Source organism: Nicotiana tabacum, chromosome 2 (genome assembly GCF_000715075.1).
Source record: "Nicotiana tabacum cultivar K326 chromosome 2, ASM71507v2, whole genome shotgun sequence".
Classification (NCBI taxonomy): Eukaryota; Viridiplantae; Streptophyta; class Magnoliopsida; order Solanales; family Solanaceae; genus Nicotiana; species Nicotiana tabacum.
Window position 1 is genome coordinate 104,361,966 of NC_134081.1, and position 72,089 is coordinate 104,434,054.

Genomic DNA, 72,089 nt, shown 5'->3' on the forward strand with positions numbered 1-72,089 from the left:
GATTCATCGACTTATAACTTACTTAGATACATCGATGAATATTAAAATTAAAGTCTCGACCTATATCGATGAATATTTAAAACAAAACATCTCGACCTATATCGATTAATTTATGTCATGCATTATTAGTGATGAATGAATGAAATATAAAAGAATTAATACTAAACATCTTTGACATGTATATATGGATCACAAATTAAAGAAACGAAAGAAGTTATTAGCATTAAGTAAACGAGTTAATATAACAATCGACTAATCATATTTAAAGTAGAATAATATTAATTTATCAATTAATCAATTGATAAAGTTTTCATACGTAGTAATGTATGTGATTGATCATCAATTACAATATAGTGTGTATGTGTGTGTGTGAAATTACTCATATACTTAATTATAACTTAGAAAATTAACTTAGATAGATGAATACAAAAGGTAAAATGTCTTGACCGATATTTATTAATCTATGTGATTTGTAATTAGTTATAAAACAAATGAATATATAAGACGAAATATGTAGTTCGAATACACTAAACGTCTCATATATATACCTTTATATATATGTATGAATAAAATATATGCTTATAATTTATTAAAAGTAATTAGTTAATATAATTATTTATAAAGATTATGCTTATAGTTTATAATTATTTATAGTAAATATATATATGAATAAAATAAATGCTTATAGTTTATATTAATTTTTTATAGTTTATAATATTTTAAGAAATAAAAATACAAAAAACATAATTTAGTTTTTTTGTTTAAAATAACCGACCAAAGTTGGTCGGTTAATGGTCAAACACAGTCAACGCCTGGTCACTTAGTGTACCGACCAACATTACCGACCAACGTTGGTCAGTAATTCTAAATCCAGATCCCAAATACCGAATTTTCCCCTCATTTCTCTTACTCTATTCTCAAAAGTTTCTAACTCCCCCTTTCTTCTCCCTTACACACACAACACCCTTCCCCCTCTTCTACACCAAAAACCTAGCCTTCTTCTTCTTCTTCTTCTTCTTCTTCTTCTTCTTCTTCTTCTTCTTCTTCTTCTTCTCTCTTGAGCAGCCACCCAATTCCGCCTCCCTCCTCAAACGAGCTTCATAAACAAAATCAAAATTGGATTCTGGATCGAAAACGAATTTCAAGAGCAAAAAGAAAAGAAAAGGCGACAAAAACAGAAGGAAATAGGCTAAAACAACAAATTTCTGTCATTATTGGAAGTTGTTGTTCATGGTTCTGGGTTTTCTAAAGCTATTCTATATCGAAGCATTGTAGAACTTCTGCTGTTGGTTGCTGAACTTTTTCTGCTGAGCTTCATCCGAATTTGTATTTGCCTTCATTTGGCTCATCTCAGTTATCTCATTGTTTAATTAGGTAAGTTTTAAACTCCTTGTATTATGCTTTCATTTTGATTCTTGATTAATCTATGTGAATTTGTTTAGCTCCTGATTTTCTGTTATTGGAATATATAATAAATATAGTTTTGTGTCAATTTGAAAAGTGATAAAACTGGGAAGTAATTCGAAACACGATGCTTGTATGAAGTAATATAATTCTTGCTTTTAATTAGGACTCCTATTGTTGGTTATCTGCTCATTCTAGGTTTTAAAATATATGTTTTCCAATCCGAAATTGGTTGAATTGTCATTGAATTTATGCAGATCTGCTTAGTGCTACCTATTTGATGAAATTTCCATTTAAAAGCATGACTGAGTTCTAAGTGGGACTGAATATTAATAGCAATCATGGAACAAGGAATTTTCCCTAAATTTGTACAAAAAGAGAGTTTAAGGATGATTGTAAATCATTAAAATACCATTTGAATAGTAGGCATCGATGTATACAATTTTAGTCAGGTGTAGATTTGGATGATTTGCAATGTCTTGGTTGGTCTTGTATATAAATTGTGCTATTTCCGTAACTTGCAACAGCATGTCTCCTATTAGTGCCAAATCCCGAGCCTGACATTTAGCAGAATTTCTTATCCGGTCATCTGGTTTTCACAGACTTTAAAGAGAGTCAAATTTCATCGATTTGGGGTTTTAAAATAAATCGGTGACTTGGGATACCATAAAAATTATTCCAAGTGGTGACTCTAAATTAAATAAATAATTTTATTTCGAATAATATTACTTTAATTGGAAAAACTCCCTATCCCTCGGAAAAAAAGGAGGTGTGACACTGAGTAGTTTTGTTAGGAATTGAATTGGTTTTTTAGGATTTGTTCTTGTGAATTGAACTTTTAGTGTATGAATTGAATTTTTAGGGGTAATTGAATTATTTAGGGTATTAATTGAATTGTTTAGGGTGTGGGTTGAATTTTTAGGATATGAATTGAACTTTTAGGGGTAATGGTTGAACTTTTTACATGTGAATTGAATTTTTAGGGATAATTGTTGAACCTTTTGGGTGTAATTATTAAAAATTAACTATCTTAATTAACTAAAAATAATTTAATTAATTTATAGTTATAGAATATATTAAGTAGTTGTAATACTTATGAAAATATCTCAATTATTTTTTATTTGTATAGATGGAACATCATACTTGGATGTACAATAGGAATTATCCTAATCGTACTTGGATGTACATCGTACTTATGGAAATATGCTCCTTATCCATTGTGGCGGACTAAGTCTGATTGGTGGGTTGTAATCAAAACTAAGCCTGTAGGTAGAGTGAAAGTCACGAATGTGTTAGATGTTGCATATCAAAACGATATCTCCAATGTTCACCAAATAGTAGACGATCAGTTAGAAAATGATTTGGAACATCCTAAACGCATATTGGAAGAAGTTGATATAAATGAAGTAATAATTATAGAAAATGAGGACGAAGAATCAACTGATGAAATTCAAACAAGTGAGGACGAGGAATTTTCGAACGAGGAACAATGTCGACGAGGATTAAAAAGTTAGTTTTTTAAAGCACTTTCGTGTTTTAAATTTTCTTTAAAACACGAGAACGGGCATAGACTGTATATGTAAGCTTTTAATTTTCTTTAAGTGTTATAATTTACTTTTATAAGAATTTTTAAATACTAATTTAATTTAAAATAATGTAGGGTCGCTACCAAAGTAACATGGAGAAATTCATTCATAGTCAGCCAGCTGGTGAATCGGGCGAGCCAACCCAGCCTTCGGACGATGATGCTGAAATAATATGGTTGGAGGCTGTTGGCAGTCTAAAATGGGGGAGGTATACGGGTTTCCTGAGAAACAATTCTATCCTTATAGGTGTGGAATGCAAGGAATAGGGACTTCCTCACAGGGCGAGGAACTTAATATCCTCTCGGCTATGTGGGAGACAGTGACAAATCTTACATCCGAGTTAGAAGCGGCCAAGGAAAGAGAAAGGCTTAGAGATGGTCAATTCCTTGGTATGCAAGCTCAGATCAGAACTCTCCTTTCTACTGGAGCTTTTCCGTTGCCCCGGTCTCGTGAGTCATCGCCAGAGGCTCGGCCTCCACGTGATCATTCCTCCCGTCCTCCCCGTGATCGTTCCTCATGTCCGACCCGTGATCGTTCTTCCCGTCCTCCAGAAGACCATTCTCTATACCGTCTTGTAGATGAAAGTTCATGAGATGATGATGATGTTGTAGAAAATACCCCTTGACCAATACTTTGATATACTTTGAACAAGACTAATAGAACTAGTTTTGAATTAGATTGAACAATTTTGAAATTGTTGTATTACTTAATTTTTGCTTGGTTTTGGATTATGATATTTAATTGAACTTTAATTTGTTAGTTTTAAAGTATTAATTGGATGTTTGGTTGTTGTTGTTGTTAGATGTTTGGTTCAATTTGTGGTGAATTAGGGATTGTACGTGGTGAATTAGTGGTTATTAGATGTGAATTGGGGGTGTTGGTATGATATTTTTATTTGGTAGGTGGTGTAGCTACGAAAACAGGCATTTTCTGCCAAAATTAATCCTAGAAAATCGACTAACCTTGGTCGGTATCTAATAAAAAAAATTAAAATTATAAATTACCGACCAATGTTGATCGGTTAATGCATATTTATTTTCCAAAAATTCAACATTACCAACCAAAGTTGGTCGGTAAGTTGCCTGCCCTGTTCAGTTTACCGACCAATGTTGGTCAGTAATTTCCGACCGACTTTAGTCGGTATGCTCTTCCGACCTTCAAAATTCCGACCGCGCATTAATGGTCATGTTTTGGACGGTTATTGTCCATTACCGACCTACTTTAAAAAAGTCGAAATCTTTAAAAAATAATCATTTACTGAAAAAGATTCCAGCGAACGGGAGACATTTTGAAGGTTTCTATTGCTGGACTAAAAGGGCGAAGGGCAACCCAGCGCATAAAGTATCTCATATTTATGCAGGGTCTGCGGAAGAGTCGCACGCATCGCACCCCAAAGATCCTAATGCAAGAATTAATGGTTGATTCTACGGCTCGAACTCGCGACCTATGGGATATGGGTCACACAAAGATAATTTTACCGTTGCTTCAAGGCTTCCCTTCTTTTTATTGGTCGAATGCAAATAAATTTTCACCACCTTCCAAGCTATTGTTTTTGTTCTTCAACTACCTCTTCACCTTAAATCGATTTCAAAACTTGGTATATTCAAAAAATAGTTAAATGAAAATGTGAAATTTATTTTTTAGGAGTAAAAAAATGGATCAACATTTTGCTTTGAGGCTTTTGTATGTAGAATATTTGAACTTTTATATGTATATGATATAATATCTATATAAATCAGGGACATAGACAAGTGAGGTGGCACTTTTCTTTGAATAGAATGACTATTTATCTTTTTCCTCATTTTTTGGGCTTTTTAAAATTTCAAAATCACCTCTTCAATTTTAAAAAACACTCATCCGTCGCTTATATATTCAGTTTTTCTTATCGGTTGTCCCGAATGGACAGCTTAAGTATTCAGTTAGATAACTCAAAAGACACTCACGTTGCTATCTTAAATACGCCCCCTTATTTTCCTTGCCGAACTTTATCTCTTGCTTCTTCTTCAAGAGTCCTCTTCTTTTTTTTAAATTATTATTGGTTTTTTCTAGTTTCCCTGTATACAATAGAAAGCCCTCCAGGCAGAGTTAACGATTTCTTTATTTTCTCGCTTAGAATTAATATGTTGGCCTTAACTAAACTTATTATAGTACTAAACCTTGCAATGCCATTACATGCCATTTAGTTAACAATACAGAGAAGACTGTCGAGGAGAAGTTAATTGCTGGTAAGAATTCTCTAGCGAAGAAGAAGCGCACGCACCGTCGTTATGAACCTTTCATTATATTTTGGTAGTGCTTAATTTTAACTGTCTATTCATTAATTATTTTGCATCCATAAAGCAGTCGAAAACTGAGACTAGAAGGATTTTAAAGGGACAATTAAGTGTGTTCGGGCATTCTGTTTGTTCCTTTTTTCTCATTTTCCCCCTAATCAATTGTTTTTGTTCAATTCATATTAACTTTGAAGATTTATAAGTCACAATGAAATGACTAGACTTTTGCCTTTTAATTTCCTAGATTTTAGAGGTAAAGCCTTCTTGTATAGAGAGAATATCCCAAACAAATTATCTCACCACCATATGGATTTGATACGTTCAGAAGCAATGGGATGTATTCTCTCCGACTCCTTTGTCATCAAAGGCAACCTGTGAGTGGGAGAAGAACTTAAGATACTTTCATTTTTTTAATTTACATTGTATATATTTTCTAAGCGTTATTTTCGTTAAATTCTGCATCCAATGTTTCTGAGTTGGGTATGACTATAAGCACTCACACTACAAGAAAAGTGTGGATTACATGGGAATTTTCCTGAGGATTATACTGGATAATTAGCAGGTATTTTAGTTTCCTACGGATTTTCCTATCAAAAAGAATCCGATGGAAAAACCTTCGTAGGTAATTATTACATGCGAAATTTAAAATTCCAAGGTACATTACCTAGGAATTTTTAATCCGCATATAAATTACCTGCGGATGTTGTCGCACAAAGCACTAAAATATCGCAAGAAAGTTTTGGTAAAAGTTCGGGAAAAAAAGGAAATTTCTTGCGGATTTTCCACAAGTAATTCCCCATGAAAAGTTTCCACGAATTTTTGGCAAATATTTCTAAAAAAATGATTTATTATTTAGTTTTCATAATTGTCACGACCCAAAATCATAACCTGTCGTGATGACGCCTATCGATGGTACTAGGCAAGCCGATTCTCAAAAATACTTCCAATGTTTCGCAAACGACAAGTCAAAGATTTTACATGACAGAGTTTTCGTAAAAACATGAGTTAAACTCAAAATACAGTGTGGAAAAATAGCCCCAAACATCGGGTGTCACCAAGTCATGAGCATCTAAATAACCAATCTAAGAAACAATGTCTACAAGAGTCTGTGTCAAGTACCAATACAGAAAAGAAAAGATAACAAGGAAGGAGAGACAATGACTGCAAACGTTGGCAGCTACCTCGTGAATCTCCGATACTCAACCACGCACGAGATCAACGTCCTTCGTGACCAGAAATACCTAGATCTGCACACGAAGTGCAGGGTGTAGCGTGAGTACAACCAACTCAATAAGTAACAATAATAATTAAGGAACTGAAAGGTAGTGACGAGCTATACAAATACAGTTCATTTCAGTAATTTCAGCTACGAAAGTAGACATGTTTCAATTCCGGCAATTTAAGTCAAGTCAGTTACATATTACCAAGTTCAGGTAAAACCGGATACAATATTTTCACAGAAGTTTCACAACAATGACATAAATTATCTAAGTGCAGCAACAAATGAAACAAGTGTAACCTCTTAGGGCAACAGTCCCCCAAGCTCTCTCAATAGCTAAACACTCGGCTCTCATCCCTCAATATTCACGCTTAGTAGGTACCTGCGCTCACTGAGAGTGTACAGACTCCGGAGGGGCTCCTACAACCCAAGCGCTATAATCTGCACGGACAACTCACATGCTATAGTATCAATATGTGGATTCGCACGGACAACTCACATACTGTACAGACAACTCACGTGCTATAGTATCATATCAAGATCCGCATGGACAACTCACGTGATATGGTATCAATACCTCACAAACAGGCCCTCGGTCTTACTCAGTCAACAACCTCTCTAGTCTCATGGCCCTCAGTAATAAAAGGGGAATCAACCCAAAATAGAATGATAAATTATATCAGCGGGGTATAACAGAGACTGAGATATAATATGCAAGTAATACTACGACTGAGTACAAGTAACAATAAGCAGGAAGGTTCAACAAGTATCACGACCACTGGGGTCTTTACAATACCAACACATAGCCTAAGCATGATTTCTAGCATGATTCACTGTCAAATTTCTACAGCACATAAATGGAACATAGCTAACAATAAGCTTATTCAACTTTCTAGTTTCACGGAATGGACCAAATCCCAATTCTCATGGTGCACGCCCACACGCCTGTCACCTAGCATGTGCGTCACCTCCAAAATACTCACATAATATAATAATCTGGGGTTTTATACTCTCAGGACCAGATTTAAAACCGTTACTTACCTCAAACCGCGCTAAACTCTACTCCAAAGTGCCTTTGCCTCTCGAAACGGTCTCCAAACACCCTGAATCTAGCCACAAGCAGTACAATACAATTAATATAGGCTAAAGGAATTAATTTCATAAGAAAAGTATAAAATTATAAGCCAAAATCCGAAATTGGCTCAAACCAACCCCTGGGCCCATGTCTCGAAATTCGACAAAAGTTACAAAACTTGAAAGCCCATTCACTCACGAGTCTAACCATACCAAATTTATCAAAATCCGATATCATTTGTTCATCCAAATTCCCAAAATTCACTCCCCAATTTTCTAGCCCTAAATCTCCAAATTTCTCCTCAAAAACTCACCAACTAGGTGTAAAATCAGTAGGAAAACATCATTATTGAAGATAAATGGACACAAGGAGCTTACCTCAGTAATCACTTCAAAATCCCTATCAAAATCCTGCAAAATTCGAGCTCAAAGTAGTGAAAATGGTGAAAAACCTCGAAGTCCCGTATTTATATGTTTTACCCGGGCCTTCCGCACCTGCGACAAGTTGGACGCTTCTGCGGTCTCACAGGTGCGCCCCTTTCCCGCTTTTGCGCCAACCGCATGTGCGGAACAGCCCTCACACCTGCACCATTCTCCGCATCTGCGCCCAACGTGCGCTCATGCGCAAACCGCGTCTGCGCGCGGATGGCCGCATCTGCGGCCTCTGATCAAAGCATCCCTGGTCGCTTCTGCAGTCTCTTTTCTCGCTTCTCCGAGCTTGCATCTGCGGTCCCCAATCCGCAAATGTGATTACACCAGCAACCCTTAAACTTCAGCAGTTCTTCAACTTCAAATCTTGAACCGTTAATCACCCAAAATCAATCCGAGGCCCCCGGGACCTCAATCAAACATACCAACACGTCTTAAAATATCATACAAACTTAGTCGAATCTTCAAATCACCTCCAACAACATCAAAAATACTAATTACACATGGATTCTACAAACGACGCCGAAACCTATCAAATCACGTCCGATTGACCTCAAATTCTGCACACAAGTTAAAATGACCCCACAAACCTACTGCAACTTCCGGAATCGGAATCTGACCCAGATATAAAAATTTAACCCCTGGTCAAACTTCCCAAAAATTTGACTTTCACTATTTAAGCCTAATTCTACTTCCGACCTCCAAATCACAATTCGGATACGCTCCTAAGTCCAGAATCACCCAACGGAGCTAACGGAACCATCAAAATTCTAATTCGAGGTCGTTTATGCATAAGTCGATATCCGGTCGACTTTTCCAGCTTAAGATTTCAATTAAGAGACTAACCCTATAAGTCATAAAACAATAGTGAAGCACAAAAATGAGCAGAAAGGGAGAACGAGGCTACAACTCTCGAAACGACTGGTCGGGTCGTTACATCTTCCCCCTCTTAAATAAACGTTCGTCCTCGAACGAGTATAGAAACATACCTGAAGTGGTGAAACGATGAGGATAACTGCCGCACATATCTTGCTCGGTCTCCCAAGTCGCTCCCTCGACTGGATGACCCCTCCACTGAACCTTCACAGAAGCAATATTCTTCGACCTCAGCTTTCGAACCTGCCTATCTAAGATCGCCACCGGCTCCTCAACATAAGATAAATCCTTGTCCAACTGGACTGAGCTAAAATACAATACGTGAGACGGATCTCCGTGATACTTCCGGAGCATAGAAACATGGAGTACTGGATGAACTCCTGCTAGCCTGGGAGGCAAGGCAAGCTCATAAGCAACCTCCCCAATACGTCGCAACACCTCAAATGGGCCGATAAACCTCGGGCTCAGTTTGCCCTTCTTTCTGAACCTCATAACACCCTTCATGGGTGACACCCAGAGCAGGATCCGCTCTCCAATCATGAATGCAACATCGCGAACCTTCTTATCCACATAACTCTTCTGTCTGGACTGGGCTATGCGCAGCCTATCCTGAATCACCCTAACCTTCTCTGGAGCATCCCGAACCAAGCCTGTATCCAATAATCTAGCCTCACCCGGCTCAAACCAACCCACTAGAGACCTACACCGCCTACCATACAGAGCCTCATACGATGCCATCTGGATGCTCGACTGATAAATGTTGTTGTAGGCAAACGCTAGTAGCAAGAACTAATCCCACAAAACCCCCAAACTCCATCACACACGCACAGAGCATATCCTCTAATATCTGAATAGTGCACTCGGATTGTCCGTCCATCTGAGGGTAAAATGTTATGCTCAACCCCACTCGAGTACCCAACTCATGCTACATGACCCTCCAGAACTGTGATGTAAACTGCGTGCCCCGGTCAGAGATGATAGATGCCGGTATGCCATGAAGCCTGATGATCTCGCGGATATACACTAGAGCCAACTGCTCAGAAGAATAGGTAGTCATCACAGGAATGAAATGAGCTGACTTGGTCAGCCTGTCCACAATCACCCAAACTGCATCAAACTTCCACTACGTCCGTGGAAGCCTAACAACGAAATCCATAGTGATCCGCTCCCATTTCCACTCCGAAATCTCTAATTTCTGAAGCAACCCACCTGGTCGCTGATGCTCATACTTCACCTACTAGCAATTTAGACACCGAGCCACATACTCCACTATGTCCTTCTTCATTCTCCTCCACCAGTAATGCTGTCTCAAGTCCTGATACATCTTCGCGACACCCGAATGAATAGAATACCGCGAACTGTGAGCCTCCTGGAGAATCAACTCACGCAAACCATCTACATTGGGCACACATAGCCTACTATGCATCCTCAATGCACCATCATCCCCAATAGTGACCTCCTTAGCATCACCGTTCTGGATCGTGTCCTTAAGGACAAGCAGGTGGGGCTCATCATACTGACGCTCCCTGATACGATCATAAAGAGAAGACCGAGAGATCACACAATCCAATACTCGACTCGATGCAGAAATATCCAATCTAACAAACTAGCTAGCTAAGGCCCGAACATCCAATGTCAATGGCCTCTATGCTGCTGGAAGATATGCTAAGCTCCCCAAACTCTCCGCCCGGCGACTCAAGACATCGGCCACCACATTAGCCTTCCTGTGATGGTACAAAATGATGATATCATAGTCCTTAAGAAGCTCCAACCACCTCTGTTGACGCAAGTTAAGATCCTTCTGTTTGAACAGACACTGCAAACTTCGGTGATCAGTGTAAATCTCACAATGGACACCATACAAATAGTGCCACCAGATCTTCAAGGCATGAACAATAGCTGCTAACTCAAGGTCATGGACATGATAGTTCTTTTCATGGGGCTTCAACTGGCACGAAGCATAAGCAATCACTCAAGATCTTCAAGGCATGAACAATAGCTGCTAACTCAAGGTCGTGGACATGATAGTTATTTTCATGGGGCTTCAACTGGCGCGAAGCATAAGCAATCACTCTGCCCTCCTGCATCAGAACACACCCAATACCGATCCAAGAAGCGTCACAATACACTGTGTTAGAACCAGAAGCTAATGGTAGAACTAGAACTGGGGCCGTGGTCAAAGAAGTTTTGAGCTTCAGAAAGCTCTCCTCGTACTCACCCAACCACCTGAAAGGAGAACCCTTTTGAGTCAATTTGGTCAAGGGCGATGCGATAGATGAGAAACCCTCTACAAAACGACAGTAATAACCAACCAAACCAAGAAAACTTCGAATCTTCGTGGCTGAGGACGGTCTGGGCCAACTCTGAACCACCTCTATCTTCTTCAGATCCACCTGAATACCCTCACTGGACACCACGTGCCCCAAGAACGCCACTGAACTGAGCTAAAACTCACACTTGGAGAACTTTGCATAAAACTTCTCCTCCCTCAACTGCTGCAACACGATCCTTAGATGCTGGGCATGCTCCTCCTGGTTACGAGAGTATACGAGGATATCATCAATGAATACAATAATGAATGAGTCAAGATAAGGCTGAAACACATTGTTCATCAGATGCATGAATGCTGCTGGGGCATTGATCAGCCCAAAAGACATCACAATGGACTCATAATGGCCATATCGGGTCCTGAAAGCTGTCTTAAGAATATCTTAGTCCCGAATCTTCAGCTTGTGATATCCTGACCGCAAATCGATCTTGGAGAACACCCTCGCCCCCTGAAGCTGGTCAAATAGATCATCAATACGCGACAAAGGATACTTGTTCTTGATTGTGACCTTGTTCAACTGTCTGTAATCAATGCACATTCTCATAGTACCATCCTTCTTATTCAAAAATAGAACTGGTGCACCCCAAGGTAACACACTAGGCCGAATAAACCCCTTATCAAGGAGTTCCTGAAGCTGCTCCTTTAATTCCTTCAACTCCGCCGGTGCCATATGATACTTTGGAATAGAAATGGGCTGAGTGCCCGGCACCAAATTAATACCAAAATCAATATCCCTGTCAGGCGACATGCCCGGTAGGTCTACAAGAAACACATCCGGGAAATCTCGCACCACAGGAACAGAATCAATAGCAGGGGTCTCTGCACTAACATCCCTCACAAAGGCCAGATAAGATAGATAACCCTTCTCAACCATCCACTGAGCCTTCAAGTATGAAATTACTCTACTGGGAACACAGTCTATAGAGTCGCTCCACTCAACCATCGGCAACCCTGACATAGCCAACGTCACGGTCTTTGCGTGACAATCTAGAGCCGCACGACATGGAGACAACCAATCCATACCCAAAATCATGTCAAAATCGACCATACTAAGCAACAAGATATCCACTCTAGTCTCCAGACTCCCAATAGTCATCACACATGACCGATATACACGGTCCACAATAACAGTATTGCCCACCGGCATAGACATATGAACAAGTGAAACTAGAGACTCGCGGGGCATGATAATGAGTAAAATACGAGGACACATATGAATAAGTGGAACCAGGGTCAAATAATATAGAGGCATCTCTGTGGCAAATTAATACAATACCTGTGATCACAGCATCCGAAGTAATGACATCTGGTTTGGCAGGGAGAGCATAGAAACGGGCATGGCCACCCCCTGATCGACCTCCCCCTCTCGGGCGACCCCTAGATGATTGAGCCCCACCCCGAGCTGGCTGGGCGGGTGATGAAACTGCTGGTGCTGGTGCCATCGGCCGAGAACTTTGCTATGGAGTCCCACCCAACAAACTAGGGCAATCTCTCTTAATATGACCAAAATCTCCGCACTCGAAACAACCTCTCATATGACGAAATTGCTGCTCCTGATACCCCGAGGAACTACCCGTAGACACCTGAGCTGACGAGGCAGGGTGAGAACTCAGCGCTGGTAGTGCACTGAATGAAGACTGTCCCTGCTGATAGTTGTGTGAACCATGGCCAAATGATGCACCACGGTGAACTGGGTGAGCTGTATGAACATTTCTGAAAGGACGACCCCTACCGTGGTGGAACTGACCCCTAGAAGTAACACTGCTAAATCCACCCTATCCACGAGGCCTCTTGGACTCCCTCTCAACCCGCTCCTGGCTGCGAACCATCTCAATTTGACGAGCAATGTCAACAACATCATCAAAAGTAGCACCAGTCACTCTCTCTCTAGTCATAAGCAATCACAGCTGAAAAGTGAGGCCATCTATGAACCTCCTGATCCTCTCCCTATCGGTGGGAACCAACCAGATAGCATGAAGGGCCAACTCCGAAAATCTCATCTCATACTGCGTCACAGACATATCACCTTGACGAAGCTGCTCGAACTGCCTGCGCAGCTCCTCTCTGCGGGATTGAGGCACGAACTTCTCCAGGAAGAGAACGGAGAACTGCTGCCAGGTAAGGGGTGCTGTGCCGATCGGCCTACGCCTCTTGTAAGTGTCCCACCAACTGAAGGTAGTCCTAGAGAACTGAAAGGTAGTGAACGAGACCTCACTGGTCTCTAGAATACCTGCTCTACGGAGTATCCACTAGCACTTATCCAAGAAGCCCTGTGCATTCTCTCCCTCTGTACCACTAAAAGATAGAGGTTGGAGTCTCCCAAACCTCTCCAATCTACGATGCTCATCATCGGGCATGATAGGAACCACATAGTCCTGAGCGGTTGCAACAGGATAGGCTGGTGGTACCCCCGATTTCTGGAGTCCCTGTACCACCTACTCTGGTGTGCGGGTGGCGGGAGTCTAAGCATCTCCCCCGGCTGAGAAGTAGCTGCTGCGGCCGGAACAGAGACCACTTGTACAAGACTGGTACACGCGGTCCGAATTTGAGCTAAGGCCTCCCGAAGGTCTAGAATCACAATGGGCATGGGTGGTGACTAAGCTGGTCCCACAGTCCCATCCACAACTAGAACCTGCTCCTAAACTGGGGCAACTGGCGGATCCGCAAGTGCTGCCCTAGCTGTTGTGCGAGCTACACCTCTGCCCCTACCGCGACCTCTACCGCGACCTCGGCCTTTCGCGGCCCTGATTGGTGGTATTGGTGGCTGTCCATCCTACCCCGTAGTATGCATCCTCGCCATTTGTGAGAGAATTAGAACAACAAAATTTAGTTACCAGAATCAAAAGATTCGCACGACAAGAATTCAAGAATGTGAAGTTTCCTAAGGGTTCGGCAGCCTCTCGAAGATAAGTACAGACGTCTCCATATCGATCCGCAAGACTCTACTAAATCTGCTCATCAAGTTTTGCAAGCCGATTTTCAAAAATACTTTCAATGTTTCGCAAAAGATAAGTCAAAGCTTTTTCATGACAGAGTTTTCGTAAAACCATGAGTTAAACTCAAAATACAGTGTGCAAAAATAGCCCCAAACATCAAGTGTCACCAAGTCATGAGCATCTAAACAACTAGTCTAAGAAACAGTGTTTACAAGAGTCTCTGTCAAGTACCAATACAGAAAAGAAAAGATAACAAGGAAGGAGAGACAAGGACTGCGAACGCCGGCAGCTACCTCGTGAATCTCCGATACTCGACCACGCATGAGATCAACATCCTCCGTGATCAGAAACACCTGGATCTGCACACGAAGTGCAGGGTGTAGCGTGAGTACATCCAACTTTGTAAGTAACAATAATAATTAAGGAACTGAAAGGTAGTGACTAGCTATACAAATACAGTTCATTTCAGTAATTTTAGCAATGAAAGTAGACATGTTTCAATTCCGGCAATTTAAGTCAAGTCAGTTATACATTACCAAGTTCAGGTAAAATCGGATACAATATTTCCCAGAAGTTTCAGAACAATGACATAAATCATCTAAGTGCAGCAACAAATGAAACAAGTGCAACCTCTCAGGGCAACAGTCCCTCAGGCTCTCTCAATAGCTCAACACTCGGCTCTCAGCCCTCAATACTCACGCTCAGTAGGTACCTGTGCTCACTAGGGGTGTACATACTCCGGAGGGGCTCCTATAGCCCAAGCACTATAATCCGCACGGACAACTCACATACTGCACGAACAATTCACGTAATGCACGAAAAACTCACGTGCTATAATGATAAGTCACGTGCTATAGTATCATATCAAGATCTGCACAGAAAACTCACGTTCTATGGTATCAATACCTCACAAACTGGCTCTCGGCCTCACTCAGTCATCAACCTCTCTAGTCTCACGACCCTCAGTAAAAAAGGGGAATCAGCCCAAAATAGTATCAGTAGGGAATAACAGAGACTAAGGTATAATATGCAAGTAATACTACGACTGAGTACAAGTAATAATAAGTAGGAAGGTTCAACAGGTATCACGACCACTGGGGTCTTTACAACACCAACACATAGCCTAAGCATAATTTCTAGCATGATTCATTGTCAAATTTCTACAGCACAGAAAGGGCACATAGCTAACAACAAGCTTATTCAACTTTCCAGTTTCACGGAATGAAGCAAGTCCCAATTCCCACGGTGCACGCCCACACGCCCGTCACCTAGCATATATGTCACATCCAAAATACTCACATAATACAATAATCCAGGGTTTCATACCCTCAGGACCAGATTTAAAACTGTTACTTACCTCAAACCGCGCAAAACTTTACTCCAAAGTGCCTTTGCCTCTCGAATCGGTCTCCAAACGCCCCGAATCTAGCCACAAGCAGTACAATACAATTAATATAGGCTAAAGGAATCATTTACATAAGAAAAATACGAAATTATAAGCCAAAATCCGAAATTGGCTCAAACCGACCTCCGGGCCCACGTCTTGAAATCCGACAAGAGTCACAAAACCTTAAAGCCCATTCACTCACGAGTCTAACCATACTAAATTTATAAAAATCTGACTCCATTTGGTCATCCAAATCCCCAAAATTCACTCTCCAATTCTCTAATCCTAAACCCCCAAATTTCACCTCAAAAACTACCAACTAGGTATAAAATCTGTGGGAAAATATCATTATTGAAGATAAATGGACACAAGGAGCTTACCTCAGTAATCACTTCAAAATCCCTCTAAAAGTCCTCCAAAATCCGAGCTCAAAGTGGTGAAAATGGTGAAAAACCTCGAAGTCCCGTATTTATATGTTCTGTCCGGGCCTTCCGAACCTGCGACAACTTTGCCGCTTCTGTGGTCTCGCAGGTGCGCCCCTTGCCCGCTTCTGCGCCAACCGCATGTGCGGAACAACCCTCGCACATGCGCCATTCTCCGCATCTGCGCCCAAAATGCGCTCCTGCGCAAACCTCTTTTGCGCGCGGATGGCCGCATCTGCGGCGTGTGATCAAACCATCCCTGGACGCTTCCGCGGTCTCTTTTCTCGCTTCTACGAGCTCGCATCTGCGGTCCCTAATCCGCACCGCATATGCGATTACACCAGCAGCCCTTAAACTTCAGCAGTTCTTCAACTTCAAATCTTGAACCGTTAATCTCCCGAAATCAACCCGAGGTCAACCAAACATACCAACATGTCTTAAAATAGCATACGAACTTAGTCGAATCTTCAAATTACCTCCAATAACATCGAAAACACGAACGGATTCAAGTCTAATGCACTTCGAAATTTCCAAATTTTACAAACGACGCCGAAACCTATCAAATCACGTCTGATTGACCTCAAATTCTGCACACAAGTCACAAATGACCCCATGAACCTACTGCAACTTCCGGAATCGAAATCCGACTCCGATATCAAAAAGTCAACCTCGATCAAACTTTCCAAAAATTTGATGAACGGAATCATCAAAATTCCGATCCGAGGTAATTCTGTTGTAATTATAATATGTAGGATTTTATAACACTAACATATCTTTCTTCAATACACCCATCATACGGAGAGAAACCATGGCCCATGATATTTCATCCCCAAATCCACAAACTCAATTGCCCAAGTTTAAATGTCGGAAGATCTGCTTTACGCGCCTACTATAAAGGGCGAAATAGAGTTTTCTTTATCCGATGTGGTAAAAAAGAGAGGCTAAGTTGCTGGCAACCATATTTCTTCCAAAATCAGGATGTATAATTATTCGTTTCTCTATCTTTTCTTTTTTTGAAGAAAGATAAGAATGAATTTTTCAAGTATAACCAAATGGATCAAATTGAGATAATTTTTAATGATTAATTGACAGTTCATACCATGTGTAATTGTTTTCCTTCGAGGAACACAATTTTGGATATAAGAGGTCTTATATAAGAAAAATTTGATAATGGTACACTTATATACCCTGAATAACACATTAAATTTGTTTACATAATAATTTTCTTAAACAAGAGGTAAACACACTTTACATGGTTAAGTAATTGATAAAGATTATTAGCTAATTCTAACCATGTATACAAGATCCACTTATTTCAATAATACTAGAAGTTAATCAAGAGGATATTTAGAAGTAAAATTAGTTACTCCATACTTAAGTCACACCTATAATATGTACAAATAAATATCATCTAAATAGCATTCTATAGTTAAATTACATTATTTTTAATACATGTAATAATAAGATAACATATAAGTAAGATATACAGCTAAAATATTAGTAGTATTTTCCCTTGTACATATTGTCTATTCGAAGAGACAATTAAACTTCATGCAATGATAAACTGTAGCTGAATAGTTTTTCTACTTAAAAGTTATACTTCAAATTATTCAACAATGCCAAATTAAGTATATTTTCTTATGATATTAGCTCAACAATAGTTGGATTTAGGATAATTAATTTGTTACTCAATTAGTAACTGGCGTCATTATTTTGAAATATTCAATCCAAAAAACATTACATTTATGATCCTTGTATGAGATTAAGTTCTAACTACATTTATCTTTAGAAAGGAATGATAAATATATATGACAATATTGCCAACAATAAATAAAATAACTAAATATGATAATTTTATTAACAATTCTATCAATATTGTTGCTTTAATCCTTTTTCTTTTCAAAACCTTTTTAGAGTGAGATTATTGCATAATAATTTATTTGACTTGATAAAGGAACTAAATGCTTAAAAATAACATTCACTTGTGATATCAGTAGCATTTTCTATATTTTATAATTTTAATTTCTTAAATATATTTTTAAAATATTATTTCCAGCATAATCTCCAGCTAAGTAAATGCTTAAGTCAATCCCCAATAAATAATCTTCAGCTAAACTTGTAGCAGCAAAATCCCCGCATAAATCCTCCAAAAAAAAGAGTTCTCAAATAAATCTGGAATAATAAAATCCCCAAATAATTCCCCAGGTAAAAACAAAATTCCCAAATAAATCCTCAATTATAAATCCCCAGCTAAATTCGCATAATAAAAATCCCCAGGTAATACCATAGGTAAGTAAATACCCAAGTAAGTATCCCTAGCTAAATCCGCAAGTAAATTTACCTAGGGATTTTCTTGCGAATTGACAAAGGAATTTATTTTTGTTCACTACTTGCGGATTTACCTATGAAAACGGTACTTGCAGATTAATTTTCCAAATAATTCTCCAGGTAAAATTTTGCGCAAAATGGCGCCAAATGTACCTACGGATATTCCAGGGAAAATTTTTTCGCTGGTGAAATATTCTAAAATTTAGGAATTTCATATTTTCGCATGAAAAGCCGTAGGAAATATCAGCAGAAAAAATTCCCAGGTAAAATGCCCAGGCAATTCACACTTTTCTTGTAGTATCAAAGGATCAGGTGGGGCTATCAATGTCTACATTATGGTGTATATAGTAAATTAGTCCTTATTGAGAAATTCTAATTTCAGCAGTGAGTATTTTATATATTTTTCTAAAAAGATTTGCTAAAATATTTTTAAATATAGACTGAACTTTTTAACAAAGGATTATATAGGATATACCTTAAATGCAACTTTGAGTTACTAAAACATGGTATTCCTTGTACCCTTCTTTTTCATTTTTATTTCTAGGAAACCAAGATCCCCTACTACAACTTGGAGATATATATTCCTTTCTTATTTTGCACCAAATCCAGATTACCAATATGATCTCCAAATATACATGGAAGATCAAACCATTTGGCTACCACTGCAATTACCTTTTATTTTCATGTTTTCAAAAACTCACAAGGGAAGAAGACGACATCACTCTTATCTAGAAAATGGGAATCAGAATTTATTCTTCTCTATAATCACAGCGATCATATCAGGCATTGTTGATGATATTAGAAGCATGGCAATGACAAGGCAAGGCGAGCACTAGAAATGATTCAGGGAAAAGATATCATTTATCAGCACTATGGTTAATACCTCTAATCATACCTCACATTAGCCATAAAATATGCTTGAGAGAAAAGGCATATCCAGTTTTTTCTAGGCATTTATAATAATGTCATGACCCAATTCCATTTTAGGCCGTGACGACGCCCAACAGCGTTGCTAGGCAAGCCAAAAGTGAATAATCTAGTGATTTTCCATTTTAATAAGTTCTTCCAAGTAAATAACCTTCCTAATTTAATAGATTTAGTAAGAAATAGGTTCAAATTTAATAAAACGAAAGCAGCTAAATGTATTTATGACCATAGAAATAAAATCAAAATCACAAGTCTATTAGTGTGTGCCAAGATCTAGTGTCACAAGTATGTGGGCTACTAGTAGAATATACAAAAGATTTCTACTCTACTGTCCGAAATAGAATAGACAGAAAATAATTAAAAAAGAGACTCCGGCTGCTGCTGAACGACTCGGAAGGGCAGCTCACCGTGTAGTCTCGAACCAGAAGTCAAGCGTGCGCGCCGGACTGATAACCAGATGCACATGCCTCAGATCCTGCACATCAAGTGCAGAAGTGTAGCGTGAGTACATAAACAACATGTACCTAGTAAGTATCTAATTTAACGTCGAAGAAGTAGTGACGAGGGGTCGACTTCGACACTTACTATGGGCCAAAAGTATAATAACATGAAGTTCTAATTAAACATGATATATAAATGAGAATAGAACTCAGAGCAGGAAAATAAGTAAACAATCCTTTCATTTCAAGTAAGAACCAAGTCATTTCTCTCATCAAAACCTTTCACCTTTCAAATCCATGAAACAATATTAAGTATAAAAGGGGGTTCCAATATTTTTACGCACGAATTATGCCGAGGACGTACGACCCGATCCAAATATACTATAAATACACTGTGCACTGCCGAGGGTCGAACGGCCCGAACCATAGATACATCAATTAACCTGCCGAGGCGAACGACCCGCTCCCATGAGAGTAGTGGAAATTTACCCCGCACGCGGAATATACTTGCGAAGCGGTTGAACATAGATTTTTCTCAAATTATCACAATATCTCTCAATTCTTTTCAAAATAAGAAAATCAACCAGGAACCTTTAAAATATTGAAATTCTCAACCTCCGCTTTAATCCAAACAATTAGTAAGCATAAACAAGCAACGCTATCAACAAAACATGGTGTAAACCTAAATCTACCCGGACTTAAGCATGAATAGTAGTTACGCACGGACTTTCGTCACATCGTGCGTACGTAGTCCCCCCCACAAATAGAAGTACATATTGATTAAGTTCACCTATGGGGTTAATTCCCTCTTACAAGGTTAGAAAATAGACTTACCTCATCTCAAGGCCTACTTCCCGGTCCAAGAATGTGCTCACATCCTCAATTCGATGCCGAATCAACCCAAAAGTAATCGAATAGTATATAAATTAATCAATACGTGCTCAAAGGTTTGTAGTACAACTATTAAAGAGGTTACCCAACCCTAAATGTAAGATTCTTAAAATTTACCCCCGGCCCACATGCCCGGATTCCGAATTTTTTTGAAGGAAGTTATTACCCATAACCTCATGAACCCAAATATATGATGTTTTACTAGATTCCATAACGAATTTCATGTTTAAATCTCATTTTTATCAAAAACCCAGGTTTTTAACCTAGACCCATGATTTTCACTAATTTACATGTTATAAGCTATGTATTTGACTCATATTTGATAGAAATTACTTACCTCAAAGTGCTAGGTGAAAACCCCTCTCAAGAAGCTCCAAAATCGCCCAAAGTGTGTGAGAAATGGGTTGAAAATGCATGGCTTAAGTCCCGTATTAAATGAACCCTTTCTGCCCAGCGATCTTCGCACCTGCGGTTCTTGGTCCGCTTCTGCGGAGGCCTTCAAGCCCAGAGAGGGTCGATTCTGCGGACGAAAACCCGCTCTTACGGTCTCGCTTCTGCGGCAAGCGTGCCGCATCTGCGACCTGGCCCGCACATGCGCTTCTCCTCCTCGCACCTGCGATTTCGCGGGTGCGCACAAACTTTCGCATCTGCGGTCCCTGGCCAAATGCCCTGGCACTCGGATTGACACCAAATTTTGCGTGCAAGTCTTAAATGACATTACAAAACTATTCCCGATCTCGAAATTCCATTCGGACCTCGATATCACCAAAACCTATTCTAAACCAAATTAAAGAACTTCAAAAACCTTCAAGGAACCAATTTTCAATATTAGGCGCCGAAACGCTCCGGGTCATCCAAAACCCGATTCGAGCATACGACCAAGTCCGAAATCATCATACGAACCTATTGGGACCGTTTAATCGCGATTCCGAGGTCGTTTACTCAAAATGTTGATCGAAGTCAAACTTAGCCTTTTAAGGCCAACTTAAGGAACCAAATGTTCCGATTTCAACCCGAACCCTTCCAAATCTCGAACTAACCATCCCCGCAAGTCATAAATAAGTAAAAGCACATACGGGAAATCTTATTTAGGGGAACATGCTTCTAAAAAGTAAAACGACTGGTCGGGTCGTTACATCGCGATTAACCAGTCTAAGACCACGTCACGGATGGGGTCTCGACTTCCATAAAAAAAAGAATGAAATGAATAACTTTGATTCGGCAAGGATCTTACCCTCCTTCTACTTCGGAATGATTCAAAGAGAAAGATCTCAAATATCTGGAGTTTCTTTTTGTATATTATATGGATGATCCGATCCGCAAGGACCATGATTGGGAATTGTTTGATCGTCTTTCTCTGAGGAAGAGTCAAAATAGAATCAACTTGAATTCGGGATCGCTATTCGAAATTTTAGTGAAAGACTGAATTTAGATTCTGAAGAACCGACAGTTCTATTGGTGACCCATTCAAAAGAAGTTGGTGCCCTAAACTTGTGTTTTGATTTACAGGAGGTATAATAATCGGTGAAAATGACTTCTATAAATAAATAAGAGAAACGTTTAGTTTTAGTCGCTCGTACAAATGTATATATATTTTGTTTTTGTATATATGTCTATTTTTTCCCGTAAACAATTCGAGAAATTAATATGAGGGACAATGCAACATCGTTTTTCTTTGTTTTATTGGGAGTACAACAGCTTCCTGGTGTCAGTTGTTCATAAGACATTAAATTGTTGGCTGACAACCTTAACAGGGGAATTCTCATGTATGTGCAAAATGGTGCAAGTATAAAGGAAGGAGAAGTGACAACAAATTGAGCGAGTCAAATTAAAGGACCAATCTGAGGAACCTTTAGTGTGAGACCAAATCACATAATAATAATGATTATAATATGACCAAATCACATTATAATCAGCAGTAGCAGTGTAGGAGCTGTGGTATGGGGTGTAAAACAAGAAAAGTGAATGACCTATACCATATACACTCTTATTTCTAGAATTTTAATCTTGCTCATTTTATTGAATTGTTGCTGACTTGTAGATTTGTACTGGTTTGGTATATTGCATGCAGTAACACCCTCAAAACATGAATTTCTGACATTTGCATTATTGACTTCTCTTCCTTTTCCAATACTATAGAATCAACTACTTCAGGTTTATTTTCGTGATGGATTCAATAACTGATAATTCACATATCTGTTGAGAAAATCTGTTGTATAGGCATGTAAATGCTTGTATGGTTTGAAATTTATTTTTAATATTTTCAGGTATTAGAAAAAGATTAGTTCATAAATTCACCGAGGCCTTCGATGCGCGTGTAAATTTACTAGTATTGTAATAATTCAGATATAAAACGAGTCGCTTAAGAATAGTTAAAAAATAAAAGTTGAATACAATAATATCCACTTCTTAGTTTTTTACTTATGACTTTTGACGGCACCATTCCAAAAGCTTTACAAATAGAAGTGGAAAATATGAAAAAATTTCCTTAATATATTTACCTACGTTAAGGTTGATGCTAGAACTCTTTTTTTCCGAAAAAAACGAAAAGATTTACCGACGTATTCGGTAGATTTCCGTCCTAAATCTCTGGGCGGAAACTAGAATGTTAGGAAAAGGAAAAGTATAAACTATTGCCCTATATATTTTTAGGGTGGAAATAGGGTTTGCTTAGAAAGGAGTGGCCATGGCTACAGCCGCCGTCTACAAGGAGAAGAACATGAATTATTTGAGGAAAAAACCATCAATTCCCCAAGAAATAATTATTGATATATTCTCGTGGCTTCCCTGTTAAATCTTTAATGCGATTCAGATGCCTTTCCAAAATTTTTAACTTCCTTGTGTCGGAATTACGAGTGGCAAACGGGGGGTCGGGTTGGATATGGTTCGGGTCGAAAACGGGTAATGAGAAAACGGATAAATTATTCGACCCGACTCATATTTAATACGGATAAAAAAATGGGTTAACCGACGGATAATATGAGTAACCATATTATCCATGGCTTCATGAATATGGTCATTTTTGGGAGAATTCTTAGTCTCCCAAACTTGAGGAACCCTCAATTTGTGGCTTTACAAATATAAAAGTTAAACCATTAGTTATCCATTTATCCATTTTCTAAATGGATAATATGGTTCTTATACATATTTGACCCATTTTTAAAAAGTTAATTATCCAACCCATTTTTTAGTGGATAATATGAGTAGTTAACTGTTTTCTTTTAATCATTTTATAACTCCTACTCGGAATCAAGTTTTATGGATATTCATCTATGCCGCTCTAGAACTCGAACTAAATTGCTCATTTGGGAAAGGGATCGTTTTGCCCAAAGGGACTTTTATACACTATAAAGCAAAACGAAGATGGAAAAGCATCCCTTCTTCGTAAGAATTATTTTGATAAGCTCTACCGTGATATTTATTTCATGACTGACTTTTTGGAGTGCGTTAATGGTGTGTTCTGCTTCTGGAAAGCAATATGTCATCAGCCTGCTATAATTTGCAATCCCAGTACGAGAGAAGTAAGATATCTTCCCTACATAAATAATCTTTTTCCAAGTCATTATTCATTAGGTTTCGAACCAAAAGAACAGATTTATAAAGTTCTTTTCACGAGAATTGAGTATTTGAAGGGAAAATCACAAATATTGTCAAGAAGTTGGGTTCTCACTTTAGACATAAATGAATCGTGGAAGGAGATTGAAAGTATTTGCGAGTTTTATCGATCGGAGGGAGTTTGCATTAATGGATTTTTTTTTTTTAAACCCCTCCCGAATTAGGAGGATCTATAATGTTTTCACACTTCCTTTCCAGCGTGACTCGAACCAGGACCTTACGGTTGTAGACCCAGGACCTAACGGTCGTAGGCGAATGTGCTTTTACCAATTGAGCAAACCTTAATGGAGTTATTTATATGTTGAATGGTGTTAATCACAAGCAAGATATAGTTGCTTTTGATGTGAAAACCGAAAGTTTCAAAACTATCACGATGTGGAAAGGTTTACATTGCTACAAAGAATTTTATAACCTAATAGAAGTTAAAGGAAAATTGGCCATCCTTAAAAATACGATGATCAATGGAGAAATTAATTTGTGGATTTTAGGGAAGGGGCAACATGAAAGATGGGAGAGACATGTCATTGTTGGCTTTCCCATTGTTTCTTATAAGGAGTTGGGATGCCCTAAAAAACTAGTATTCTATTCCCTCATCATATGTAACAAGAAAAAGTTGGAGAGGATACGAAATCCAGGGATTTTGTAAAGAACGTGTGTTTGAAGGCACTTATAGTTGGGTAGAAAGCCTCTTCCCATTGAAAAAAATTGACAAACCGTAAGGCATTTGGTCAGGTGCTCTTTTAATTATTCTTTTCTTGCTTGTTGGTTTGTTTGTTTTTCTTTTCAATGTTTCTATATTGTTGGATATTTTACTATGCCTAATAATATTGTGGAAACAAGAATTTTAATTCTGATGTCCCTTTAACAAGGGCAAAGAGAAAAAGGTTTTCTTATGGTGTTCAAAGCTTTTTAATGGGATTAATTATTCTACCTTTTATATGAGATAGTTAATCCCATTATTTTAGTGTAAAATTTATTTCGAAATTAGTTAATATCCCAAACCAAATATGAACTTTATCCCTAAATTATTATTCTTATCACATGTACCAAATCACTAAGAGTTGTGATGGGAGTGCAATAATGTGAAAGTGCGATAACCCAAAACTTTAATAGTGCCTTTGGGACCATCTGATATCTCCCCCAAAAAGAGGTTTAACCCATAAGCAAATAAATCAAAAATATACAAAATGAATTATTTATAAAACAAAATGAAATCCTAAACGTATTAGAACCAAAATATATTGCGCTACGGAGAATATGTTGGGAATTAACTTTGTCAGATCGCCATTAATTATCTAATATCGAATCATTTTGTTATGAACAGCTTGTTTGGATTGTTGTTACCCATTGTATTGTATTGTTATCCCAAAATAATGTTTGTTTTGATTGTTTATTTAAAATTGATTGTATCGTATTGTTAAATCCATTGTTCTGGAATAACCAAAAGCCCCATTTTATGAAACATCCGATTTGGTGTGGTGGGATCGTTTCCTATTTTCTTTTCTAATTATGCCCTTACTTATTACTCTATAATTCTATTTTATCATTTAATTTTATATTATTTTAACTCTAAATCTCCCACCTATTGACCTACTTTGTCTTCTTCCATCTTTTCTAGAGTTAGTTTGCCCAGTTCTTTTTATTATCCAAGTCTCCGTTCGATTCTTTGTCTCTTTTCATCGTTTTAATTTTTTTTTTTGGTGTTGCTAATATTAGTTAACTTTTTTTCCCAGGTTTTTGCTCTTATTTCCAAGCTACGTAATTAATGATAAATTAGTAGAAAGAGATTTTCTTAAATATTTTTTATGTGTAATTCTTTATAAATTTTATTTAAAATAATTGCGGGTATTTTAGTGAACTTATCAGTTATAATACTGTACGATATCGTCAAACTAACAACAAAAATATTATTTAACAACAACAAACGATACAATCTATTCAAACGTTGTATCCATAAAACGATACAATACAATACAGTACAATGCAATACATTATATTATAAAACGATGAGTAACAATGATCCAAACATAGTGTTAGTGAGTGACTCGGTGGAGGACATATTTGGAAATTTGAAAAAATATGCGTGGGACCCATTTTGAGCGTAAGCAAGTTCATAGTGTGTGAAAGTGCAGCGCGAGAAAATTATAAATACGGTAGAAGATGTAGTGCATTTTATGCTGAAGTTGTCAAGTGTTAGCTCTGTTTTTCTCATCTATGCTCTCTTCTATACTTCTCATCCCTAACTCTATATCAGTCTATTTCTCACCTCCTTTATTCTTAGATTTTCAGTAACACTCTCCTTACTATCATTAGCTTTTGCTTTGTAATTTCAATTATTATTGAGTTAATATAATCAGTTATTTGGTGTATCTTCTGGGTTATTACATTGGTGCTTTCATCCATCGGACTCCAACGGTGGCGATGTTTTTACCCAGATTAAGTGGCGACGGTAACCCGGAGCACTGGATTTTTCGGGCCGAGTCGTACTTCACATACCTTGGCTTCTCCAAGAAGGACTGGCTGCCTCTTCCTTCCTTCTACCTGGACGGCGATGCCCTCGTTTGGTTTGATTGACTATTTCACAACAAACAATTCTCTGACTGGAGCCATTTCAAGGAGAAATTTCTTCTGCATTTTCCAAAACCGACAATTTCTGATCTGCAATATATTTCGACTTTCTATGGGCTTGAATCTACTTTCAGACCAGCCAACAAGATGAAACAAGCATTCGATGAACAGTCTACTGGAGTTTTGCCTAATGTAATGGTTGATAGTTCTTCGGTTCCAACAGCAAACTCCAACATTCATCCTCCTTGCTCCTTAGGTTCATTCACAAAACTTTAAGTACCTGATATACAAGATCCCAACTCCAGTTTAACTGGGGGAGAGAGATGTGCACCAGTCGAAGACAGGGTATTCGACGAAATTTCCCAGAGTGACGAACCTGATCTGCATTGCCATTTTACATGCGATGAAGCACTCCTCGTTCCTCTTGTTGAACGAGATCAACTTGTGTTCGATGAAATATAAAATAGCTGCTGCCCAACATTATTTCTGAAGGCGTAATTAGCTGCCTCAATTGAAATGATCGCGAAAGAAGCTACAAGTCCTGAAAGCAGCGAATCCCAACTGTTTGCTAAAAGTCCCAAAAGAGATATGCCAGTGAGGTACGTTACTGCACCTTCTCTTGATCACGGCCAACGGAAAATTAAATTTGAGACTTTTGAAAACATGTATCTTGCTGAATTTCTCATGGAGTCTGCGACTATTGAGGACCTATGTCTTGATAAACTGTTTATGGAAAATGAGGACGACATTCTAAGAAGTGACATGTTTTTGAATGAAATGTTGTCTGATGATGAGCATGGGGCATCTACTGGGGATTTCAATGATCACTATATTTTGAATCGATTTCCATTTGATCCTGGTGCTAATTTCTTTATGTGTCACCATAACCTTGAATGCAGAGATTCTTTGTGTATGGGATCCAGAACTTAGTTCTGAGTTCATGGCTCTAACAGGTTCTACTGAGAAAGAGGAGGCACATACATTGTTTGAAGATCTTAGAAAAAGAAGGAACTGTTTATTTGCAAAGTTGTATGATTGTGAGTTTGTGGGTGGAGTTGAAAGGGGTTTTAAATGCAGTTGTAATTTTCGAAATTCTTGTACATCATATAAGCTACTGGGTGAGTCTATAGCACATTCATTTCTATATTCCTTTGATGGTGCTCTGACTCACCTTGAGGAGCAGTACATGATTACTCAATTGATGTATTTTAGGAGTGGTATGATGTGGTGTCATTGTGAGATTGTGTAGCTAGTTGTTGTGATGCATTGGCTACTATTTTCGCTCATTCATTATGAAGAAGATATCACTCGCTTCAGCCTCGTATACAAGATTTTAATGATGCTTTCCTACTGGGTTGGAGTTCCTAATTCTATAGTTCTAAAGTTGCATCAACCTAGTAAGGTCTTGGCTATGTTGGCTGATAAAAAAGGATGGAAGAACAAAGTGCAAGCAAATTTCTTAAAGCTTGATAAAGGATTGCATTATTTCAACTTAATGGAAGAGTCTAAGCTCGAACATGACAATGCACAATATGCCATCATTGTAGATATGCTTGGTCGATAAAGTCAATTAGTTCATGGTGGAAACTATATATATGAAGCTGTAGAATTCATGGATAGGGACTTACTAGATCTTGGGCTTAACATGAAAAAATTTAGAGGGCTTGCCAAGCTGGGGTTCCAAACCGTCTTATATTTTTTGCAACATTATTTATCTTTCATAGAAGATTTGGTTGTATATCTCAAGTTGTTTAGTCTTCCCTTTGATCCTGGTATACATGATATCTCTATAACCTATCCTTTCAACCTGAATATATTTGCAAATAGTGTTATTTTTTCTACTTATGATCTAATAGCTACACTATGGGGTAATTGGGTTTATAGTGAGGGAAAGTCACCATCATGTGTTGTTTTTATTCTTGCAATGTGTAAGGACGCATGACTATTTGGGCAGGTTATTGCGAGCCAACGCTTCGACCTTTACCCCTATGATCCAGGAATCCAGGTTCTGATACCTAACACCTACGGTCCTATATGTAGGAAGGGCGTTGTTGCCAATTTTTTGCGTGGTGATGGTTGTATATACTATTCTGTTAAGTTGCTACCTCGAACCAAATTACTAAGCGCAGCTGCTGCAGATATTGTTGAGGCCCCTGAAGATGCTGGTTGGATGACATCAGATCATCGTTACATGGACAAAAGGGTACAACATTCCTTCAAACATTATATCCCTAGTGTCAGATGGCGAGATCTATTTTTCATGGTTATAATATCCGTGAGGAAGCTAAAATCCCGTGAAATGCCTTACCCAATGTTAAAACTAGGGATAGGAAAATGAGTTGTTCACATTGAGATTAGACTAATTTGTGTTGTCCTTTCCTGTGCATTTATTTGCACTGATGCAGGAGTGATAAGCCAGTACGTTAAGCTTGTTGCTGATTCTCTTTTGGGTACCTTAAGGTATGACATAAGGTATAAGGTTGAGGATTCCTGTGATTGGATGCAGTTGAATTCACTTCAAGACAACAACTTTGGTACTAATTAACCTATATCTAGATTGCTTTCCTTGATGGCGGATGGTGATTCCCATTACTACATTATTATGTGTCATACCCGAAGTGAAAATGTTGCTTTGAATTGCTTGTTTGTTGTTTACAATGTCAAGCGGATATTGCTGCAATTTCTGCTTTACTCGAACCTTGCGGACAAGGTTCCTTTTTAGGCAAGGTATATTGTTGTGAACTTAGTGAGTGACTCGGTGGAGGACATATTTGAAAATTTGGAAAACTATATGTAAAACCCATTTTGAGCGTAAGCAGGTTCACATTGTGTGAAAGTGCAGCACGAGAAAATTATAAATACGGTAGAAGACGTAATGCATTTTATGCTGAAGTTGTCAAGTGTTAGCTCTGTTTTCTCATTGTGATGACCCAAAAGGTCATCTTTAAATTTAATAATTAATTTTGTATTCTAATACCTCAAAAAGTACTATTTATCATTCCTCGACTTGCGTGCATAGTCCGTATAATTTTTCAGAAAGTTTTTATGTGAAAAATGGATTAAAATGTGAAATAAAGACTTAAAACTCAATTGAGATGACATTGGTCAATATTTTGAGCAAACAGACCCTAATCAGTGTTTTAACAGTTTCGGTAGGTCCGTATTGTGATTTGGAACTTGGGCGTATGCCCGAAATTTTATTTGGAGGCCCCTAGCTCAAGTTATGACCATTTAAAAGAAACTAGTAATTTAAAGGCTAAAGATTTCCAAAAGTTTGACCACGAATTTGACTTTTTGATATCGGGGTCAGAATCCGATTCAGAAAATTTGAATAGCTCCGTTATGTCGTTTATCACGTGTGTGCCAAATTTGAAGTCATTTCGAATTCATTTAACATGTTTCAGCATAAGATTTGTAAATTGAAAAGTTTGAAACTCAAAAGTTCGAATCGAGGTGTGAATTATAATTTCGATGTTATTTGATATGATTTGAGACCCCGAGTAAATCCGTGTTATGTTACGAGACTGGTTGGTATAATTGGACGAGGTCCCGAGGGGCTCGGGTGAGTTTCGGACGAGTTTCAGACCATTTTTGTAAACATTACAGGTCTGGTTCTGGTGTGTCGCACCGACGCAATTTTGGCCGCAGGTGCGAGGTCTCCTCTGCGACTCAGCCATCGCAAATATGGAAAGCACCTCTTCTGCGGCTCCTTCATGCGCATCTGTGCAACCGCAAATGTGGCTCAAGCTCCGCAGATGCGGACACACGCTGGGCAAGCCATTTCGCAGATGCGAGATTTTTCTTGCAAATGCGAGCTCACAGGTGCGAACCCATGCACCGCAGGTGCGGAAATGCCTAGGCAGTGATAAAACAAAGGCTTCCGAGATTTTTTCTCATTTTGGTCCTTTTGAGCTCGGGTAAGGCGAACCTTTGGGCGATTTTCACAGGAAAAAATTTGGGTAAGTATTCCTTATCCTATATTGATTATATTTCATGATTCCATACTCATTTTCATCATGAATCCGTGAATTTATGGAAGAAAAATTAGATTTTTATAAAATCTTCCAAAATGTAAAATGAAGATTTGAAAGCCAATCTGATGTCGGAATTTGGTAATTTTTATATGGTTGGACTCGTCTCGGAACGGGTGTTTGAATTTCGTAAGTTTGTTCGAGATTCGAGACGCGTGCCCCACTATTAATTTTTGAGATGAATTTCGGATTTTTAATCCGAAAAATTAGCAAATTCATATGGAATTAATTCCTACGATTTGTATTGAGTATATTGAATTGTTTATGACTAGATTTGAGGATTTCAGACACGAATTCGCGAGGCAAAGGTTTATTGGATTCTTGAATTTGGTTGCAAGCGAGGTAAGTGTCGTGGTTAACCTTGACTTGAGGGAATAAAACCCTTAAATTATTTGTTATGTGAGTTGCATGTGTATGACGTATAGGCAAGGTGACGAGTGTCTATACGTTGTCAAATTAATTGTTTGCATAATTACTTGAAAAATCATAAATCGTTTTAAAATATGAATTAATTATTATATTAATTGTTTCACTCATATTCCTTGTCAGTTATTAATTCTTGAATTCCTGCAATAATTGTCACATGCTCATTATTCGTGAAATTATTATTCATTTAATTATTGATGAATATTTTGGAAGGTGAAGTCGGTATTTTGGTATTGAATTGATTGATAAGTGTATATCCCCGCACTTAAATACTCTTCCGAGTTTATATTATTATTTTCATGGTAAGGAAGAGTGTAAAAGCACGAAGGGTGTTTCCGTGCCAATTGTGAGTGTAAAAGCACGAAGGGTGTTGCCGTGCCATTTATGAGTGTAAAAGCACGAAGGGTGTTGTCGTGCCAATTGTGAGTATAAAAGCACGAATGGTGATGCCGTGTCAAATGAGAGTAAAAGTACGAAGGGTGGTGCCGTGCCATTTTTATATTATCAATTGCTCATTTTATTGTTGATACATTAATTGGCTGCTAAGTGACACTTCTCCTGCTGAAATTATTATATCCTTCCCCTTCGCATGTTCCCGCCCAATTTATAAATTGTCATTTATTGTTACTTCGTATTTGTATATATTTGTACAAGTTGTTTATGTACGTGTCTTCAGGATTGTGCTTCAGGATGCTCTAGTCCGTTTGGTAAGTCTTATGGAGGGCGTGGCCCAGAATGGTACATTTTCAGTGGCACCAGCCGACTCACAGGCTGGGGGAGGAGCACAAACTCCCACTACTCCCGCTCCGGAGCAGTTGGCTCCTTAAAATTTAGCTCCAGCAGCCCCGCTAGTTGGGGTAATTCAGCCAGTTATTGCGGCACAGGCTGGTGAGAGGCCCGCCATGTCTTCTGAGGCCTTTTGAGACTGGATAAGTTTACTAAGCTCTTTCCAGTTCACTTTAGTGGTACACCTTCTGAGGACCCACGGGATTATCTTGACCGCTGCCATGAGGTGCTGTGGAACATAGGTATAGTTGAGACCAATGGGGTTAATTTTGCTGTATTTTAGATGACGGGTTCCGCCAAGAGGTGGTGGAGATATTATACATTGAACAGACCGGTTGGATTGCCTGCATTGACCTGGGAACAGTTTTCACGGTTATTTCTAGAGAAGTTTCTCCCTATCACATTGAGAGAAGATTACCGCAGGCAATTTGAGCATCTGCAGCAGGGCAGTATGACTGTTACTCAGTATGAGTCTCGTTTTGTGAATCTAACCCGTCATGCTCTCCTTTTACTACCTACCGAGGGAGAGAGAGTGAGGAGGTTTATTGAGGGACTCACTCAACCTATCAGGCTTCAAATGGCCAAGGAGGCCGAAAGTGAGATTTTCTTTCAGGCGGCGGCTAATGTCGCGAGGAGAATCGAGATGGTTCTTGCACAGGAGAGAGGGCAGAGGTCTGATAAGAGGCCTCGCCAATTCGGTGGTTTCAGTGGTGCCTCGTCAGGAGGCAGGGGTAATTTTGGTAGGGGTCATCCTCCCAGACCGTTTCATTTAGCACTTCAGGCATTTTTCGGTCCTTTGGGGAGTCACGGTCCTATTATGCCTTACTCTGGGCAGCCAACATTTAGTGCACATTCAGCTCCTATCAGTGCACCACCACTCTAGAGACACTACAACAGTTATTCGGCCCGTTCGGGTCAGCAGTCACAACAACCGAGGTCCTGTTATACTTGTGGTAATCCGAGGCACATTGCTAGATTCTGTCATATGTCTTAGGGCAGCATAGAGCAATAGGGTTCTCGTGCCATGGTTCCAGCATCGGTTATTTCACCTCCTGCTCAGCCAGCTAGAGGTAGGGGTCAGACAACCAGAGGTAGAGTTGAGACTGTTAGAGGTGGAGGTCAGGCCATTAGAGGTGGAGGCCAACTAGTTAGAGGCCGTCCCAGGGACATAGTTCAGAGTGGTGGGGCCCAACCCCAATTTTATTCTTTTCCAGCTAGGCCTGAGGCCGAATTATCTGATGCTGTGATTACAGGTATTGTTCCAGTTTGCCATAGAGATGCTCCAGTTCTATTTGATCCAGGATCTACTTATTCCTATGTTTCCTCTTACTTTGCTTCATATCTAGTGAATCCTTGTGATTCTCTGAGTGCTCATGTGTGTGTGTCCACTCCGGTGGGAGATTCTATCGTGGTAGATCATGTCTATCATTCGTGTATGGTTACTATTGGGAGTCTTGAGACTAGTGTGGATCTTCTATTTCTTGATATGGTAGATTTTGATGTCATCTTGGGAATGGATTGACTGTCACCTTATCATGCTATATTGGATTGTCATGCCAAGACGGTGACCATAGCCATGCCGGGGTTACCTCGATTAGAGTGGAAAGGAACTCTTGGTCATTCTACCAGCAAGGTTATTTCTTAAATGAAGGCTCGGCGTATGGTCGAGAAAGGGTATCTAGCCTATTTAGCTTATATTCGCGATCCCAGTGCGAATGTTCCTTCTATGGACTCAGTACCAGTTATTCATGAATTTCCAGAAGTATTTCCTGCAGATTTGCCGGGAATGCCACCCGACAGAGATATTGACTTCTGTATTGATTTAGCTCCTGGCACTCAGCCCATTTCTATCCCTCCATACCGTATGGCCGCGCCAGAGTTGAAAGAATTGAAGGAGCAGTTACAAGACTTGCTTGATCAGGGATTCATTAGATCCAGTGTCTTGCCCTGGGGTGCACCAGTACTATTTGTAAAGATGAAAGATGGCTCTATGCAGATGTGTATAGATTATCGGCAGTTGAACAAGGCCATTATCAATAACAAACGTTGCCAAGAATTGATGACTTATTTGATCAACTTCAGGGTGCCAGGTATTTTCGAAGATCGATTTGAGGTCTGGTTACCATCAGTTGAAGATTAGAGCATCTGATGTCCCTAAGACAGCTTTACGGACTCAGTATGGGCATTATGAATTCCTAGTGATGTCATTTGGGCTGACCAATGCCCCAACAACATTTATGGATTTGAAGAATCGGGTGTTCAAGCCCTATTTGGATTCTTTTGTAGTTGTATTCATTGATGATATCTTGATTTACTCCAGCGGTTGAGAGGAGCATGGGCAGCATCTTCGGAGTGTGCTTCAGACTTTGAAAAATAATCAGTTATATGCCAAATTTTCAAAATGTAAATTTTGGTTAGACTTAGTTTCCTTTTTGGGGAATGTTATATCGACAGAAGGCATAAAGGTGGATCCTAAGAAGATTGAGGCTGTTCAGAATTGGCCTAGACCTACTTTAGTTACAGAGATACGGAGTTTCCTCGGTTTGGCTGGTTATTATCGTAGATTCGTGGAAGGGTTTTCATCTATAGCAAGCCCATTGACCAGACTGACCCAGAAAGGTGTTCCATTCGGATGGTCAGACGGGTGTGAGTTGAGCTTTCTAAAGCTCAAGACTACTTTGACTACGGCGCCAGTGTTGGTATTAACCACATGTTCAGGATCATATACGGTGTATTGTGATGCATCTCGTATTAGGCTTGGTGCAATATTGATGCAAGATGGCAGGGCGATTGAATATGCGTCGCGACAGTTGAAAGTTCATGAGAAGAATTATCATGTTCATGACTTAGAATTGGCAGCCATTGTCCATGCTTTGAAGATTTTGAGACATTACCTTTACGGTGTCTCGTGTGAGGTATTTACTGATCATCGTAGCCTACAGTATCTGTTCTAGCAAAAAGATCTCAATTTGAGGCAGAGAAGATGGTTGGAGTTGTTGAAAGATTATGATATCACTATTTTGTATCACCCCGGAAAGGCCAATGTGGTGGCTGATGCTTTGAGTAGAAAGACTGTGAGTATGGGTAGTCTTGCATATATTCCGGTTGGTGAGAGACCGTTAGCTGCATATGTTCAAACTTTGTCTAATCAGTTCGTGAGGTTAGATGTTTCAGAACCCAGTCGAGTTCTAGCTTGCACAGTCGCCCAGTCTTCTTTATATGAGCGTATTAGAGTGCGGCAGTATGATAATCCTCATTTACTTGTCCTTAAGGGCACGGTGCGGCACGGTGATGCCAAAAAGGTTGCTGTGGGGGGAGATGGAGTTCTGCAAATACGGGGTCGTATTTGTATGCCTAATATGGATGGGCTTCATGAATTAATTCTGGAAGAGGCCCACAGTTCCAGGTATTCTATTCATCCAGGTACCGCCAAAATATATTAAGATTTGCGGCAACATTATTGGTGCAGGAGAATGAATAAGGATATAGTTGCATATGTAACTCGGTGTCTAAATTGTCATCAAGTTAAGTACGAGCATCAGAGACCTGGTGGTTTGCTTCAGAAGGTAGAAATTCCTGAGTGGAAGTGGGAGCGTATCACTATGGATTTTGTTGTTAGGCTTCCACGAACTTAGAGAAAATTTGACGCAGTTTGGGTCATTGTGGACAGGTTGACCAAGTCAGCACATTTCATTCCAGTGGAAGTTACCTATTCTTCAGAGCGGTTAGCTGAAATTTACATTCGTGAGATTGTCCGCCTTCACGGTGTGCCTGTGTCTATTATTTCAGATCGAGGTACGCAGTTTAACTTATATTTTTGGAGGGTTGTACAACGTGAGCTAGGCATGCGGGTTGAGTTGAGTACAACATTTCATCCACAGACAGACGGACAGTCAGAGCGCACTATTTAGATATTGGAAGATATGTTTCGCGCCTGTGTTATAGACTTTGGAGGTTCTTGGGATCAGTTCTTGCCACTTGCGGAGTTTGCTTATAATAATAGCTACCAGTCGAGCATTCAGATGGCTCCATATGAAGCATTATACGGAAGGCGATGCCATTCGCCAGTTGGCTGGTTTGAACCAGGAGAGGTTCGGTTGTAGGGTACCGATTTGGTACAGGATGCCTTGGATAAGGTCAAGGTTATTCAGGATCGACTTCACACAGCTCAATCTAAGCAAAAGAGTTATGCCGACCGTAAAGTTCGTGATATTGCATTCATGGTTGGAGAAAGAATATTGCTCCGGGTTTCACCTATGAAAGATGTAATGAGGTTCGGAAAGAAGGGTAAGTTGAGCCCTAGGTATATTAGACCCTTCGAAATTCTTGAAAGGGTGGGTGAAATAGCCTACAGGCTTGCACTACCATCTAGTTTAGCAGCAGTTCATCCGGTGTTCCATATGTCTATGCTCCAAAAATATCACGGTGATCCGTCCCATGTGTTAGATTTCAGCTCAGTCCAATTGGACCAGGATTTGACTTATGAGTAGGAGGCGGTAGCTATTCTAGCCCGGTAGGTCCGACAGCTGAGGTCTAAGAGTTATCCTTCAGTTTGGGTACAATGGAGAGGTCAGCCGGTAGAAGAATCTACCTGGGAGTCCGAGTCGGACATGCAGAGTAAATATCCACACCTTTTCACCATCTCAGGTACTTTTTTCTAACTCCGTTCGAGGACGAGCATTTGTTTTAGAGGTGGAGAATGTGATGACCCAAAAGGTCATCTTTAAATTTAATAATTAATTTTGTATTCTAAAACCTCGAAAAATACTATTTATCACTCCTTGACTTGCGTGCACAGTCCGTATAATTTTTCGAAAAGTTTTTATGTGAAAAATAAATTAAAATGTGAAATAGAGCATTAAAACTCAATTGAGTTGACTTTGATCAATATTTTAAGCAAACGGACCCGGATCAGTATTTTGATAGCTCTGGTAGGTCCGTATCGTGATTTTAGACTTGGACGTATGCCCGAAATTTAATTTGGAAGTCCCTAACTCAAGTTATGACCATTTAACGGAAACTAGTAATTTAAATTCTAAAGATTTCATAAAGTTTGACCACAAATTTGACTTTTTGATATCGGAGTCGGAATTCGATTCCGAAAATTGAAATAGCTCCGTTACGTCATTTATGACTTGTGTGCCAAATTTGAAGTCATTCCAGATTCATTTAACATGTTTCGGCACAAGTTTTGTAAATTGAAAAGTTTGAAACTCAAAAGTTCGAATCGAGGTGTGAATTTTAATTTCGATGTTATTTGATGTGATTTGAGACCCCGAGTATGTCCGCAAATGCGGATCAAGCTCCGCAGATGCGAACACAGGCTGGGCAAGCCATTTCCCAGATGCGAGATTTTTCTCGCAAATGCGAGCTCGTAGGTGGGAGCCCATGCACCGCAGTTTCGGAAATGCCTGGGCAGTGTTAAAACGAAGGCTTCCGAGATTTTTTTCTCATTTTGGTCTTTTTGAGCTCGGGTAAGGCGATATTTTTGGTGATTTTCACGGGAAAAAATTTGGGTAAGTGTTCCTTATCTTATATTGATTATATTTCATGATTCCATACTCATTTACATCATGAATCCGTGAATTTATGGAAGAAAAATAAGATTTTTATAAAATATTCCAAAAATATAAAATGAAGATTTGAAAGCCAATCCGATGTCGGAATTCGGTAATTTTTATATGGTTGGACTCGTCTCAGAACGAGTGTTCGGATTTCATAAGTTTTTCCGAGATTCGAGACGTGGGCCCCACTGTTGAATTTTTAGATGAATTTCGGGTTTTTAATCCGGAAAATTAGCAAATTCATATGGAATTAATTTCTACGATTTGTATTGAGTATATTGAATTATTTATGACTAGATTTGAGGATTTCAGACACGAATTTGCGAGGCAAAGGTTTATTGGATTTTTAAATTTGGTTGCAAGCGAGGTAAGTGTCGTGGTTAACCTTGACTTGAGGGAATAGAACCCTTAAATTATTGTTATGTGAGATGCATGTGTATGACGTATAGGCAAGATGACGAGTGTCTATACGTCGTCAAACTAATTATTTGCATAATTACTTGAAAAATTATAAATCGTTTTAAAACATGAATTAATTATTATATTAATTATTTCACTCATATTCCTTGTCAATTATTAATTCTTGAATTTCTGCAATAATTGTCACATGCTCATTATTCGTGAAATTATTATTTATTTAATTATTTATGAATATTTTGGAAGGTGAAGTCGGTATTTTGGTATTGAATTGATTGATAAGTGTATATTCCCGCAATTAAATACTCTTCTGAATTTATATTATTATTTTCATAGTAAGGAAGAGTTTAAAAGCACGAAGGGTGCTGTTGTGCCAATTGTGAGTGTAAAAGCACGAAGGGTATTGTCGTACCATTTATGAGTGTAAAAGCACGAAGGGTGTTGCTGTGCCAATTGTGAGTGTAAAAGCACGAAGGGTGATGCCGTGTCAAATGAGAGTAAAAGTACGAAAGATGGTGCCGTGCCATTTTTATATTATCAATTGCTCATTTTATTGTTGATACATTAATTGGCTGCTAAGTGATACTTATCTTGCTGAAATTATTATATCCTTCCCCTTCGCATGTTCCCGTCCAATTTATAAATTGTCATTTATTGTATTATTGTTACTTCATATTTGTATATATTTGTACAGATTTTTTTTATGTACGTGTCTTGTCATAGCCTCGTCACTACTTCGTCGAGGTTAGGCTCGATACTTACCAGTACATGATGTCGGTTGTACTGATACTGCACTCTGCATTTCTTGTGCAAAGTTCAGAGTTGATCCCAACGGCGTACCGTAGATTTGCCCGGATACATCTACCAGTGGATACTTGAGGTATAATTGCACAACGTTCGCAGTTCTGAAGTCCCCTTCTATATTGTCTCAGCTATGTATTATATTTCAAACATCTTGAATTTTATTCAGACCTTTATTTGTATTATTCTAGAAGCTCGTGTACTTGTGACTCTAGTTCTGAGATGGTATTTAGACATTACTATTAATATGGATTATTCACTACATTTCACACCTTACTTCCGCATTTGTTTATTTGTTATTAATTAATTTAAAATTATTTTAAAATGGCTAATATTATTCTAACGTTGGCTTGCCTAGCAAGTAAAATGTTAGGCGCCATCACGTTACCGAAGGTGAGAATTTCGGGTCGTGACACTCATCTATGCTATCTTCTATACTTCTCATCCCTAATTCTATATCAGTCTATTTCTCACCTCCTTTATTCTTTCATTAACACTCTCCTTACTATCATTAACTTTTGCTTTGTAATTCCAATTATTATTGAGTTAATATAATCAGTTGTTTGGTGTATCTTCTGGTGTTGTTACACATTTGACATGGTGTACCTTGTTGGATTATTTTCATTGCTAGTAGGGAAATATTAGTCCAAACTCCTATGAAACACTTGTACACTCTAGAAGGAACCTAGCTCACTAGGTAAACCCATGGCTTTAGAAAGTAAATTCGATTTTGGCATAGGTTCAACGGAATTCGATTCATTTCCCATTCTCTCTTAAATAAATAAAGCTTGCCCTGGGCCGGATCTTTCCTTGTTGTTTTGTTTCCACCATGACAAAAGATGCACGAAAGAGGTATTCTCAGCGCACGGAGGATCCGTTGAGAGTTTGTCTCGATAAGGAATATAAAAAGGAGGTCAGTGCTACAATCCCCTATTGTTTGATCCAATATTAACGGGGACGAACCCCACTTCTATAGATCTTTGGTTTGACCTCCCGTAGTGGTCCTTTGCTTTTAAGAAAGCGGAGCGGGGATTTGATGGCTTTACCAATTTGATTGCTGTTTTCATACATGACTTGTTATACTGATTTAAATAAGTTATTATTGGTGATCTTATCACAATGCATGATTTTCTCATATATGCTTCTCCCAAGAAAAAACACTATGTTTGGTGTTATTATCCCACTCAATGTCCTTTTTCTCTTCCCCTCCGCAGATAGTCTAGCTGGATAGGCTGAGCTGGAGATGAGCTAGCCCCGCACTTGCTTTGCATGGGATATTATTTTGCTTAGATTATTTCAATATATCATTGTTTCAGTTCTAGAGTTTGCTCCTTAGGTTATGTTCTAGTTAATGTTAGTGTTTGAATGACCTGAAACACATATAATTGTTGTGAACGTTATTGACTCGAGATTCTAATATTCTTTAAATTTAGTAAGTTCAAAATATCGCATTTCTAGTTTATTGGATTGAAAATGACTGAATGCTAACAGATACGAGAATAATGGATTGCTCCCGGTACAAATTAGACTTTACCGAATTTTTAACATGAAAAATTAATATGCTTGCTAGCTGGGATTAATTTTACTTGGTACTACCTGTCATGGTCCAAATTGTGTCGTAACACTAAGAGACGTGATTAATGAGGCAAGATAGGAATTGGTCCATAACTGCCATTTAGGTTCTGTAAATTCTAAACTCTACTTCCAGCACAATCAAACTGTTAACATGACAACTTGGACAAAAGGTAATTAATTGTTTAAAGCTGAATCTGATCACAAGCAGATCAGTAGATGCCTTGTTAATCCTTGTAAATAAAATTTTGGCATTATTGTTTTGTCAGGACTACTGCAAGCATTTAAATTTTATTAAGTTTAAATCACAACAAAGTAATTTGGATAATATTTTAAATTAAATATATATTAATTCAAACAAATATTATGGGCTAATATAATTGAATTAATTATATAAGTCCAATATATATGAGTTAAATAAATAGGTCTAAATCTATTGGGCTAACCCATTTAATTGAGTTACAAGTGATGAGTCCACTTCACTAAGCCCAAGATGTCATCTTCCTAGAGGCTTAATTCAGTACCACGTGTCAAATGACATGGCACGCCAAGTAAAAAAAAAAGAGTCAATAGGATCGTGCCACGTGTCAAAATGACAAGGCATGCCAAGCCAAATTATAAAGGCCAATAAAACCGCGCCACATGTGCAAGTGACATGTTCCGGCCAATCAAATGCGGCCCTGTCACAATTCAGTCTAATTGGTCAGAAAGAGTTTGTTCTCGTCACAATTCTTCCCTCCAACAACTATATATAAATAGGGGTCTTCATAACTTAGAGAAGACACCGAAAGTTATAATAAGAAGCAAGAAATAGCTCATGGATCAAACGCTGCAAATTCCTCCACAAGTTTCAAGTTTCAAGTAATCAGGTTCAAGTTCAAGAAATCAAGTTCAAGTTCAAGAACGAATAACAAATCAAGATACAATGAGTACGAGTTCAAATTAAAGTTCGTGCTAGTTGAATTCAAGATCATCGTTCGTGGCAACAAATATATATTCAAGATCAAGCTCAAGGGCCCTTGCATTTATTTACTGTTGAAAAGAAGAATCAGAGGAATCATAGAGATTGTAACACTCATATTACTTGAAATCAAATACTATGATTGTTGTAATATTTTTCGGTCTCGATTATTTTCTTGACGTAATTTTATTATCTACAAATTCTGTCACGCCTAGTGGGAAAATCTTTACCTCTCATCTCATCTTTTCAATCACCAAAGTTCTAGAATATCGAAGATGATACTAGATAGTCTGAATTTTTTCCCTGTCTAACTACATGCTTTCGGTTATTAATTTGTGGGGTCCAGCCCCATATCTTATGTGTGAAAGTTTGAAGAGAATTATGTGCCTTCTTTGAATATAGAAAAATGGAAGACAAATATTTTTTTTGTGTTTATACTATAGTTCACACAAGATGTGAGGTCATTGATGACATCACGCGAGTTATGTCTTTGCTATAAATAGCAAGCTTTTGTTTCAGTGGAAGACACATCAACAAAGAGAGAAAGAAAGATTGAGGTATCACAGATAGAGTATAAGAACATAGTCTGTGAGAAAAATAGAGAGTGTGATCGATATTGTTGTAAGGTGGGAATATCAAAAGAGGGTTATTTCTTTTAAGTGTTGAAATGGTCTTTGGAGTATTTTACTCGGACCTACAAAGTTAAAAGTCCTTGCTATAGTGATATCAGTTGCTCCTCTCGGGCCGTGGTTTTTCTTTTATTCAATAGGGTTTTCCACGTAAAAATCTTGATGTCGTTGTCACTCTTTTATTCTTGTTAATTACCGTATCTCGGTGCTATGTTATTATTTCATTTTTATTATCGTGAATATTATTTCTGTGGGGATTTATTTTCAACAACTGGTATCAGAGCACATGTTCTACTCGTTCATAGAAATACTATTCACTATCAGTAGTACTATACTCGCTAAAAATAAATATCCGAAGTAAAGTATGAGGTAGAAAAATTCAACGGAGATAGCGGTTTTTCAATATGGCAAAGAAGGATGAAGGGTCTGCTCATCCAACAAGGATTACACAAGGTACTAGATGCTGATGCCAAAAAGCCTGATACTATAAAAACTGAGGATTGGGCTGACTTGGATGAAAGGGCTGCTAGTGCAATCAAGTTGCACTTATCAGATGATGTGGTAAATAACATCATTAATGAAGATACTGCATGTGACATTTGGACAAGGTTAGAAAGCCTATATATGTCCAACACGCTGACAAATAAATTGTACGTGAAGAAGCAGTTATACGCCCTACACATGGGTGAAGGTACGAATTCGTTGTCACATTTAAATGCGTTTAACAAACTAATCACACAGCTCGCCAACCTCGGGGTAAAAATCGAGGAAGAAGATAAAGCCATCTTGTTATTAATTAAACTCGTTGTCATCTTAGTACGATAATTTGGCAACAACCATCCTGCACGGTAAGACTACCATCGAGTTAAAAGACGTCACATCGGCTCTTCTACTCAATGAGAAGATGAGAAAGAAGCCTGAAAATCAAGGACAAGCTCTCATCACAGAAGGTAGAGGCAGGAGTTATCAAAGGAGTTTGAGCAACTATGGTAGATCCGGATCTTATGGGAGGTCTAAGAACCGATCCAAATCAAGAGTCAGAAATTGCTACAATTGTGATCAACCAGGTCACTTCAAAAGAGATTGCCCAAATCCGTGGAAGGGCAAATGTGAAACCAGTGGCCAGAAGAATGACGACAACATAACCGCCATGGTGCAAAATAATGATAATGTTTTTCTCTTCATAAATGAGGAAAAGGAATGCATGCACTTGGCCGATCTAGAGTCAGAATGGGTGGTTGAGACATCTACATCTTACCATGCCATACCGGTAAGAGATCTTTTTTGCAAATATGTAGCATATGATTTTGGCACTGTGAGAATGGGTAACACAAGTTACTCAAATATTACGGGGATTGATGACATTTGTATCAAGACAAATGTCGGATGCACATCGGTTTTAAAGGACGTGCGACGTGTACCTTATTTGCGGATGAACTTGATCTCAGGAATTGCTTTGGACCGAGATGGGTACGAGAACTATTATGCAAATCAAAAGTGGAGAATCACCAAAGAATAATTGGTGAATTCAAAGGGAGTTTCTCATGGCATTTTGTACATGACAAATGCGGAAATGTGCCGAGGTGAATTGAACGCGACACAGGATGAGATTTATGCAGTTTTATGGCACAAAAGAATGGGTCATATTAGCGAGAAAGGATTGCAGATTCTTGCCAGGAAATCAGTCATATTTTTTGCCAAAGGTACAATGGTAAAACCTTATGACTATTGTTTATTTAGTAAGCAGCATAGAGTCTCATTTCAGGCATCGTTTGAAAGAAAATTGAATATGCTTGATTTAGTATACTCTGATGTTTGTCGGCCAATGAAAATTGAATCGATGGGAGGTAACAAATATTTTGTTTCTTTTATTGATGATGCTTCACTTAAATTATGGGTTTATATCCTGAAAACCAAAGATCAAGTGTTTCAAGTTTTCTTGAAGTTTCATGCTCTAGTAGAAAGAGAGACAAGACAAAAGTTAAAACGCCTCCTAAGTGACAATGTAGGTGAGTACACTTCAAGGGAATTTGAAGAGTACTGTTCAAGTCACGGGATCAGACATGAAAAGACAGTTCCTGGAACCTCAAAACACAATGGCGTAGCTGAAAGGATGAACCATACCATTGTTGAGAAGGTGAGAAGCATGCTTAGAATGGTTAAACTGCCTAAGTCATTCTGGGGTGAAGCAGTTCAAACAGCCTGTTATCTGATCAATATGAGTTCATCATTTCTGTTGGCGTGTGACATCCCAGAGAGAGTTTGGACCAACAAGGAGGTGTCCTACACGCATTTGAAGGTGTTCGGTTGCAGAGCTTTTGCACATGTACCAAAGGAGCAGAGAACAAAGCTGGATGATAAATCTGTTCCATGCATATTCATTGGATATAGAGATGAAGAGTTCGGATACAGATTGTGGGATCCTGTAAAGAAGAAGGTCATCAGAAGCAAAGATGTAGTCTTCCGAGAAAGTGAAACTGGAGCTGCTGATGATATGTCAGAGAAGGACAAAAATGGTATAATCCCTAACCTTGTTACCATTCCTTCTACTTCTAGCAATCCCATAAGTGCAAAAAGTAGGACCGATATGGTTGCCGAGCAAGGGGAGCAACCTGATGAGGTTATTGAGCAGGGGGGAAACTTGATGATGATGTCGAGCAAGTGGAGTACCCCACTCAAGGAGAAGAACAACCTCAACCTTTGAGGAGATCAGAAAGGCCAAGGGTAGAGTCATGTCGGTACCCTTCCACAGTGATGATGAGGAACCAGAAAATCTTAAGGAGGTGCTGCCCCATCCAGAAAAGAACTAGTGAATGGAAGCCATAGAAGAAGAGATGGAATCTCTACAGAAAAATGGCACGTACAAGTTGGTTGAACTTCCAACGAGTAAAAGACCACTCAAATGTAAGTGGGTCTTTAAACTCGAGAAAGATGTAAATGGTAAGCTGGTCAGATACAAAGCTGGATTGGTGGTTAAAGGCTTCAAACAACAGAAAGGTATTGATTTTGACGAAGGTTTCTCACATGTTGTCAAAATGACTTCTATTCGAACAATCTTGAGCTTAACAGCTAGCCTAGATCTTGAGGTGGAGCAGTTGGATGTGAAAACTGCATTTCTTTATGGAGATTTGGAAGAGGAGATTTATATGGAGCAACCAGAAGGATTTGAAGTAGCTGAAAAGAAACACATGGTTTGCAAATTGAATAAGAGTCTTTATGGATTGAAGCAGGCACCAAGGCAGTGGTACATGAAGTTTGACTCATTCATGAAAAGTCAAACATACATAAAGACCTATTCTGATCCATGTGTATACTTCAAAAGAATTTCTGATAATAACTTTATTATATTATTGTTGTATGTGGATGACATGTTGATTATAGGACAAGAAAGAAGTTGATTGCAAAGTTGAAGAGAGATTTGTCCAAGTCATTTGATATGAAGGACTTGGGACTAACATAACAAATTCTGGGGATAAAGATAGTTAGAGAGAGAATAAGAAGAAAGTTGTGGCTATCTCAAGAGAAGTACATTGAACGTGTATTGGTACGCTTCAATACGAAAAGTGCTAAGCCACTCAGCACACCTCTTGCTGTGTGATGACCCAAAATATTATCTTTAAATTTAATAATTAATTATGTGTTCTAAGACCTAGAAAAACACTATTTATTATTTCTCGACTTACGTGAGCAGTCCGTAAAATTTTTTGAAAAGATTTTAGGTGAAAAATGGATTAAAATAGGAATTAGAGCTTTAAAACTCAACTAAGTTGACTTAGTCAACATATTGAACAAACAGACTTGGATCAGTATTTTGATAGTTCCGGCAGGTTAGTATCGTGATTTGGGACTTGGGCGTATGCTCATAATCAAATTCTGAGGTCCCTAGCTGGAGATATGGAATTTTGATAAACAATTAAAAGTTTAAGTTCAAATAGTAAACAGATGTCGAATTATGTGCAAACGACCCCGGAATAGAATTTCGATAATTCCAATAGCTCCGTATGATGATTTTGGACTTAGGACCATGATCAGAATTTTATTTAGAAGTCCGTAGTGAAATTAGGCTTGAAATAGCTAAAATAGGAATTTAAGTTTGGAAGTTTGACCAGGGAGTTGACTTTTTGATATCGGGGTCGGAATCCAGTTCTAAAAATTTTCACAGCTTCGTTATGTCATTTATGACTTGTGTGCAAAATTTGAGGTCAATCGGACTTGATTTGATAGGTTTCGACATCGAATGTAGAAGTTGGAAATTCTTGAGTTTCATTAAGCTTGAATTGGGGTGTGATTTGTGAATTTAGCGTTGTTTGATTTGATTTGAGGTTTCAAATAAGTTCGTATGATGCTTTAGGACTTGTTGGTGTATTGGGTGGAGGTCCCGAGGGCCTCGAGTGAGTTTCAGATGGTTAACGGATCAAAAGTGAGACTTAACTGCTACAAAAGTTGTTGCAATTTTTCTGCTAGAAATGCTGTAAAAAATCGGACTGCCTGTCAAAATCGAACTCCGTGTCAAAATCGGGCTCCGTGTCAAAATCGGGCTCTGTGTCAAAATCGGACTCCCTGTCAAAATCGGGTTCCCTGTCAAAATCGGGCTCCATGTCATAATTGGATTCCCTGTCAAAATCGGGCTACCTGTCAAAATCGGACTCCCTGACAGATCTGTAAGTTATAAAAACAGGGGACTTTGTTCCATTTGCCAATTTTGACGAACTTGAGCTTGAGCAAAAGAGATTTTTGGCATATTTTCAAGGAGAAATATTTGGGTAAGTGATTCTAACTCGGATTTGGTAAATATACACGAATATATCATTATTTTCACCATTTAATTAGTGTATTGAGATGGAAATTTGGGAAATTTTTAGAAATCTCATAAAAACGAATTTTTGAGATTTCGGTGTCGATTCAGAGTCGGATTGGAGTGAAACTGGTATGGTTTGATTCATAATTGAATGTGTTGTCCAATTTTGTGAGTTTCGTTAGATTCCGAGACGACGATTTTTTAGCTAATTTCGGATTTTATTGAAAAATATAGTATTTTCTTATGAAATTGATTCCTATAATTTCTGTTGACTTTATTGAATTAATTATGACTAGATACGAGTCGATCGGAGTCGAAAAATCGAGAAAAAACATACTAGATTAAATTGGAGTAAGTTGAGGTAAGTGACTTGTCTAACTTTGTGTGAGGAAAATTTTCCCTAGGATTGATATTAATTGTAATATGATGAAAGTCGTGTACACGAGATGACGAGTGTGTACACGAGTTAAATGTGAAGGATCGTATTTTTAAATTGTGTAGATCACTGTTGCATATTAATTAAATTATTAAATCTTATTATATTCTCCATCATTGATTTGATTTATATACTTTAAATTTGATTGGCCTTTTCCTGCTAATTGTTTTACCTGTTTAGTTGAAACTTAATTTCTTTTATTCTGTGCATTATTTGAAATTGATTTTATTTAATTTAAATATTATTAATATGAAATATTTGACATTATAAATTTGGTATTAAAGCAACGTTTTAAATATTTTGAAATATTATTTTGCTGAATTATTTATTCCTGAATATTTGTTTAAGATTTTCGTACTCATTGTGATGGAGCCGTGAGCTCTTTATTGTGGAAAAATATTATTGATGATTTATTTTGGCATGAGCCGTGAGCTCTTTATTGTGGAAAAATATTATTGATGACTTATTTTGGCATGAGCCATGAGCTCTTTATTGTGGAAAATATTGTTGTTGAATTATGTTGGCAAGTTAAATTATTTGAGCACTTGAGGTAAAAATTGTGATATATTGTGATATTGATACGCATGCGGTGGTATAAGGTCTGGGTATTGAAACGCATGCGGTGAGATAAGGGTGTCTTGATATGCGTGGCTAGTAGGGGAACTCATAGAAGTCATGCGGTGTGATAAGGATGGCTAAAGCGCGAGATGCTATTTCGGGAAAAATATTTTCTTTAAAATAAATTGTGAAGGCTCTCGCGGTGAGATAAGGAAATGAGATTTTGGGACTACGAGTCGGTACCTCGGGAGTGCCCTTGTTGATGTTGATTTATGGCCATAGTTGCCTTTGATTTGTTTGTGATTTTGTTTTTCTTAAAGTTGAAAAGAAAATTTATTTTGTTCCACGAGGTATTATTTGCCATTATTTGTGTAATTAAATGGTGACCTACCACTTGATTCATTTCCATTATCATTTTATTTTATTATATTGTGAAATATTTTACCATGCCATCTATTATTATTATTTTCCAGTAGGGCCTGACCTGACCTCGTCACTACTCTACCGAGGTTAGGCTTGACACTTACTGGGTACTGCTATGGTGTACTCATACTACGCTTCTGCACATCTTTTTGTGCAGATCCAGGTACACTTTATCAGACCAGGCATCAGTAAACTAGTTGTACGGGGAGACTTCGAGGTATATCTGCCAGCGACCACAGACTCCGGAGTCCCCTTCTATCTTACTATATTGTCTTCCTTATTTGTTTTAGACTCTGATGTATAGAGACATAGAGAATAAATTCATAGAAGCTTGTGACTTATTTCTACCGGGTTTTGGGAGTTGAAATTGTTTGAATTGTAGTTTATTTATTTCAGATTTAAATTTTTATTCCGCATTAATAGGCTTACCTAGTCTTAGAGACTATGTGCCATCACGACATCCTACAGAGGGAATTTGGGGTTGTGACAAGTTGGTATCAGAGCACTAGGTTCATAGGTGTTATGAGTCACAAGCAGGTTTAGTAGAGTTTTGCGGATCGGTACGGAGACGTCTGTACTTATATTCGAGAGGCTATGGAACTGTTAGGAAATATTCACTTCTTTGATTCTTTATCGTGCGCCTTTGTTGATTTCAAAGTTCTAAACAATTATCTTTCTATTCTCTCACAGATGGTGAGGACACGCACAACTGGATCCGATGATCAGACACCCGCGCCCCCTTTTGGAGTCGCAAGAGGCCGAGGTCGGGGCAGATGCCGAGGAAGACCACGTGGTGCAGCCAGAGCACCTGCACGAGCTGCTGCACCAGAGCCACCAGTAGCTCTAGTTGGAGAGCAGGCACCTGAGACGCCTGTTACTACTCCTGCACTTCAGGAGACTCTTGCCCAGCTTTTGAGCATGTTTGGCATTCTAGCTCAGGCAGGGTTGATTCCACTTGCTCCTGCCACATCTCAGGCCGGGGGAAGAGCACAGACTCCCGCCGCCCGTACTCCAGAACCACGGGCCCAAGTTGACCATGCCCCCAGAGGTTATACCAGTGCAGCCAGTTGCCCCAGTTCGGCTTGAGATTAGGACAACAGTTTCAGAGGGAGAGCAACTCAGGCTCAAGAGGTATAAGAAGTACCACCCTCCCACTTTCAGCGGCTTAGCTTCAGAGAATGCTCATGGTTTTCTGGAGGAATGTCACCGTATCCTTCGTACTATGGGTATTGTGGATTCCAATAGGGTTTCTTTTACGACATTCCAATTTAGAGGAGCAGCCTACTAGTAGTGGCGGGCATATGAGTTGGATAGTCCCGCTGAGGCATCTTCACTCACTTGGACTCAATTTTCAGATATGTTCTTAAGGGAGTATGATCCTCAGAGTCTTAGAGATGCATGTCGCGCAGAGTTTGAGTAGCTGCGCCAGGGTTCTATGACTGTGTCAGAGTATGTGGTCCGATTCAGTGATTTGGCTAGGTATGCATCAGCCTTAGTTGCTACTGTTCGAGAGCGAGTTCGCAAATTTATTGAGGGTCTCCACCCTAGTATCAGATACAGTATGGCTTGAGAGTTAGAGATGGACATCACATACCAACAAGTGGTGTCAATTGCTAGGAACATGGAAGGTATGCGGACTCGAGAGAGGGATGAGAGGAAGCTAAGAGACCCTGGGATTCTGGCACATATAATAATTCTCGTGCCCCAGTTGAAGCCCATCATGGTAGAGGTTATGTGAGCCGTCCTATTCATTCAGCACTTCCAGCTTCCAGTGGTATTCCGGCTACTCCTAGACCTCAGGTTCCATATTATGCACCGCCAGTGTCTACTGTACCTCCTGTATGGGGTGCTTCCAGCGGGTAGTCTAGTCGATTAGGCCTGAGCTAGTCCCAGCAGCCACGTCCTCTGAGGGCTTGTTTTTAGTGTGGTGACACTCGTCATATCATGGGGGATTGCCCCAGACTTAGGAGGGGTGCACCTCCACGGATTTATTAGCCCCCACCTATTCCACAGGGCCCTCAGGCTTCTTAGGGCATGATTACTGCACCAGTTGCCACTCCACCTGCACAGCCAGCTAGAGGTGGAGGTCGGGCAGGTAGAAGCCGCCCTAGAGGGGGAGGCCAGGCCAGATATTATGCCCTTCCTGCTAGGACAGATGCCATTGCATCCGATTTTATTATCACATGTATTATTCCGGTCTGTCATAGAGATGCATCAGTCTTATTTGATCCAGGCTCCACTTATTCTTATGTGTTATCTTATTTTTCCCCGTATTTGGGCGTATCACGTGATTCCTTGAGTTCTTCTATTTATGTATCTACACCCGTGGGTGAATCTATTATTGTGGACCGTATGTATCGGTCATGTTTAGTTGTTATCAGTGGTTTTGAGACCAGGGCCAATTTATTATTGCTCAGTATGGTGGATGTCGATATTATTTTGGGCATGGACTGGTTGTCGCCCTATCATGCTATTCTTAATTGTTACGTCAAGATGGTGACGTTGGCTATGCCAAGTCTACCACGGCTAGAGTGGAGAGGTACCTCGGATCATGTTCCTAGCAGGGTTGTTTCATTTCTTAAAGCTCAATGAATGGTTGAGAAGGGGTGTGGTGCGTATCTGGCCTATGTAAGAGATGTTATTATTGATACTCCTACTGTACAATCAGTTCTTATAGTAAGAGATTTTCCTATTATATTTCCAGCAGATCTTCCGGGTATGGCACCTGATAGAGATATTGACTTTGGAATTGATTTATTACCGGGTACTCAGCCCATTTCTATTCCACCATATCGCATGGCCCCAGCAGAGTTGAAAGAATTAAAAGAACAGTTACATGAATTACTTGATAAAGGATTCATTCGGCCCAGTGTATCACCTTGGGGTGCTCCTGTCTTATTTGTGAAGAAGAATGATGGTTCTATGCGGAAGTGTATTAATTACCGCCAGCTGAACAAGGTTACAGTGAAGAACAAGTATCCTTTGCCACGTATTGATAACCTATTTGATCAGCTTCAGGGTGCCAGAGTGTTTTCTAAAATTGACTTGCGTTTAGGCTATCATCAGTTGAAGATTCGGAAGCCAGATATCTCGAAGACTGCTTTCAAGACTCGGTACGGTCATTACGCATTCCTTGTGATGTCTTTCGGGCTGACCAATGCCCTAACATTATTTATGCACTTAATGAATAGTGTATTTTAGCCCTATCTTGATTCTTTCGTAATTATGTTTATTAACGACATTCTGGTGTATTCCCGGAGTTTGGAAGATCATGAACAACACCTGAGCATTGTGCTTCAGATTTTGAGAGAAAAGAAGTTATATGCAAAATTTTCAAAGTGTGAATTTTGGCTTGATTCAGTGGGATTTTTAGGTCATATAGTTTCGTGTGAGGGGATCAAGGTAGATCCGAAGAATATTTAAGCAATGCAGAGTTGATTCAGACCGTCCTCAGTTACGGAAATCCAGATTTTCCTTGGTTTGGCAGGGTATTATCGCCGATTTGTAAAGGGTTTCTCTTCTATTGCTGCATCTATGACCAAATTGACCCAGAAGGATGCTCCGTACAGGTGGACCAAGGAATGTGAGGAGAGCTTCCAAAAGCTCAAGACAGCTTTGACTACAGCCCCAATATTGGTGTTACCTATAGGTACAGGGTCTTATACTATGTATTATGACGCATCGCGTATTGGTCTCGGCGCAGTGTTGATGCAAAATGGTAGGGTGATTGCCTACGTGTCCAGATAGTTAAAGGTGCATGAGAAGAACTATCATGTACATGCCTTTGAGTTTATAACTATTGTTCATGCCTTGAAGATTTAGCGGAATTTCTTATACGGTGTCCATTGTGAGGTCTACACCGATCACTGGAGTCTACAACATCTGTTTAAACAGAAGAATCTTAATTTGCGGTAGCGGAGATGGTTGGAGTTGCTTAAGGATTATGATATCACCATTCTCTATTATCCCGGGAAGGTCAATGTAGTGGCCGATGCCTTGAGTCGTAAGGCGGAGAGTTTGGGAAGCTTAGCATATTTACCGGAAGCAGAGAGGCCTTTAGCCTTGGATGTTCAGGCCTTAGCCAACCAGTTTGTCAGGTTGGATGTTTCCGAGCCGAGCCGAGTTTTGGCTTGTGTTGTTTCTCAGTCTTCTCTTTATGATCGTATCAGGGAGCATCAGTATGATGATCCCTATTTGCTTGTCCTTAAGGATACAGTTCAGCACGGTGATGCCAAGGAAGTCACTATTGAAGATGTCGGTGTACTACAGATGCAGGGTAGGCTATGTGTACCCTAATGTGGACGGTTTGTGTGAGTTGATTCTCCAGGAGGCTCACAATTCGTGGTACTCCATTCATCCGGGTGCTGCAAAGATGTATCAGGACTTGAGATAGCACTATTGGTGGAGGCGGATGAAGAAAGACATAGTGGGGTATGTATCTCGGTGTCTAAATTGTCAACAAGTGAAATATGAGCATCAACGACCGGGTGGATTGCTTCAAAAGTTAGAGATTCCAGAATGGAAATGGGAGAGGATCACTATGGATTTCGTTGTTGGGCTCCCACAGACTCATAGGAAGTTCGATGCAGCTCTGGTGATTGTGGATAGATTGACCAAGTCAGCTCATTTCATTCCTGTGATGACCACCTACTCTTCCGAGCAGTTGGCTCGAATCTATATTCGCGAGATTGTCAGACTTCACGGCGTACCAGTATCTATCATATCTGACCGGGGTACGCATTTTACATCACGGTTCTGGAGGGAAGTACAACGTGAGTTGGGTACTCGGGTTGAGTTGAGTACAACATTTCACCCTCAGACGGACGGGCAGTCTGAACGCACTATTCAGATACTGGAGGATATGCTTCGTGCGTGTGTGATAGATTTTGGGGGTGCTTGGGATCAGTTCTTACCACTTGCAGAGTTTTCTTACAACAACAGTAATCAGTCGAGCATTCAGATGGCTCCGTATGAGGCCTTGTATGGTAGGCGGTGCCGGTCTCTAGTGGGTTGGTTCGAACCGGGCGAGGCTAGACTATTGGGTACAGACTTGGTTCAGGATGCCTTGGAAAAGGTTAAGTTGATTCAGGATCGGCTTCGTACAGCTCAATCTAGATAGAAGAGTTATGCGGATCGGAAGGTTCACGATGTTGCATTCATGGTTGGTGAGCGGGTATTGCTCCGGGTTTCGCCTATGAAGGGTGTGATGAGATTCGGGAAGAAGGGCAATTTGAGCCCTAGGTATATTTGGCCTTTTGGGATTCTTGAGAGAGTTGGATAGGTGGCTTACATACTTGCACTACCACCTAGTCTCTCTGCAGTTCACTCGGTATTCCATGTTTCTATGCTTCGGAAATATCACGGCGATCCGTCTCATGTGTTAGACTTCAGTTCAGGTTAGTTGGATAAGGATCTATCTTATGTTGAGGAACCAGTGGCTATTTTAGATAGGCAGGTTCGATAGTTGAGATCAAAGAACATTGCTTCCGTGAAGGTTCAGTGGAGGGGTCATCCGGTCGAAGAGGCGACTTGGGAGACCGAGCATGATATGTGCTGCTGTTATCCACACTTATTCACCAGCTCACGTACTTTTTCTAACTTCTAGAAAAAGTACGTGAGCTGGTGAATGTTCGAGGACGTAAAATTTTACGGAAAGTTTTTAGGTGAAAAAATGGATTAAAATGTGAATTAGAGCTTTAAAACTCAATTGAGTTGACTTTAGTCAACATTTTGAGCAAACAGACTCAGATTAGTGTTTTGATAGTTCCGATAGGTCCGTATCGTGATTTGGGACTTGGGCGTATGCCCAAAATCAAATTCCGAGGTCCCTAGCTCGAGATATGGAATTTTGATGAAAAATTAAAAGTTTAAGTTCAAATAGTGAACGGATGTCGAATTATATGCAAACGACCCCGGAATAGAATTTTGATGATTCCAACAGCTCCGTATGGTGATTTTGGACTTAGGAGTGTGATCGGAATTTTATTTGGAAGTCCGTAGTGAAATTAGGCTTGAAATAGCTAAAATAGGAATTTAAGTTTGGAAGTTTGACCGGGGAGTTGACTTTTTGATATCGGGGTCGAAATCCAGTTCTGAAAATTTTCACAACTCCGTTATATCATTTATGACTTGTGTACAAAATTTGAGGTCAATCGAACTTGATTTGGTAGGTTTCGACATCGAATGTAAAAGTTGGAAATTCTTGAGTTTTATTAAGCTTGAATTGGGATGTGATTTGTGATTTTAGCGTTGTTTGATTTGATTTGAGGTTTCAAATAAGTTCGTATGATGTTTTAAGACTTATTGGTGTAATGGGTTGAGGTTCCGAGGGCCTCGGGTGAGTTTCAGATGGTTAACGGATCAAAAGTGGGACTTAGCTGCTGCAATTGTTTTGTTGGAAATGTTGTCAAAAATCGGACTCCCTTTCAAAATCGGGCTCCCTGCCAAAATTGGGCTCCCCGCCAAAATCGGACTCCCTGTCAAAATCGGGCTCCCTGTCAAAATCGGACTCCTTGTCAAAACTGGACTCCGTGTCAAAATCGGGCTCCCTGTCAAAATCGGGCTCCCTCACATATCTGTAAGTTATAAAAACTAGGGATTTCGTCCCAATTGCCATTTTTGACGAACTTGAGCTTGAGCAAAAGCGATTTTTGGCAGATTTTCAAGGAGAAATATTTGGGTAAGTGATTCTAACTCGGATTTGGTCAATATACACGAATATATCATTATTTTCACCATTTAATTAGTGTATTGAGATAGAAATTTGGGAAAATTTTAGAAATCTCATAAAAATGAATTTTTGAGATTTTGGTGTCGATTTAGAGTCGGATTGTAGTGAAACTGGTATGGTTGGATTCGTAATTGAATGGGTTGTTGAAATTTGTGAGTTTCGCCCGATTCCAAGACGACGATTTTTGAGCTAATTTTGAATTTTATTGAAAAATATAGTATTTTCTTATGAAATTGATTCCTATAATTTTTGTTGACTGTATCGAATTAATTATGACTAGATACGAGTCGATCAGAGTCGGAAAATTGAGGAAAAAACATACTACTTTGTTAAATTGGAGCAAGTCGAGATAAGTGACTTGTCTAACTTTGTGTGGGAAAATTTTTCCCTAAGATTGGTATTAATTGTAATATGATGAAAGTCGTGTACACGAGGTGACGAGTGTGTACACGAGTTAAATGTGAAGGATTATGTTTTTAAATTGTGTAAATCACTGTTGCATATTAATTAAATTATTAAATCTTGTTATATTCTCCATCATTGATTTGATTTATATACTTTAAATTTGATTGGCCTTTTCCTGCTATTTGTTTTACCTGTTTAGTTGAAACTTGGTTTCTTTTATTCTGTGTATTATTTGAAATTGATTTTATTTAATTTAAATATGATTAATATGAAATATTTGACATTTTAAATTTGGTATTGAAGCAACGTATTAAAGATTTTGAAATATTATTTTGCTGAATTATTTATTCCTGAATATTTGTGTAAGATTTTCGTACTCATTGTGATGGAGCCGTGAGCTCTTTATTGTGGAAAAATATTATTGATGACTTATTTTGGCATGAGCCGTGAGCTATTTATTGTGAAAATTATTGTTGTTGAATTATGTTGGCAAGTTAAATTATTTGAGCACTTGAGGTGAAAATTATGATATTGATACGCATGCGGTGGTATAAGGTCTGGGTATTCAAACGCATGCGGTGAGATAAGGGTAGCTTGATACGCGTGGTTAGTAGGGGAACTACTAGAAGTCATGCAATGTGATAAGGATGGCTAAAACGCGGGATGCTATTTCAGAAAAAATATTTTCTTTAAAATAAATTGTGAAGGCTCCCGCGATGAGATAAGGAAATGAGATTTTGGGACTACGAGTCGGTACCTCGGGAGTGCCCTTGTTGATGTTGATTTATGGCCGTAGTTGCCTTTGATTTGTTTGTGATTTTGTTTTTCTTAAAGTTGAAAAGAAATTTTGTTTTGCTCCACGAGGTATTATTTGCCATTATTTGTGTAAATAAATGGTGATCTACTACTTGGTTCATTTCCATTGTTATTTTATTTTATTATATTGTGAAACATTTTACCATGCCATCTATTCTTATTTTCCAGTAGGGCCTGACCTGACCTCGTCACTACTCTACCTAGTTTAGGCTTGGCACTTACTGGGTACTGCTGTGGTGTACTCATACTACACTTCTGCACATCTTTTTGTGCAGATCCAGGTACACCTTATCAAACCAGGCATCAGTAAACTAGCTGTACGAGGAGACTTCGAGGTATATCTGCCAGCGTCCGTAGACTCCGGAGTCCCCTTCTATCTTACTATGTTGTCTTCCTTATTTGTTTTAGACTCTGATGTATAAAGACATAGAGAATAATTTCATAGAAGCTTGTGACTTATTTCTACCGGGTTTTGGGAGTTGAAATTTTTTGAATTGTAGTTTATTTATTTCAGATTTAAATTTTTATTCCACATTGATAGGCTTAGCTAGTCTTAGAGACTAGGTGCCATCACGACATCCTACGGAGGAAATTTGGGGTCGTGACATGCTGGTCATCTAAAGTTGAGCAAGAAGTTGTGTCCTACAACAGTGGATGAGAAAGGGAACATGGCTAGAGTTCCTTATTCTTCAGTAGTCGGAAACTTAATGTATGCAATAGTATGCACCAGGCCTGATATTGTTCATGCAGTTGGTGTTGTTAGCAGATTCCTTGAAAATCCTGGAAAAGAACATTAGGAAGCAGTTAAGTGGATACTCAGGTACCTAAGAGGTACAGTAGGAGATTGTTTGTGGCTTGGAAGATCTGATCCAATCTTGAAGGGCTACACGGATGCTGATATGGCATGTGATCTTGATAATCGTAAATCTACTACAGGATACCTGTTCACATTTTCAGGGGGAGCTTTATCATTGCAGTCAAAGTTGTAGAAGTGTGTCGCACTCTCTACAACTAAATCAGACTATATTTCCGCTACTGAAGTTGGAAAGGAGATGGTTTGACTGAAACAGTTCCTTCGAGAGCTTGGATTGCATCAAAATGAGTATGTCGTCTATTGTGACAGTCAAAGTGCAATAGACCTGAAAAAAAATACCATGTATCATGCAATGACGAAACATATCGACGTGAGATATCACTGGATTCGAGAAAGGATAGAGGATGGATCTATGCAGGTCAATAAGATCCATACAAGTGAGAATCTTTCGGATATGCTTACCAAGGTGGTGTCACACCTCTTTTTTCCGAAGGATAGGGGAGTTTTTCCAATTAAAGTGATATTATTTGAAATGAAAAAAAATTATTTTATTTATAGAGTCGCCACTCGGAATTATTTAATTAATCGTGTTTTGAATCACCAATTATTTTTGAATCCCAAATTAAGAAAATTTGACTTAGTTTTGAAGTCTGGGAAACACAGAAGACTCGAGTAAGGAATTGAGTTAACCCGGGAGAGGGAGTGAGGTACTCCCGTATTCCATGATTTTAGCACAATCGCTTTACAATTACACTTAACTCGATTACCTGATTATTAGATTATTTAAAACTATGTGCATTTTATTCTTTACCGCCTTTGATTTTATATTTCCCGCAATTATGGAATTTATTCAAACAAGTTACGTTATCGTACACTTGTTATTTTTGTACACATTGCAAACCGTGTCGCGTGAAATCCACCCACAATTTGCAACATGTTTATTTTATTATCATTTGAAGTCGTAAAGTCGATTCTGTCACAGCCCAAACTAACCCTGTCGTGATGGCACCTATCGTGGAACTAGGCAAGCCGACTCATTTCCAAAACAAACCGATATTTTTCATTTCAAAGAAAATCCAAGGCTATTTAACATAAAAACCTTCGTAAATGAGTTCAAATAAAATAAAAGTGCGGAAAAGAAAAGCCCGACATCGGGGTGTCACTAGTCATGAGCATCTACTATAATTTGTCTAACAATATCGAGACTAACATAGTCTGGAAAATAGCTAAACACAACTAAAGGAAGATAAGAGGAAGAAGAACAGGTGCTGCGATTGCCAAGCAACTACCTTGCTATCCCCAAGAAAAAATCTGCAACCATAATAATCAACACCCGCTACCGTGTCCAACTACACCTGGATCTGCACACAAGGTGCAGGGAGTAAGGTGAGTACGCCAACTCAGTAAGTGACAATAATAAATAAAGACTGAGCTGTAGTGACGAGCAATAAAGCATATAAAGTTCATATCATGAAATCTCAGTAAAATAACACATGCTTTTAAAATTAGGATTTGAATCAAGACATCTCGTTTAAACCCAGTTCCAGGAAAATCATTTAAAGATATTTTTCAACAGTTTTTCAAACAGAGTCTCAATGCAAAGATGAGCAAAAATGATGAAATCATAAACAGCCCCTCGAGCAAAACATTACTCATATACAACCCCTCGGGCAAACCTCACAGTCACTCGTATAAAGGCCCTCGGGCAAACCTCACGATCACTCATGCCACTCGGGCATACTTCACAATCACTCGTGCCTCCCAGTCACTCAGCACTCGATACTCGGCACTCGCACTCAGTAGGTACCTGCGCTCACTGGGGATGTGTACAGACTCCGGAGGGGCTCCTTCAGCCCAAGCGCTATATCAAGCCAAATCATGGCATAAATCACTCGGGCCCTCGGCCTATATCAAACATGCTGCGGCGTGCAGCCCGATCCCATAAATATCCTCACAAATCAAGCCCTCGGCCTCACTCAGTCATAAACCTCTCAAGACACTCGGGCATTTAAGTAAAAACAGGGTACTCAGCCCAAAACAACATTTTTATGCATAAAAAATAGAGTAAGAAAAACTGAGTTATGTAGTAAACAGGTATAACCATGACTGAGTATAGATTTTAAATCAAAAACAGCGATAGGATAGTAAGATAAGGCCCCTAAGGGTCCAAACAGCACTGGCACAAGACCCAAAAAATGGCATTCAGCCCAATTTACAGAAACTCTTTCTAAAACATATAAGTATCATATAGTTTCAACAAAATATGCAACTTTACAGTTGCTACGGGATGGACCAGGTCATAATCCCCAACAGTGCATGCCCACACGCCCGTCACCTAGCATGTGCGTCACCTCAAATAGTAGAATGATATAAAATCCGGGGTTTCATACCCTTAGGACTAGATTTACAATCGTTACTTACCTCAAACCGATCAAATCCCTACTCCGCCATGCTCTTGCCTCTCGACTCGGCCTCCAAATGCTCCGAATCTATTCACAATGAGTACAATACTGTCAATATACGCTAATGGAATGAATTCTACAAGAAACACTATCAAATTAGCCCAAAACCCGAAATTGGCTCAACCCGGCCCTCGGGCCCACGTCTCAAAATCCGACAAAATTTACAAAACTAGGAAGCTCATCCACTCACGAGTCCATACATACAAAATTTATCAAAATCTGACATCAGTTGGTCCCTCGAATCTTTAAATTAAACTCTCTACAATCCCAAGCCCTAACCCCTCATTTTCACTAATTACATGATTAAACAACGGAAAATCATCATATATACGAGTGTTAGGGCTCAAGCAACTTACCTCACTGATAGCCCTTGAATCACCCTTGAAACATCACTCCAAAAGCTCCAAAAACCGACTTGAAAATGGTGGAAATGAACCAAATTAGCGAAGTGTTCTATGTATGGTTTCTGCCCAGGCTTTTCGCACCTGCGGACCATTTCTCGCTTCTGCGCCACCGCACCTGCGGTCCAAACAACCGCACCTGCGCAAGTTACTTAAATGCTCAGACTCCGCACCTGCGCTCCATTTCCGCATCTGCGACCACGCAGGTGCGGAAAATACCTCGCACCTGCGGACCCAGCCTACCTCGACACTGTCCGCACCTGCGGCCTCTTGTGCTCTTTAGCAGCTTCGCAGGTGCGGGAACTGCATCGCACCTGCGCCTTCTGCCCAGCTCCTCCTACCTCGCATTTGCGACATCCCGCTGGCTTCTGCGGGGCTCGCACATGCTATGAGACATCCGCAGGTGCGATTATGACAGCTGATTTCCAACTTTAGCAATCCTCCAATATCCAAACTTGTTCCGTTAGTCACCCGAAATCAACCCGAGGCCCTCGGAACCTCAACCAAAAATATCAACAAGTCATATATCAACATACAAACTTAGTCGAACTTTCGAATCACTCTAAACAACATCAAAACACCAAATTACCCTCGTATTCAAGCCTAAGAACTTCTAAACTTCCAAATCCGACAACCGATGCCGAAACTAACCAAACCACGTCTGAATGATCTCATATTTTGCACACACATCACAAATGAAACTACAAACCTACTCCAACTTCCGGAATTCTATTTTGACCCCGATATCAAATTTTCCACTGCCGATCAAAATCGCCAAATTTCCAACCTTCGCCAATTCAAGCCTAATTCTACTACGGACCTCCAAATCATATTCCGGATGTACTTCTAAGTCCAAAATCACCTAACGAAGCTAATGGAACCATCAGAATTAAATTTCGAGATCATTTACACATAGGTCAACATATGGTTGACTTTTCCAACTTAAGCTTCTACTTTTGAGACTAAGTGTCTCATTCCACTCCGAAACCACTCCGGACCCGAACCAACTAACCCGGTATAACATAATGAAGCTAAATAACACATAAATAAGCAGAAATGGAGGAAACGAGGCTATAACTCTCGAAACGACCGGCCGGATCGTTACAGATTCACGCAAGCGTGCACTCAAATTTGGGAATTAAGTATCATGGCTATGCCACGGGAACCGTACCCATATCCACGAAAATTCACATTATTAACCGTGCCTAAAGCAACTAACGTATTTATCAATATTTCTTTCTAAATTTGAGGTTATTTGTAAGGCTAGGAATTTATGGAGTAATAATTGTAGGAAGAGTGCAAGATTGGGTAGCTTATTCATTTTTTGAAGAGTTGGACTTGACAACTAGCTGATCGTTGGTGTCGGGCCTCATAAATACCAGTTCATTTGGCCCAATCATTTTATAAAAGTCCGCCTCTTAGGAAAGAAATAACCCACTTCTTCTTAACATACCCAAGCCCAATCTCGTTCTCAACTCTAATATACAACTCATTGATTTGCTAACCAAATTGTGCTCATAAGGCTCTTAGTTGTAAACAAGTAAGACTATAAATTTTTAATTTAATGCTATCTCCCAGCAAACTTCAATACAAGGCTGTAACGACCCGACCGGTCGTTTTGAGTATTACAACCTCGTTCGCCCATTTACTGCTCAATTTATGCTTTAAAGTTGTTATATGACTTGCCGGGGTGATTAGTTTGGGTCCGGTGATATTTTTGGAATAAATTGGAACACTTAGTTCCAAGGTTTAAAGTTTAAGTTGAAATAGTGACCGGATATCGACTTATGTGTAAACGACCCCAAAAAAGAGTTTTTATTATTCCAATAGCTCCGTATGGTAATTTTGGACTTAGGATCGTATCCAAAAAATTATTGAAAGTCCGTAGTGGAATTTGGTTTGAAATGGCAAAAGTTGAATTTTTGGAAAGTTTGACCGGGGAGTTGACTTTTTGATATCGGGGTCGGAATCCAATTCTGAAAATTTTTATAGCTCCGTTATATTATTTATGACTTGTGTGCAAAATTTGAGGTCAATCAGAATTGATTTGGTTGGTTTCGGCATCGAATGTAGAAGTTGGAAATTTTTAAGTTTCATTAAGCTTGAATTGGGGGTATGATTCATGGTTTTAGCATTGTTTTATGTGATTTGAGGTTTCGACTAAGTTCGTATGATATTTTATGACTTGTTGGTGTATTTGGTTGTGGTCGTGAGGGCCTCGGGTGAGTTTTGGATGGTTAACAAATCAACATTTGGACTTAAATAGTTGCTGGAATTTTTTTGCTGGAAATCGGGGGCAGAGATCGAGGGCAGTGATCGAGGGAATCAATCAAGGCAGCGATCAAGGACAGTGATCGAGGGCAAGGATTGAGACAGCGATCGGGGGTAGCAATCGAGGGCAGCGCCTGGACATAAAGTTTAAGTTATAAAAAGGGGACTGCATCCCATTTTTCATTTTTGACAAATTGGAGCTTGGGGAGAGGTGATTTTTGAGAAATTTTCAAGGATAACATCGAGGTAAGTGATTCTAACTCTTATTTGGTCACTATACACGAATATATCATTGTTTTTATCATTTAATTAGTGTTTTGAGATGAAAATTTGGGGAAAATTTAGAAATCTCATAAAACGAATTTTTGAGATTTCGATGTTGATTTAGAGTCGGATTTGAGTGAAACTAGTATGGTTGGACTCGTAATTGAATGTGTTGTCGAATTTTGTGAGTTTCGTCGGAATCCGAGATGTGGGCCCCACATGCGATTTTTGAGATAAATTTCGGATTTTTGTTGACAAATATGTATTTTCATATGAAATTAATTCATATAATTTGTATTGATTGAATCAAAATAATTATGATTAGATTCGAGCCGATCGGAGTCAAAAAATCGAGGAAAAGGCATACTACTTGATTGATTAAGCGTGGTTTGAGGTAAATGACTTGTCTAACCTTGGGGGGGGGGGGGAGGGATTCCCCTTAGGATTAGTATTGATATGAAAATTTTGATGTTTTGAAAGTCATGTACACGAGGTGACGAGTGTGCACACGTGCTAAATGTGGAAGAATATATCTTTAAATTGTGTAGATCACTGTTGCATATTAATTAAGTTATTTTATTCTGCTATATTCATCATCATTAATATATTTTAGTATTTTAAATTTGCCTGACATGTTCCTGCTAGGTGTTTTTACATGTTTAGTTGAAACTTTATTTTCTTTTGCTCTGTGCATTATTTGAAAGTTTGATTTCTTAATTTAATATTATTAAAATGAAGTATTTTACATCTAATTTTTTTTTTGATATTTAGACAAGGTGTTAAATTTGTGAAATATTATTTTTGTTGAATATTTTATGAGATTTTTGTACTCATTGTGATTGAACCGTGAGCTCCTTATTGTGAAAAATATTGTTGTTGTTGATTTATTTTAGCATGAGTCGTGAGCTCCTTATTGTGAAAAATATTATTGTTGTTGATTTATTTTGACAAGTTAAAATATTTGGACACTTGAGGTACGAATTATGATATATTGTGATATTGATACGCATGTGGTAGTATAAGGTCACGGTGTTGAAACACATGCGGTGAGATAAGAGTGGCTTGATACGCGTGGCTAGTAGGGGAACTACTAGAAGCCATGCGGTGTGATAAGGGTGGCTAAAATGCGGGATGCTATTTCGGAAAAAATATTTTCTTTAAAATTAAATGTGAAGGCTCCCGCGGTGATATAAGGAAATGAGATATTGTGAATTTATTTATGATTTGGGACTACGAGGCGGTACCTCGGGAGTGCCCTTGTTGATATTTCTTTATGGCTGCATTGCCTTTGGTTATTTTGGTGTTTTCCTTAAAGTTGTAAATTTTTATTTTCCTTCCGCGATGTGTTATTTGCCCTTATTCTGTGTAGTTAAATTGTGACATACTACTTACTTGATTCATTCTCATTGTCATTGTTATTATTATTATATTGTTAAACTTTTCTCTACCGAGTCTGTAATTTATTATTCTAATAAGGCATGACCTGACCTCGTCACTACTCTACCGAGGTTATACTTGACACTTACTGGGTACCGCTGTGGTGTACTCATACTACGCTCATGCACATCTTTTTATGCAGATCCAGGTACTTCCTATTAGACCAGGGCATCAGTGAACTAGCCGTACGCGGAGACTTCAAGGTATATCTGCCAGCGTCCGCAGACCTCGGAGTCCCCTTCTATCCTTATTATGTTGTATTCCTTATTCTCTTTAGACTCTAATGTATAGAGACATTTAGAATAAATTCTTAGAAGCTTGTGACTTATTCCTACCGGGTTTTGGGAGTTGAATTTGTTAAATTTGAAGTTTATATTCATTTATTCCGCATTGATAGGCTTACCTAGTCTTAGAGACCAGGTGTCATCACGACATCCTACGGAGGAAATTTGGGGTCGTGACAAAGGCTTATTAAGAATTCATGACTTACTGCTTACAGGAATCAGATGCAAAATCCTATAAGAATTAATACAATCAATTTTAAATAAACAATCAAAACAAACATTGTTTTAGGATAACAATACAATACGATACAATGGGTAACAACCATCCAAACAAGCAGAAATCAAACCTTAACGACGCAAACACATATGACATAAGCCAAAACAAGAGAATTTCCACGGCAAACATTGAGCATTCTTTGTTCTTGCATTTTTTAGGATTCAAAAATCAAAATTAAGCACCTACATTAATAAGAACAAAGTTAACAGAACTCAAAAGCATTCCACCATACAAAGCAACGTGATAGTAACTCAAGGATTCAGAAACAGAGCAACCAAACGATTGATGGAATTTAATAAAAGCATGACATTAATTTATTCATGAACAAAAAATGAAATTAAAAGAAGAGGATGGACCTTTGATGAGCACAACTTTCCCTTTTTATCAAGGAACTGACTGATACATAGATGCGAACAAAGAGCCGAAGCGGAAACTCGAACAGGACCAAAGAAACGGGACTTTTCACCGTCGACCTCGACTCTTGGCGCTGCTGTTTTGTGCGAAAAAAGGAGCTGTTCTGGGTCTGTTTTGGAGGCTGATCATTGGTGTGTTTTTGCAGGATTTTTGTTGCGTTTGAGCTCCCGTTTTGGACTGGTTTACGTTGGGTTTCGCTGCTGGTTTTTGGGTGAGATTTTGGGGTGTTTTAGATCTGGATTTTACGTTATTTCTTCTATTTGAAGTTCTTCTATCATTAATGATTGGAAACATTGAAGGTATGCTGCATTTAATCCTTTGCCAATACGGTCGATTTTATTTGAGTTAACAAATTATAAATCTGGAAATATTATTATTAACTAGGTTTAATTTTTTTTATATAAAATTAATTAGTTTAATCAAAAATCTACATTTGTTTGGTCAAACACTCATGTCATCTTCAATTGTAATTAATTATGTGCCCCAATTTCTCTATTTCATGCTTGCGAGGGCCTTTGCCCTTCTTCTCTGTAATAGAAGTGCTTCGTTTTTACCATATACCACCTTGAAAATTATAAAATTCACAAATACATGCTTACTGCTTACACTAAGCTCGTTTGGTTTAGACTTCATAATGAGACATCTTCCACTAATATTTCTTTCTTGAACTGGACATTTTCCACTAATATTTCACATGGAGAGCTCATTTTGTTAACTGGAAATTCAATTTAAATCTTCGTAATGACGATAATATAGGATGGAATTCAGTCTTGATAGCTTGCCACTACATCATAGCAGGAAAGTCGAAAGATTCAAAGCTATGTCAATTGTGTGATTGTTTATGACGTGCTTGATTTTTAGTTGAGTCTGAAGTCAGAGTATGACTCACAGTCATAGTAATCAAATTCTTATCAACAATTGACAAGTAACTACAAACTGTTTATTAGTCCAATGATGCTAACTAACATAGAATTATAGCATTAACTTAAAGTAATAAATCTAAACATATCCTTATGTAGTAATATACTCCTTCCATGGGACATTGAGTTCATAATTCGTATTATTATACCACTAACTCTTATTCTCGATTGCAAAACTTCACTTAGAAACCTCAATTTTAGTTTCGGCTAATTCATTAATCATATTGCTACACTACATTAAGGTTAAATGTTAAAGGGAAGAGTTAGCAATATAAGCTAAAATTACCTGAAGACTGATGTTAAAAGCCATAGACGTGGCAGAAATAAAATTGCTGAAAACATGCAGGCCTGAGCTATGTACGTTGTTCGTTTTTGTCCTGGTATGTTTAATTTAACTCCACCTTTCTAGAAATTAGTTTGACTTGGCAACAGAATCAACTTCGCTTTCACAAGACTAGCTAAACCTACGGAGATATTCTAAAATTCCATCAAAGAGGGCAGGAAAGAGGCTGCATTTTCTCAAACTTTTCCTAGTTTTATAATCAGAATCACAAAGACTTTTTCACTAGCTGAGAAGTCTTCTCATCTTTGCAAAAAGAAGAATAAAAGGGACTAATTTAATCTGCTCTTTTGACTAAGTTAGCTATAGCAGATTATAAAATTCTTGGGATTTGTCACGTAACTGCAGAGATGCAGTTGTTTATATTTTCAAGTTTCCTTTAGTCTTAGTAGTACTTTGCTCAATATTCTTAAGATGGGTATAGCAAGAAAGTTCATTCAACAGTTTATTTTGTTTAATATTTGTGTGACACTAATTCTCAATTATAACGTTGTGTTCAGTTCAGAAGTTGGTAACGGAAAAATCAAGTGCCTCAAGGCAGAGAAAGAAGCTCTTCTCAGGATCAAACGGGAGTTGTTGGACGTCCAAGGCCGAATTTCTTCTTGGGGAAATGAAGGATATAATCAAGATTGTTGCAGATGGAGAGGCGTCCATTGTGATAATCAAACCAGTAATGTCATCCGACTTGTTCTCCGTGGCCCCTCTGGTGCCAATGCAAATGTTGCTGTTGCACCATTGGTTGGTAAGATAAGTCCTGCCTTGCAAGAACTAAAGCATTTGAAATATCTGGATCTTAGTTACAATCGAATTTCAGGAGGCATACCAGATTTTGTTGGTTCTCTGAGTAAGTTAGATTACTTAAACTTATCTTGTGTTGGTAATGATTTTACAAAAGTTCCTTCCAATATTGGCAACCTTTCTAATTTAAATACCCTTGATTTGAGCTATAATGATTTTCTATCTGTGAATAACCTCAAGTGGCTCTCTGATCTTCGTCAATTGAGATATCTTGTCATAAATGGTGCTGATCTAAGTAAAGCAAATGATTGGCTAGAAGCAGTTTCCGAGCTTCCCTTCCTCCAAGTCTTGAGCTTTCGTCGTTCTATGCTCCCTGAAGTCCTCACTTCCAGTACTCCTCCAATTTCCCTTACAACCCTTGATCTCTCCTCTAATTTTCTGAATACTTCTATATACACCTGGCTGTTTGACATTACCAATCTGGTTAAACTTGATCTCTCTTCTAATGATTTAGATGGTCTTATACCCGATGCATTTGGGAACATGTTATCCCTTGCTCATCTAAATCTTTCTGGAAACTTTTTCCAAGGTCCCATTCCTGTTGTTTTATGGAATATGAAATCCCTGCAACAACTTGATCTGTCTGGCAATGCATTTGGAGGTGGTCTTCCCAGTTGCTTTGGGAAAATTAGTAATTTGAAATCGTTGCGAGTATCTTTTTGTAGCTTGACTAGACAGCTGCCTCAGATAATGAAAAACTTGTCATGCATGACAAATTCTCTAGAATACCTGAACCTAGAAAGGAATCATATCAGTGGTTTACTGCCTGATGTTTTAGCAAACTTTTCATCTTTGAGAGAACTGAGGCTCGGACATAATGAGATGAATGGATCCATTCCCAGAGTTGTTGGAAAACTTTCAAGTCTTGTTCTTCTAGATCTATCTTGGAATGGAATCGCGGGATCAGTCCCCGATCTTTTGCTATTATCATCTCTGAGGGATTTGCATCTTTCCCATAATCAGTTAAGTGGCTTAACTGACAGTATTGGACGCCTTTCCAAACTTGAGAGGTTATACCTCGATTCTAACCAGTTCGAAGGCACAATATCTGAAGCTCATCTTTTCAAACTCCCACGATTACGCGAGTTGGATCTCTCTTTCAATGCTCAACTACATGTTCAGATCAGTTCAGATTGGATCCCCCCATTTCAACTGGAGGGCATTCGTCTGGCACACTGTAGATTGGGTCCTGACTTTCCAAACTGGCTGCGGAACCAGAATAACATTTCTGTACTTGATTTGTCAGCCTCTGGAATTTCAGGTAACATTCCTAGTTGGTTCTGGGACCAGCTACCTGGACTCAACTTCTTAAACTTTTCTTACAATGATATTGGTGGAACTATACCAGATCTCTCAAGAAAGACTGCTCTTCTTCGAATAGATTTGAGTTCAAACAAATTCAGTGGTCTAATACCACAACTTCCTACTAACGTGACAACGGTTGATCTCTCCAGAAATTCTTTTTCTGGGACCATCTCTTTTGTTTGTGACAATTTTGATTCCTTAGGATATCTTGACCTCTCAGATAACCTGTTATCAGGAGAGCTTCCAAGTTGTTGGACGCTTAGAAGTCTAACGCATCTCAATTTAGCCAACAACAATTTCTCTGGGAAGATACCTAATTCAATGAGATCATTGCAGATGTTGGAAATGCTACACCTTCGAAAAAATCAGTTGACTGGAGAACTACCCCGGTCCCTAGAAAACTGCCAAAGGTTGAGTTTTATAGATGTTGGGGAAAATGCCTTGTCTGGTGAAATTCCAGCATGGATTGGGAATAGCTTAACTGATATCATAGTTGTTATCTTAAGGTCCAACAAGTTCAGTGGAAGCATACCTTCAAGCATATGCCAGCTAACAAAGCTTCAAATCTTAGACTTATCGCAAAACAAGATATCTGGGACCATACCAAAATGTATCAACAAACTCGCTGCAATGACTGAAGAAGAGAGCCCAACAGAAAAAATCAAGAGTTGGTATTTTCAGGTAGACGATGAAGGTGATGTCACAATGAATGCCTCGTATGATGAGAGTGCATTTTTGATGTGGAAGGGAAGAGAGTCTGAATACAGCAGTATACTTGGATTGGTGAAAAGCATAGATCTTTCAAGTAACAAATTGGTGGGAGAAATCCCTATGGAAATCACTTCTCTTGTGGGTCTTCTTGGTTTGAACCTGTCAAGAAACAACTTAACCGGCAGCATCCCTCTGAAGATTGGCCAGTTGAGGGCAATAAATTTCTTAGACTTATCCATAAACGGACTTTCAGGGAATATTCCTAGTAGCTTTTCACAGTTAAGTCACTTGGGAGTCTTCAACTTGTCTTACAACTTATCAGGTAGAATCCCTTTAGACACTCAATCACAGACCTTCAACTCCTCATCCTACTTTGAAAATCCTGGACTATGTGGCTCTCCACTAACAGAAGCTTGCCCTGGCGACGAAATGCCTCAACATCCAACGTTGGATGTTGATAGTGAAGAGGAAGAGGACGAGGACGAGTTCACTAGTGCAGAATTTTATATTAGCATAGGAATTGGCTTCGTTTTCGGATTTTGGGGTGTCTGTTATGCTTTGATCCTAAATAGAACATGGAGATATGCCCTTTTTAGATTCTTGGAAAATATTGTAAAGCATTATGTGTAACAGCACAAAGTAAATGTTGGAATTTTCTCTTCTATGTCGTCTGCTAGATCTTTTTTGCACAAGAAGATCTACTTAGATGTTAAAAAAATAGTTTTTATTTATATACTGTTGTAAGGCGCTATGTTACAACTTACAACCTTGAATTACTAAAAGTTAGTGCTCGCATGAATCCATTTGATGTGCATTGTACTCCAAAGATCATTTTTAGAATCAGCAGCCTTGAGATATTTGTATTTATTGATCTGCCAAGTTTTTATAATAGCCAGTCATTAGAATGTCCCGGGCAACAGTGAAATCAGGAATTTTCTCGGGTATTCAAATTTGAAAGAAGTAAAAAATTTCTCACAAAGTATGTTTTCAATATATGTTATATACCTCTAATTTCTAAAACCTAATATTTTACTTACATATGCAGTGTAATTTTCCGACGAAGGGTGGTCACCCTTACCGGGATATAGCTTTGCCCCTGGTCATAGGTGACTGCTAATACATTTTTTTGTGATAATCCAGTCAGAAGCATACATCAAGCAGCACACGAGAAAGGAAATTATTTAAAGCTGAATCTGATCACAAGCGTAGCAGTAGACGCCTTGTTAATCCTTAATAAAATTTTGGCTATTATTATTATTATTATTATTATCATTATTATTATTTTGTTATGACTACTAACTCTACTAGGATGCTTTTTTTTTTAACAAAAAAAAAAAACTCTAATTACGAGTACCTAACCTACGATGGAAAAGGCAAATTACGATGCTACCTGAGTTACAATGTGCAACAATCTCTAGCTAAACAACTTTGACTTGGTTTTTGTAACATTTTTGAATACTTAGAACTTCAGTTGTTATATATCCAAAAACTAAGTGCCTGTTTGCCCAAGCTTCTAGGAGGCGTTGGAAATTTTAATGTGTTTGGCCAAAATAAAAAAATACTTTTGAGCAGTAGCAGAAGTATTTCTTCTGCTTTTGGGGAAAATTACAAATTTTAACTTCTTCCAAGAAGTAGAAGCAAAGGAGAAAATTAAGTTGTTCAAGACAAAAATAAATTTACAATAAGTTTATATTTTCCAAATTATTCCTCATTAATTTAATATTTCTCTTTTCCTTTTCCTTTTCCTTTTTATTTCTACTATACATTTCTTCTCATTTTTATTTTAATCATATTTTTACTCTCTTTCTCCTATTCCTAAGAGTAGATTTTAAATTTATATTGAAAGATGTATTTTGACATATTTAAATTATCATGTAAAGAATAAGTAATACCAAATACTCAATGTTATTGCTTTAGAATAGCTATATTTTATATTGATTAAAAATTTTAAATTATATTTTTACTCTATGTTTTATATTTTAATTGAATGCTTTTATAATAAATATTTTATTTTTCTTTTCTAAGTAATACTAATTGCAAATTGAACATTTACTGTCCGTTTTCGTAATTTAATACTTAAAAGTATTTTTTAAAAGATTAGCCAAACACAATGAGCTTGCAAAAAAATATTATTCAAACGAATTGACCAAACACAAACTGTTATTTTGTAAAAGTACTTTTGAACAAAAGCACTTTTAAAAATAAACAGTTTTTTGCGACTTGGTCAAACGGTCTCTAAAACTATTTCAGAAACCAATTGTTCCAAATACCACCTAAAGTTCCAGCAAATGCTTGGTTTGATGTCAATAGCTCTGTCACTAATGCAGTTCCAATTATCAGATAACCAATATGTAATGACCCGACTTGTTGTTTTAAGAATTTACACCTCGTTCACTGACTTAAGGTCTCGAACAGTTTCACAATATGTATTATGACCCGCGGGTATGGTCGAGTTTGATTTACTGAAGATTCGGAATTAAATTAAAAGAACAATCATTATTTAGAAGCTTAAATGGAAAGAGTTGACCGGAGAGTTGACTTTTAAGTAAACGACCCCGGAATGAAATTTTGATGATGTCAATAGGTGATTTTGGATTTAGGAGCGTGCCCGAAAAATTATTTGGAGGTCCATAGTGGAAGTAAGCTTGAAATGGCGAAAGTTGAATTTTCGGGAAGTTTAATCGGGGGGTTGACTTTTTGATATCGGGGTCGGAATCCAGTTCTGAAAATTTTCATAAGTACGTTATGTCATTTATGACTTGTGTGCAAAATTTGAGGTCAATAGGACTTGATTTGATAGGTTTCGGCGTCGAATGTAGAAGTTGACATTTCTTAATTTCATTAAGCTTGAATTGGGGTATGATTCGTGGTTTTAGCGTTGTTTGATGTGATTTGATATTTTGACTAAGTCCGCAATATGTTTAGAGACTTGTTGGTATGCTCGGACGGGGTACCGAGTGGCTCGGGTGAGTTTCGGGGTGGTTTCAGACCATTTTAGGCCATTTTTAGTTATTGGTTTTTGGACACAGAGGTATGCATCGCGATCGCGGATAAACGGTCGCGATCGTGAAGAGCAATTTGTTGTTTCGACACTGTGAATCGCGATCGCGGATGACTTTTCACGATCATGTAGAGAAACTCTTACCGCACTGACCCAATTTGGGAAGCTCATATCTCACAATCTATAAGAAATTTAGAAATTATCCAAAGCCCTTTGTGTCTAGTTTTCAGAAAGGTAAACCATTTGTCATTTGGAGGTGTGTACAAAAAGTTATGATGGATATACTACAGGCTGTCCGGGAAGAGTTTGGAAATCTCTGTTGCATAGGGTTGA

General features: G+C 38.6%; 1 protein-coding gene and 2 long non-coding RNA genes across 3 annotated transcripts; all 3 read left to right on the plus strand.

The window, feature by feature from the left end:
• Nucleotides 1-902: 902 nt before the first annotated feature.
• On the plus strand, nt 903-3,666 carry LOC142172965 (uncharacterized). The gene is made up of 2 exons (XR_012702238.1): nt 903-1,374; nt 3,065-3,666. It is a non-coding gene; the product is annotated as an uncharacterized LOC142172965 (long non-coding RNA).
• Nucleotides 3,667-26,321: 22,655 nt separating this feature from the next.
• LOC107769010 (uncharacterized) lies at nt 26,322-28,017 on the plus strand. The gene is made up of 2 exons (XR_001644292.2): nt 26,322-27,303; nt 27,604-28,017. It is a non-coding gene; the product is annotated as an uncharacterized LOC107769010 (long non-coding RNA).
• Nucleotides 28,018-65,011: 36,994 nt separating this feature from the next.
• Nucleotides 65,012-69,554, plus strand: LOC107769011 (receptor-like protein EIX2). Its single transcript, XM_016588184.2, has one exon. The coding sequence runs from the start codon at nt 66,356-66,358 to the stop codon at nt 69,383-69,385; it is 3,030 nt and encodes a 1,009-aa protein (XP_016443670.1). The 5' UTR covers nt 65,012-66,355; the 3' UTR covers nt 69,386-69,554.
• The last annotated feature ends 2,535 nt before the right edge of the window (nt 69,555-72,089 follow it).

Coding starts and splice junctions, on each gene's coding strand:
- LOC107769011 (XM_016588184.2), top strand. CDS start 66,356: ATGGGTATAGCAAGAAAGTTCATTCAACAGTTTATTTTGTTTAATATT.